Source organism: Cibotium barometz, chromosome 25 (assembly GCF_041138505.1).
Source record: "Cibotium barometz isolate CiBa-2024 chromosome 25, ASM4113850v1, whole genome shotgun sequence".
Lineage (NCBI taxonomy): Eukaryota > Viridiplantae > Streptophyta > Polypodiopsida > Cyatheales > Cibotiaceae > Cibotium > Cibotium barometz.
Window position 1 is genome coordinate 26,529,061 of NC_141070.1, and position 72,089 is coordinate 26,601,149.

General features: G+C 43.5%; 1 protein-coding gene across 2 annotated transcripts; it reads left to right on the forward strand.

The window, feature by feature from the left end:
* The first annotated feature begins 15,241 nt into the window (after nucleotides 1-15,241).
* On the forward strand, nucleotides 15,242-56,145 carry LOC147624417 (ribosomal RNA-processing protein). Of its 2 annotated transcripts, none has more exons than XM_086819409.1 (4): nucleotides 15,242-15,538; nucleotides 23,768-23,859; nucleotides 55,340-55,457; nucleotides 55,667-56,145. In XM_086819409.1, exons 1-4 carry the CDS (start codon nucleotides 15,415-15,417, stop codon nucleotides 55,870-55,872), a joined length of 540 nt encoding a protein of 179 aa, XP_086675535.1. In that variant the 5' UTR covers nucleotides 15,242-15,414; the 3' UTR covers nucleotides 55,873-56,145. The 2 variants fall into 2 exon arrangements, with proteins under 2 accessions (XP_086675535.1, XP_086675534.1); XM_086819408.1 differs by having other exon boundaries at nucleotides 15,289-15,538; nucleotides 23,754-23,859.
* The last annotated feature ends 15,944 nt before the right edge of the window (nucleotides 56,146-72,089 follow it).

Consider the following 72,089-nt stretch of genomic DNA (forward strand, 5'->3'; position numbering starts at 1 on the left):
CAGATTCAAATTCTCCATCTGCTAAGTCAGATGATTGATACCTTGCATGAGCTGTGATCAATAACCATTGGAACCACTAAAGCAATCCTCCTTTCTTTTGCTCTTCTCTCCCTAATCATAATTCGTCTACCTTCAGTTAGAACCTCCCTTTGCTTCTAAGCCATCCTCTGTAGCTTCCACTCTTTCTCCCTAGCAATTCTTGAGGTTTTTACAAAAGTTCCTAGCACCTTTAGCTCCACTTTCTCCCTCATATCTACATGAAGGGACTGGATAAACATGTCCTTCTTCGAGAAGAACATGTGGGTGCTATGTCCCCAAGGAAGTGTTCCATCTTTCCCACAAATCCTCAAAGTGGTCTACAAATTTGTTAAAAACATCAGATAGATTATGCTTTAGATTTTGAATCTTCTGCCATAAGGCATCCGGGGATTTATTCTGCTTATAGTGCTGCACCAGAGCCACTTTAATGTCCTCATATGTCTGGCCCTAGTTTGGTTGGGCTCTCCATGTTTACAACCACTTTTAGCATCTCCTTTCAATAACATAGTCAGCAAAGTTAACTTATCCTCATCTATCTCCTTACAAAAGGTAAAGGTTGTCAATTCCATCCCTGCTAAGAACTCCTCCTAGATCTTCATCAGCATGACAATAAAAAACATGATAAGTCATCATGGCAGCCATCTCTATTGAAAACTTTTCGGAACTGTAAACAGATTAAGGGTTGCTTTCAAAGCCCTCCTCAGTGGGGGCACCAAAACAATGATGTGTTGGGGGAGTCTTTTCTCTATAGCTTGTCCGAACACACCACCATTGTGAGGGCTCTATAAACTCGCACCCCAACACTAGCACAACACAAATCTAGAGCACCAATGAACTCAGTTGTTTTGCTATCCTCTGACCTTTAGCTGACATAAGAAAGCTCTTAAAACTCTTCAAATTAATTCAGTTGTCCTCCCATGCCAGTCTTGACCTCCCACATCTCTGATCTTCACTCCTAACCTTTCACCTGACATTAGCTGACACTTAGTTAACCTACTTTTGATTGTAAATTGAATCGAAATATTGGTGTTGATCCCAGTCCGAAATATACCTGCCAAGATCCAAAAAAGTCCTCCAATCTTAGCTATCTTCAAATTCTTGCCTTAGAACTTCATTGATCCTATCAGCTTCCCCCTATTGATTGAACTATGACTTAGCTATCTCAGCTGACTTAGCCCTCAGTCAGATCTCACCACCCCAGTGCCCGCCTCGCTGACACCTCCAATCCCTTCAAAACCTCAAATCCCACCAAGAGTCAACTCCACAAACTTAAGACTTAGCAACTAACTATCTATTGACTCTGGAACACTTTCCCCTTCAATTTTGTAACTTTGACATTTATGTTGACTGACTGAAAATCCTACAGTCAAACAAAAACGCTATATCACTTCCTTCAATCCACAAACATCATATCTACCCTTGTTTACCCTCAACTGACTCCTATTGATACTCATATGACCCTAGTTGACACCTTGCTAACCTGAATCAGCCTTTAGTTGACCTAGACTATCATCCAACCCAACTTATTCGTTTGACAACCGACTATTCTCTGATTGTTAGTCCAAACTTCACAGGCTTTAAACCAGACAAAATCTACTCTTTCACAACATCAGCTGACTACCCCAAACACACAGCTAACTCCAGCTGCCTTCAACCAGATACTCATGACTCACAAAATCTACTCTTTCATAACATCGGCTAACTATCCCAAACACATAGCTGACTGACTCAGCCAGATACTGTTGATTCACAATTAGAGCTTTCTAACTCAGATCTGATTCAGCAAACTTTAGACCCTCACTCACACATGAATTTTCTCAACAATCTCAAACCAAACAATATATACCAGAGTATAAACAACTCATCAATCAAAACCATAAAACCCTTCTATATATAGATGATAAAAGAGCTTGTCTCAATAACCCTAAGACATGGGGTTTAAACAGAAAGAGAGAACACCAAGAAACAATGGGATCCTCAACAAGATTATCCCATCAAAGCTCTTCAAGTCTTTTCTTCAATTTCATAAGAACGAGTCTCAATAAACATTGTAACCACACTTTGCAAGTCCTCACCTTGAAACATAGCCAAGAATGACTAAGCAAAACTTTGTATCTATCCAAGTTCTAATAGAGCTACAACACTCGGAGGTCCTAGGGCACCACAACTTCCTATAAGACTCTCTATCTCCTGCACCCTCTGCTCTGGATAAATCGAAGCATCATCAATCAATTCTCGCGTTGTCTTCTTCCCAAACAAAACAATCACAAGAAAACTCTCTCTCAACCAATATGCCCTCTTTCTTTGTTCTCTCTGGCTCCAATACGCCTCTTCTCTCCTATGCACTTCCTTGTCAACTACCCTTCATATACAAAAGTTAATTGGACTGACAACACTAGTTATTTTTAGAAGGTGGGCATGTAAAGACCTCTATTTTCCTAAGGTTCTAATTATATTATATGGGCTTATTCTTATTCCTGGGGTTTAGGTGAGCACATCTATCGGGCACAATGTTCTTGACACAAAAAACCCTACCAACGTCTCCAAGGTTCTTTTCATTTAACAGGGCAACCTACACCTTGAAGATGGCATGCATTGAGGATGGGTTCTCGGTGACTTTGGACATGCTCAAAAACCATGACACACGAGGTGTCCCATGCGATTCTCAAGGAAAAATTCTTGGGCCGTAGATTTCACATTCAAGACAAATGTGTTTGGGATGCCATTATATGCAGTAGTTCTACTAAATCAACATGGGATTAGCATGTATATATGGTTCATGCTTTGCACGCATAATGCGGGTACAAGCCAAGAGAGTATTGCCTTATAGACCACCAATGAGGGTCAAGTTTGAAAGAATGAATGAAGCTCGCCCTGCAACGTTGATGTCACACACAGGGTTACTAGCATGCAAGTTGTTGAGAACGACCCTCATTTGTTAGGCCGTTGATGGGGACAGAGTTTGTTCTCACATTGCATGCAAGTTGATTGTTTGCTAGTTTCACATTAAAAAGGCATGGGTAGAGCATTTGCTTCCAGATGTACATTTCAGCTTGGGTTTACATAGTAGTCTAGGTTTACATTGGAGCTTGGGTTTACATTGCAGACTAAGAAAGCATTAATTTCAGCAAACTAACTGGGCACAACATAAGGTGATTATATTATGAGTGAATGAGAATGAGATATGCGATGAATGAACCACCAAGTATAATACTCTTTTATAGGCATTAAACCCTATCTTTTGACCCTAGCTAAGAGGTTGTTCACACCAAGTTGGCTATAAACCTAGTGATCGGAAGCCCGTATCCCCAATGTCACATGGTATTTTGGTGTATTTCTAATAGTGTATATGTAAATTTATATTTATAAATACATATACATATGTGTGTGTGTGTGTGTAAATTAATAAAACATATACATATATGTGTGTGTGTGTGTGTGTGTGTAAATTAATAAAACATAATATTATACATAATATATATTTGTGTGTGTGTGTGTGTGTGTGTGTGTGTGAGAGAGAGAGAGACAGAGAGAGAGAGAGAGAGAGAGAGAGAGAGAGAGAGAGAATTTTATATGTGAGAGAGTGTATGTGGGGGGAGAGAGTAGTGTACGTTTTCATTAGTGCATGTGTGAGTGTTTACATGTGTGTGTGTGTGTGTGTGTTTACATGTGTGTGTGTGTGTGTGAGAGAGAGAGAGAGAGAGAGAGAGAGAGAGAGATCTTAAATGTAAGATGCATTTGTTTGAGAGCGAGCACACCTCACCACACATCCCCACATCCATTAAAATTTAATCTAAATTTTGCATACTTTTATACTTAGCAATATGTATATAGTACATTCGGGTAATCATAGCTTTCTGGTTATTATTATTCTATTAGATCTTAGAACCAACATTTTACTCCAAGTGTAAATATATATTTTCCTCTTATAGGGTGCACTTGGGTATCCCTCAAGATTGTATCAATTATTATCATGCTACCATTTGCTGGGGATACAATAAAAAATACAGGTGCAGTCATGTTTGTGGACAACGATAAGCTTGTGAGTCTAAATATAATGCGGATCTTTGCCATTTGTTTACCTTGACACCATTACCAATGGCATTTTTTGTTAGATATTTGGTAGTACTTCACCATAAGGTCATGCATTCATGCCATGGGCACTTTTATCCCCTTAGGTTTTTCCCATGGCCATCAAGGTGTGAATGGGCACCTTAGGGTTAGCTAGTATATGAGTAACCTCATTTATAATTTAGCAATGCTTTCTCATTTGTACTTGTAGAGAGCTTTCATCACTCTCCTTTGAGCTTGCCATTCTCTCTCACACTCTATAGCCTTGTGTTCTTGTCATTGGGCATTGTTAGCATGAGTCTAGCCCTCCATTTTGCGAGATCCAATAGTGGCATCAGAGTAAAGGCTTTACGTAGCTTTGTTTTCTAATTTTCCCCATAGTGAATACAAGCTTCCATAGCTCGTGTTTAAGCTTTAAATAACTTGTTTGATGCTTTTATTAAAGCAAAATACACAACTTTACAAGCTTTCCATAGTTTGTTGCTCTCTTATAGATTTTAGTTCTCTATAGTGTGGAGTTCAATCGGTTACTATACTATAGTTGTACCTACAGTACAATGCGCTCTATAGTTCACTACTACAGTCTAATTGTGCTGTAGGTGGTGAAGCTCAAATAGGATCTCAAATAGATGGCAACATTAGGTGGCATAATTTTTTTAGTTTCTGTTATACTGGTGACTCGCAAAGCCGTCTGTCTATCGATTGCGATCTGTCAAAATAGCTCTGGCAATTACTACCACTTCACCACAATGCGACACGTGGAAAAAATTTACAATCATTCGTGATTTTCCAATTGCTCAATAGTACAATTAATTGACTGAGTAATCGTCAGTCTGAGAAATTGACAATTCAATCGTCTAACTTTTATAGTTCATTGATCTAAATAATCAATGACTTCTTCAATCGTTTGTTCTATAGTCCAATCGTCTGCATATTTTTTCTACTCATCCGATTGTACTAGCTTACTAATTTCCAACTCTTTCAATCTCTTCTTTAATCAGTTAAAATCATTTGATTCTACTTTTCCAATCGTCCGATCGATTGTCTCTAATCGTCCAATTGATCGGCCCAATCGTTCGATTGATCGAGTCCAATTGCTTTGATTCACCAATCTTTACTTCTTTAATCATTCAAAATCGTTCGATTACACTTTTTCAATCATGCTATTGATCATATCCAATTGTCCGATCAATTAAGCCTAATCGTTCGATCAATCAAGCCCAATCGTGCGATCGATCATCTCCAATCATCTGATTGATCAATGATTCTCCAATTGTACGATCGATCGAGCCCAATCGTGCGACCACATTTCTCCAATCGTTAATCTAAGAGTCTAATTGGTGATTCCTCTAGGACTTCTATTGGTGTGTTCAATCAGTGATTCTCCATATCCAATCATCCGATCAAAGACTCTAATCAGTAATTCAACTTAGAGCTTTCTAGTGAGTTCAATAGGAGATTGACTTTACTCTTCAAGCTTTATTTTAACATCTATTCTTCTCAAATTCTCTAGCAATTAGGTACAATCTATAAATGATTTATTTTTTGGTATTCTTCCAAAGAGGATAAATTGGATGGGTTAAATTACTCATATGAAGTTTTATGGTCAAATATGTCATAGTTGCAAAGAGTGTAGGGAGTCATGTTAGCAGTGATGACCCCCCTGCCTTAGTGCACTTGCTTCTACTACTCCTCACAAAGGGATCAGGGCTAACGTAAAAATAAGAATAATATAACAAATACGTCATCAAAAAAAATTGTTGAATATGGGTCGGCACACACCGCCAACAATACATAAAATTAAACTAGCAACATCATGCTTCAAATACCTTCACTAAGGCGTACAATCAGAAAAACAACATCATGCTTCAAAGACCTTCACTAAGGCGTACAATCAGAAAAACAACATCATGCTTCAAAGACCTTCACTAAGGCGTACAATCGGAAAAACAACTAAAAATTGAAAACCCTAAGAAGCAGTGGGCCTCTGTGCTTAGAGGATTCCCTACCCCCCCACCGCTATGGAGCTAGTAGTGGAAGCATTAATATGTCATGTGGAATGGTGATGCATGGCCAAGTGATGCATCTTTATAAATATCATCCTCTACCTCTGCAACCTGGTGGGCTCTCAAAGTAGCCATCTCCTCTGCATGCCATGTAGTGACAACGATTATCTCCTACTCATGCTAGGCTCAAATCTAAGCTAGCTATGCCTCATGCTCTTGTTATATAGTATCAATGTCCTCCTCATGCCCCTCTTCTAGATTAGATACTAGCGTATCATCCTCTCTCTACCTCAAGGATACCCACAGTGGTCTCATCCTCTCTCTACCTCAAGGATACCCACAGTGGTCTCATCCTCTCTTTGCCTCAAGGCTGCCCACAATGGTCTCATTTATAACAAGCGTAGTGGAGAGGTCAAACACCCGCACTTGCAAATGAGAGATCTCCCACACGGCTCTAACAATGATTGAAGCGCACATCTATATGAGCCACCTCAGGTGCCTCTGCTCTAGCAGAAAAAGTGGCATGCTCGGACCGAGTGATAAAAAGTTCACGATGCAAACAAACAGTTGGCCATGGTATACATGGCAACAATCCAATGATGAGATAGTGTGATAGTGCGATACCATGAAGGCACCGTGATGCCTCAAGGAGAGTGTCCCCAATGTAATAATACTTTGGAACTAGGGGAAAAGAAGCAGCCAAAGATGGATCAAGCAAAGGTGTGGGGCGCACTGGTTGACCAAATAACCCTTGTTGGGAGACACTCTAAAAAAATGAGGTGACTACCTAATGAGCAAGCTCCTCTAGCCCTATAATATAAGTGGAATATAATGGAGTGGCGAGGGTGCTAGATGAGGAGATGAGAGGGAGTGGTGTTGGTGTTGAGGAAGGGTATAATGGGGTGGTGAGTGTCTTAAAGAGAGGAGCCAATGGCACGAGAGGCTAGCTCCAAGAAAACTAGCAGCCCCAATGATGAATTACCTGAGAGAGGTGGTGGCAAACGTTGTGATGGTTGATGGCAAAGATACCAATGTTGTGATAATGACGAGGTAAACGATGGATGATGATGGCAGAGTGGGGATGGTGAGAGGTATGGTTGATGGTTTGGAGAGGAAAGCACAATGGTGGTAGATGGAGAGGAAAACCTAACGGTGAGGATGGAATGGGTGGTCGATGGCAAGGAAAGAACCTAGGTAGCCACCAAGGAAGCTATCGATATACAAGTGAAGGGATGAAGGCAAATGTCGATGGGTCAGGGATGATGGACGAGTGTCAATGATGTAAGGTAGGGTGATTGTTGGGGTGAAGTGAGCTGAGGGTTCCCCACTCCCTCAAACACGTGGATAATGGGAAGTGGAATCCCCTAAGCTAAGAAAATATGAGTTTATGAGGATGGATGAGGAGGATAAGGGGCTTTGATGAAGAGGAAAGTGTCGCTCTAGTAAAGAGATTGTGATAAAGACTATGGATGAAGTGACTAATGGGGACATTAATGGTACAGTGGCACGTGAAGAGGAGAAATAAGTGCTAAGATGGGGGGTGAAGTGGTAATAGAGGATGCACACCCAACCAAAGGAGCAACTTGTAACACCTTGTTAAAGCTCTCCACCTGTCCATTTGCTCTTGGTTAGTATACAGATGACTTTCTATCGAAGACTTGGTGTGCCGGGCAAGCAATCCATCACCGCCGCATGGATGACTCATTATCTCCAAGGGGAGCCCAAATCTAGTAAAAATGTTTTGATAGAGGTATTTGGCCACCATTGTGGTTGCTTTGTTGTCCCTCATTTTGTCTTTGACTCTGCCTATATGGTGGGGTGGCCACAACAATGTATGCACAATCGCTTGGGTGAGCCTTCGGAGTGATAGGTCCATGCCCCATATCTCTTAGAGGTCTCCCATGGGGTGGAGACATACAGTAGAGAGAAATTCCTGCTTGCGGGTTTGGGACCCAACCTCTAGCACATAACAGTGGTGCACATGGTTCTTATAATCTATAAAAAGGGACGGCCCACCACAACCCAGACTCCATAATCTTCTTCGTTTGTGATGTGCCCTGGAAGATAGATACCACCGAGACCTTCATGGGCATTCCAATTAAGCTCACCTCATGAGACGGTTGACGCAATGAAACCTCGTCCCTCCCCATCTTGCATAGTTTGGTATGGTTGACTCTTAATGAGAAGTCTGCGCTTCTCTTAGGGCTCATTAATGGAAGCGGGTCATTAATGGAAGTTTGCGCTTCTCTTAGGGCTCATTAATGGTGGAAGCGGGTCATGATATGAGTAGCACCACAATATCCTCATACTACTAAGTGGAAGTGGCATCTACTATAAATAACATGATGTCTGGAAGGTCATCACAAATGCCACAAGCTAGCTCCCCACTCTTGAAGGGATGATTGGCAATCACATGCTCTTTCCATGGCCGCACCATAATCTTGAAGTCAAACTCTTGAAAAAGCAAGAGCCAAGCCTTGTTAAGAAGTTATGTCAAGGCTTGGTGATCGATAATCACCACAAAATAGGTGCCTAATAAATAATGACACAATTTAGGAATGGCATAAACAATAGCCAAGCCTTTCCTCTCAGTGATGGAGTAGTTCAGCTGATGACTAGAATAGTGGATAGGTCGGTCCATCTTGAGGCTGTCGTTTCGCTGAGCAAGCACTACTCCCAACACTACTCCATAGGCTTTTGTGTGAACATGAAAAATGATACACCAATTTGGAATGATGAGCACTGGAGCATGCACCAACATGTGCTTGAGCATGGAGAAATCTTGCTCTTGATCTGGCCCCCAATGAAATGGAATCGCTTGGTGTAGAAGTTGGGTGAGAGAGAAGAAGGCATTGACATACATCCTCAAAAATAAGTGTTAATAGCTAGCATGCCCAAGAAAATCCTACACCCCTTTGGAATAAGTGGTAGGTGGCAGCACAAGGTAACAATGATCTTCTTTGAGATAGCCCCTCCCTACTGAATTCACCAGGCCTAATAAGAGCTCCATGTGTGACCAAGACCAATAAGAGTGCCCCCAAGCACTCATCCACCAACATCTCCTTGGACGTACCCTTGGTACTAGATAAGTCATGCAAGAAAAGTCATTGAGATATTCCTCAAATATCTTTATAGTTGTGAGATGGAAAGATGCTGAAGCATTACACGAAGGGCATCATCACATATGCATATGTGCCCCACTAAGTGACAAGTGCTGTTTTCAATTCGTCTGCCATATCTATGGCTACCAAATTGTACCCACTAAAGCCATCCATGAAAGAGTATAGAACATGGCCTACCACATCTTCCAGGACTCACTCGATGAATGGGAGAAAAAAGCCATCCTTGAAGGTGCTTTAATTGAGTGGTCGAAAGTCCACACATATGCAAATCTTGTTAGTCTTGCTCAATGGGGATAATGATGTTGACCTTCTCCATCTTCTCTAGCTCCTTCTTCACTAATTCTGCGTATTTGGGGCTCAAAAGAGACTCACTACTAATATAAGGAAATACACTAATACAAGGAAAATTTCGATGTCATAATAGAGTAAGGACGTACGATGAGATGAGCTAGCACACCCACATAGGGAAGTTGCAGTTTGTAGCTCTAAGGCAAAACCCAATGACACATGCTTTTGGCAAGGTTAAGGTAAGCAAACATATCCTCAATACATGTCTCTTTGTTGCATATGATGTGGCAAAAGTCTACTACATTTAACAAGATGAGGCCTTACTATAAATATCCATACTGTGATGGGCTACCACCACTCTCGACAATAGACATTAAAGTTTGAATGAAGAACATCATCAGCACAAGTACTACTCCATAGTGGTAGATCTAACCGTCATTGCGTCTTATTGATTATTTCAGAACTAGTACTCACAATTTTTGAGTTCCCTCTTAACCAATGAGATGACTATGGCAATTTAGTATTTGACTCAAACATGAACCCTACTTTCGAACAATAACTTCATTACTACAAGAAAATCTTTCATGGGTACAAGGTTGTCATATTTGAAGACATGCTAGACATAGGATTCTAGAAAGCTTATGCACTGCTTAAGCAGATAGGCCAATGCCTATCCCACAAGTGTCTCTTATGCTTGTGGGATTCTAGAAGGCTTATGCAGCATTGCTTAAGCAAATAAGTCAATGCCTATCATATAGGCATATCTTACGCTCCTACCAACACACTAGAGGAGTCTTTAACACCTACCTATATAAAGGGGGGTATGTTTAATCACCTCGTTTTTAATATTGCTACATAAGACTTTTGTAATAGAGATATTAGGAAGCAACACATACATAGATGCAACAACAAGCAAGGAGAGAGAAATAGAAGCATAACACTCAAAGTAGATTGATGAGAATGAGTGAAGTACAAGTGAAGTGACCTTATCACTCTTAAGAGTATATACATGCGCTTGGGGGGAAAAACCTCTTAGAGAGGGAAAAAGTGCCATGTCCCCCCATTGTAAGTCTACATCCACACATCACTACCATATAAATGGCTACACATCCCCCTTGTTGTGCTGATGTGCACATGCATAGGGATCATGTGGCGGATTAACATCCAAATGATGTGAACATGTATAGGGATCATGTGGCTAATCAATACCCAAATGATAATAAGCCCAAAGCTTTGCAACAAAAAGCTTCAAACTTCGCTCATAAGAGAGCCTCTCCTTGACATAATAATAATGCAAGTCAATGTACTTTGGGGGGATAAGTTGTGTAAGGCTTTGGTGTGGCCGTCGGTGGATACTGCACTTGCACCTCTGCTAGGGAATAAGTCAAAGTTTGCACTTAAGGAGAGGGAGTGGCAACATGGGAGGGTTGAGTCATTGCTTGAGGTACCCCATATTAGGAGGGTATCGATGCTGTTTGAGGTACCCCATATTGGGAGGGTATCGACACGGGTGCATACTGGGCTACTTGTGGAAGAGAATATGAGGCAAGAGGGGCCAATAGTAGTGGGTGTCTAGAAAATCTTCAGCACACACCGGTGCATACTAGACTGCTTGTGGAAGAGAATACGAGGCAAGAGGGGCCAGTAGTTGGGTGGCTAGGAAACTAAATAGAAAGGGAAGGAATGCTTGGTTGTATTGTTGCTGGGCCAACCCAATCCCCTTCAAGTAGTACCATTCTTTATCCTTGTGGCCTCACTTCTCACAAAAGGAACAATATCTCTTGGAAGGGCATTCACTCGGAAGATGCCCTTAGGAGTGACATAGAGAACACCATGCTCTCGATATGGGCTCCTTCAACTTCAAATCGTCAATCTCCTTCTTAATGTTGCCACTGCCACATTCTCTTGTTTTGGGATCTTTTGATGTCTTCGAGCTCCAGCTTAAGCCTTGCTAGCTCATCCAAGGATGAGGAAGCGAATGTTGAGGCCACCACAATAGGTGCAAGAGGCACCAATGATGGCACTGAGGATGGAGTTGGCACTAACACCATAATGGGAGGAGACGCCATTAGGATGAAGTTGACGACAACACTGGGATAGGAGGAGGCCATGATGTGCTCCCCTCCCCCATTACCTGAATCTCTAGGATCTTGGGGAATTAGAGGCATCATAACTATAGCTCGAGTGATGAGCTAAGAAACAGTCTCCCCAACCTACATGTTGCATGGTAAGATAAGATCATGCATTGTTAAATCATAATAATTTCTTACCCTGAAGGTGGCCAAGAGCCGAAGGGTTCCCCACAATCGGGGAAGTGATTTGCTACAAACTGGCTATACCATTAGTGGCGGCGGTCAACTCCTTCTTCAAGAGTTGTTGGAAAGAGAACCAATCGGGCATCATTTGTGTTGAGCCCTCAAGAGCTGCACATTGTGAGAAACTGACTTACATGATCTTCTACGTCCTCGGTGATGATAGCACCTTTGAAGGAGGATGGTAACTTCACTTGCACACTTAGCTTAGAAGTGTTCCAGCCCTTGAGGAGCAGCCATAGTTGGGGAAGTAAGGGAGGTATGGGGAAGAGTAAGGGAATGGAGAAGGTTGAACGAGGTCTACGGCTTCACTTAAGTGGGGTTAGCAAGGGTGAAGAACCACCAAAAGCTCTAGTTTTAGGGGATAAGAAGACAGAATGCCCTTGAGCTCAGTGAGTGTTCCATTGTGATATAATTTTTTTTAGTTAACTATAGATGAACTATTGGGACTACTCACTCTACACCTACAATCACTCCACATAAGAGGGAAAAACAAGAGAATTTAGTGGGTTGTGCTCTAGGAAGTATACCCACCAAGGATGATCTATAGTGCACACAGGTCTTGGATTTGCTAAGTTATAGCCTTAGGAATCTCCTATGCCCCAATTACTTCATACCCCTTATCTTGTCACTTCACTTAACTATGTTAAACACACAAGACACATCATAGAAAAACACATTACCAGAAATTACAATTGCACTACTCAACCACATGACGACTGAAAACCTTACAATTGCACTACTCAACCACATGACGACTGAAAACCTTACAATAGCATAATCTAACATGCTACTCACACACAATCAACTTCTAGCACCTCTTTCTCTTAGGTTGCCTTGAAGTGTACGCACCACTATCATCATTGAGAAGGGGAAGTTTTGTATCTCCATCATCGAGAAGGAGGAAGAGTCAGATCTCTATCATTCAGAAGGGGGAAGAAGATCTAAGAGGATCATCCAATCTAGCTGATATATAGCTCACCTTGGGAAAGACTAAAAAAATGATATTACAATGATATGTGCATAGGTTAAGGTGGTCATGTATAAAGGAGTAGAAGTCAATGGCGAGGTACTCGGTCATGTTGGATCTTGGCAGCGGCAGCGGTGAGACTGACAATGGATGGCGACGACAGTTGATGGAGAAGCTTGGTGAGACAATGATTAATCAACACTTCTTTTGTGCATTATTGTCCTACATAAATTCCACTTTGCACATTTTGTTTGAGTGCTAATTTGTTCAAATCAAGAGGTTAATCAAAACTTTTGAGCGTTATTTCCTAACACAAATTCCACTATTGAATTAAGCTTACTAATTATGTTGAACATGGCTATTCTTTCTAGCTTAACTACGTTGTTCAATCTCTCTCTCTCTCTCTCTCTCTCTCATTCATGGACCTTCGTTGGCTCACTAATTTGCCTCTTATGCTCGTTGATTTATCTCTCACTCATGCTTAATGACCTATATCATAGAAGGCAACACTTATTCCCCTAGCACAAAATCCACTATTGAATTAAGCTACTAATTATGTTGAATATGGCTATTCTAATAGGTTGTTAAGTTGTTAATAAAAGTCTCTATTCCTCTATGTCTCTCTCTCTCTCTCTCTCTTTCTCTCTCTCTCATGGCCCTTGATGGGCTTGTTGATTTGTCTCTCATACATGCTCAACAACCGATATTGTAGAAGGCAAGTCATAGTAGCAGGTTTATAGGGGGGAGGTGAGGGTGTAAGAAGCTAAGGGTTGGAGAAGAAAGAAGGTAGGCATGAGGGATGCATGCTATAAGGAGTAGACTTCAAGTTATGTTTGAGTAAGTGGCCATTTAATTAATAGCCTACCTAGACAATAAGAATGAATACGGGTCCCAAATTTTCTTTTGCATTAATTAGTTTGGCAAGAGGGAGAATAGAAGTATAGGTAGCTTAGTTTTTTTTTTTTGGTTTGGTGTTGACGTGTGGCAGTGGAGGGTCCGAAATATCTGGAAGAGAGCAAGACGTACGAAGAGAGGAAGAGAGTGCCAAGGGCACGACATCTAAGAGAGAGGGAGAGAGCGCAAAGAGAGCCTGTCATGCTCTGCTCCTAGACTCCCCCCCCCTCTCTCTCTCTCTCTCTCTCGTGTGTGTAGAGGTTTCCTTCCTCTCTGTCAGGACACTGCCTAGTCCTACCGGTGTCCTAACACTAAGGTTGGACATAATGCTCAGTATGAGCACAACTGAACACCCCCAGAGTGATGGTTAGATAGAAAGGGTCAACCAAGTACTCGAGGATATGCTAAGAGCATATGTGAGTAAACAGCAAACGAATTGGGAAGATTACTTACCAATTTTAGAATTTGTCTATAATAGTGCAAAGCATGTCGCTACAGGCTTTAGTCCTTTCATGCTTATGTATGGGTTTTAACCCCGATCTCCAGTAGCTGTGGGGTTAGCTACTTAAAGAATTCAAAAGGTTAAAGATTTTCTGCAAAATCATAACGATATGCTGAAAATCACTAAGGAAAATGTTAAACGAGCCTAAGATCGTTACAAGCATTATGCGGATGAAGACTGTAGAGTGGTCACATTTGAAGAAGGTGACCAAGTATTTCTCAAAGTTCCCTTGAGTTGGGAAACTTTGAAGACGGGAAAAGTGCCAAAGTTGTTGCCTAGGTATTGTGGACCTTTCACAATACTTAAGCATGTAGGTGAAGTTGCTTACAAGTTAGCTCTACCAGAAGATTCCAAGGTTCACCTAGTTTTTCATGTTAGTCGTCTATGGAAATGACTAGGTGAAGATGCCAATGTGGTGGATACATGTGTTCTTGTAGATTTAATTGAGCCTCCAGTATTACCACACGAGCCAGAGTGGATCTTGGATTTTCAAGAGAAGCGAACTCGTCACAGAATTAGACAACAATGTCTAGTTAAGTGGAAGGATAGACCTGGAAGAAGGTTCAACTTGGCGATTTCCTACCTTTGTTTTTGAGGACGAAAACTCTTCCAAAAGGGGGGAGTAGTGTCAGGACACTGGTAGGACTAGGTGGGAGTCGGGCGGTTTAGAGGAGTTCGGACATGTGCGGACATCCAGGGCTATTTTAGCCGGTTAGGGTTCCTATATTCGGTGGTCAGTGTGCGGACATCCAGGGCTATTTTAGCCGGTTAGGGTTCCTATATTCGGTGGAGAGTTGCCCTATTCTCTTCTAGCAGGTTCATAAAGGTCTCATGGAGGCCCCTCACTCTCTCTTCGAGTCACTTGATGATGGACACCGCCTCTCTCTCTCTCTCTCTCTCTCTCTGCTTGCTCTACTTCCTATGTTTGTCAAAGTCCCCTTGCTTCCTTTGTCTGTCGAACTGCGCTAGCTTCCTATGTCTGTCAAACTGCGCTAGCTTCCTCTGTTTGTTGCCCGCGCGAGCTTTAGGGAGTGAGCTTGCCATTTATTATATCAATATACAATATTCTTAGCCATCTCTTTCTGTTATTTGTGAAATTTGAGTTTTAAGGTGGGTTTTAATTAATTTGTGTGCAAAATTACCACACCAAGGTTAGTGACCCCCTTCCCCTTGGTAGTGTACTCGACAGGCACAGTAGTATAAAACATGGATGAAGATCATCAGCAGCACGATGAAGAGGAAGGAGCCCCTCGCGGTGTGTTGGGTCGCCATCTCTCCAAGAGATCTCGAAGGAACAAAGGCCTCGTTGTTGTTTTCGACCCCGACGCTCGCAAGTAAGCAGACAGAAATACTTGAAACAATTTCTTCCCTTGTTTTTTACTCTACTCTTGCGTTTAGCTTCCAACCCTTTCATGTCTTTGAGCTTTTCCTATCGAGTTTTCTATGTAGCTCCTAACCCATCTCACTGATAGAATTATGTGAAAACAAAACTTGCTTTCTTCACATGGTGGAAATTGAAGAAAATTTAAAAAAGAATATATAATTTGCTGCTTAGCAAGAAAAAAGAACAATTTTTTTTTTTGGGAAAGGGACGCAGTGAGAAGGTGGGCGATGGCAAGCAATTTTCCAGGCGTCTTGCAGTTTTGATCAGCAGTAGGACAAAGAAATAGGGGCATACCTTCCGTTCTTGTAGAATTCTGATCGTTTCATGGCATGTATTATTAGGAGCTTCATAGGGCAACAGTGCCTTAAGATCCTCATATGAGGATGAGCTCCTGCGAGGATGATGCAGCATCCTCCTCCCATGAAGGAAACACAAATAAACATGATAGATGTAGAATCTAGGCAACAGGTTTCGCAAAGTCCAAGAGAAGGCAATCAGGCAATATGAGTTGTTCATCTCTGTAATGGGCATGGATAGTTGATGTTTTTAACTCGAAGCTCAAAATCCTGCTATTATTTTTATTGTGCAGTCTGTCAACAATACAAGGAGTTTGTCTTGATGAGCATTCTTCCACTTACTAATGTGGGGACTCTTGGACGGGTGTTAGTCCACGTAATGAAGCGGGTTCAAATACTTTGTCATGTAATTAGGCCATGTACATATTGGCTAAAATAAGAAGGCTAATAGGCCAACAAGGGGGCCATGGGTTGTTAGAAGTCATCTCCTGTCTAGATTTATACACCAGGGCCTTTGTTGTGGGTGTGCCCGCCCTTATGAGGTGTTTTCCCATTTTTCCCCACTCTCCGTATTTTTCCCTATTTTTCCCATTTTTTCTGAGGCTTGGGAGGGCTGCCAGGTGATGCCAGGAGCACCCCAGTGCTGGCCGACTCCATGTTGATCAGTCGTGGGCACTCTTGCTGCTGGCCGACTGGTTTTGATCAGGTTTTGGCACCAGATAGCTGGCCGATTGCATTTATGCAGTCGTGGACTTCTTTTATCAGTCGTGGGCTTCTCTTATGCTGGCCGACTGCCCTCTAGGGGAGTATATATAGGTCCTCAGCCCCCATACCTCATTTGTATCATTTCTTGGGATCTTCTTGTGTATATAGAGCAGAGTTACACGCCTACATCTCTCCCTCTCTTGTGCTGTTTTTCTGCCTGCGTTTTTGCTCTTGTGTTCCCAGATTTGGTCATTATCTCCACTGCATATTCTGACATGGTATCAGAGCCCTAGGCTCTTGATAGTTCTTGGGATTTGTGTGAGCAAGAGGGGGCTGTTTTGTGGCTGATTGGTGGACTGTTTTGGGCTGATCGGGAAGAGGAGAAGCAAGAGGAAGGCGGGCTGATTTGCTCGACAGCCACTTGCAGGTATTAGTTCTTCTTTGTTCCCACCCACCCACCCTTTTCAGAGTACATCCCCGCTATGGCAGATCTGTTTGAGATGGCCGAGAGACATGTGAAGATCCCGACACTCCCCACGTTTCCGGTGGACCGTCAGTTGGACGGGAGCAACTACGGCATATGGAAGGTGATGATGGAATCCGTTCTGGAGTCCTACGATCTCGCCGATTTCGTCGTTGTTGGTATTCCACGGCCGGAAGTAGAGGAAGGGGAGTTACCGTCGACCCGAAAGGACCGGGAGGCCCAGACACAGATGTGGGATCGTGTCAACGCCAGGGTTCGTTCGTTTATTTTCCTCAACTGCACACCACAGGTAATCAATCATGTAAAGCACATGACGCTGGCCAGAGGTATATGGCAGCATTTGGCTTCTCTGTACAACAGGGTATCACCCATGAAGAGGATTTCTTTGGAAGTACAGATGCGGGTTATGAGCCCTGCAAAGTCGTCGACGATGCGGGAGCATATTAACAAGCTGCAGGCTCTTCAGTAGGAAGTTCTTCAGGCTGGGAAGGAGATATCGTCAGAGGACATGGCCATCACGTTGCTGTCACATTTGCCCTCTTCGTACTCAGCATTTTACTCGTCGTTGATTACCAGTGGCAGGCTCAGCACCATCACGTGGGAGGAGCTTGTGCCCATGGTCTTGGACCAGGAGGAACGATTCACGAACCCTCCTCAGGGTGGAGGTTCGGAGGCCTTTACTTGCCAAGGGTCGGAAGGCCGTAACTCGGGCAAAGGGAAGGCTTTCTTCTGAGAAGATGTCCGACGCTGACCGCGAGAAGCTGAAGGCAGAGAGGACCTGTAATGATTGTGGCCACTACTGGAGGCAGTGTCCCAAGCGGAAGACCGAGAAAGGCCACTACTGGAGGCAGTGTCCCAAGCGGAAGACCGAGAAGGGTGAAGACTCCTCAGCAATCACGAAGACTCCGGCTTTTGTGCACCTGGAGGTGATGGACACCGATGTTTCATTTTCTTCAGGCAGGGAGGAGATTGGAGGACTCTCCGCAACGGATACTCGGGAGTGGATTCTCGATAATGGTGCTTCCAGGCACATGACTCCTTCTCGTTCCGGTTTACAGGATCTCTGCAGGCTTTCTGGTCATATTCTTACTGGGGATACATCCACTATCCCAGTTCACAGTGAGGGCAGGATGGAGATAGTTCCCGATGGCAGAGGGAGGAAGCATTCCTCCCAGGTGTTGTATGTTCCGGCACTTGGTTTTCATCTGTTGTCAGTGCATCAGGTTTGCAAGACTGGCGTACGGGTGGAGTTTGATGAGCATTTTGTTGCTCTCCGGGACAAAGCAACAGGCCAAGTGGTTTGGGAAGGTGGAGTGGAGAATGGAGTCTACAGGCTTTCAGCACTCTCTCTCCCAGGTCCTCAAGATTGTGATGAGTGGCAGTGTGGTAATAGCTACTCAGGTGTGGATACGCTGCAGGTGCGGGCTTTCCGAGACCAAGTGGTGGATAGCTTGCCAGTAGATGGCAGCAGTTGGCAGGAACTTTCCAGTACTGAGGTTGGTAGTTCTTGTGTTCGTGAGTCAGAGGAAGCTGAACAGGTCACTTATGCTCTGATGTCTCGTAGTGTTCGGGACATAGAACCTCTAATAGATGAGGATGTTCTTTCCACGGGGACCTTTCGGAAAGCCAGGCAGGTGACAGGTGATTACTTGCAGAAGGAGGTGGTTTCTCCAGGCTTTGTGGTTCCGGATACAGAGGGGGTGGTTGACAGGTTTCAGAAGGCCTTGCATGGTCTTCAGAAGGTTTCTAGGACTTGCTTGTGCACCGTAACAGGTGTTGATCCTTGTGAGCAGTGTGATGTCTCTGTGACTCAGAAGCTGGATGGTTCATTGATCTGGTTGATGGACACCGGATTGGACGGGAGCTTCCTGATGAGGCAGTTGAGCTCTTGGTTGCAGATGTCTCTTTGGGAGGCAGGATTGCGTTTCCTGTGGTTTCTGCGACATGCGAAGGATCATGGACTCTTGTACACAGGAGGGGGATTGTTGGATGGCGTCCAACTCCACGGTTGGAGTGACTCGGTTTGGGGAGGAGATCCGGACACGAGGGGATCTACTTCAGGCCCAGGAGCAGTTTTACGGAGCAGGAGGAGGTTACATTGCAGGTTTGGGCTTCCACTCGAGGAACCCATGGTCACTTTGTTCGTGAACCGATCGTTGCTGATGACATCTTGCTAGAGTTCTGTTCGACGGAGGACAGTACGGTGGACCTCTTCACGAAGTCGCTCTCTCAGGACTTGCTCAAGCGGCACCCCAGCTCCCAGTGGTTGGTTTCACAGCCAGGAGCTGAGAGGGGGTGTTAGAAGTCATCTCCTGTCTAGATTTATACACCAGGGCCTTTGTTGTGGGTGTGCCCGCCCTTATGAGGTGTTTTCCCATTTTTCCCCACTCTCCGTATTTTTCCCCTATTTTTTCCATTTTTTCTGAGGCTTGGGAGGGCTGCCAGGTGATGCCAGGAGCACCCCAGTGCTGGCCGACTCCATGTTGATCAGTCGTGGGCACTCTTGCTGCTGGTCGACTGGTTTTGATCAGGTTTTGGCACCAGATAGCTGGCCGACTGCATTTATGCAGTCGTGGACTTCTTTTATCAGTCGTGGGCTTCTCTTATGCTGGCCGACTGCCCTCTAGGGGAGTATATATAGGTCCTCAGCCCCCATACCTCATTTGTATCATTTCTCGGGATCTTCTTGTGTATATAGAGCAGAGTTACACGCCTACATCTCTCTCTCTCTTGTGCTGTTTTTCTGCCTGCGTTTTTGCTCTTGTGTTCCCAGATTTGGTCATCATCTCCGCTGCATATTCTGACATGGGTATGGTCAAGCGTGGAGGCCAAGGCATAAGTGAGTGTGAACATTGCCGAGAGTATATAAGTCAATTATAGGCTTAATTGTAATCACCCAATTATGACTAAACATTCTCACTAATCAATTATCTTGCTCAAGCAAGCTTCAATGGTGATCTTCACCCATGTCCAACTCTATGTAAACAAGTTAATCACCAATCCCCTTTCTTGTAGTGGTATCAGAGCATGGTTTTTGATCCATGTTTGATCCATTCTACATATAAAACCCTAATTTTTGATTTTTCATATTTTCTTCGATTTTTGATTATTTTCTTGAACCATTTGCTAGCCCTAGATCTCCAGAAGCTTTCCAATACTTAGTAGATATTTCTTGTGAGCATTATTGAGCCTATTTGACCTAGATTGTTAAAAAATAAGCCAAAAAACGATTTTCAGTTTTTTTCCTAAATTGTTGAAATTTTCGTGCATCTTTTTAGGCCTTTTCACAAACCTTAGGCTTCCCACAAGCTTTACCAAGCATGTGTTAGCACATTCATCCCCAGTTTTTGCTCACTTTTGGTGCCCATTTGGTCCCTTTTGTATGGCCCTTGATTGTGGGCTGGCCACCCAGTACCCATTCATTTCTTTCTCCTAGGTGGTTGCAAAAATTAAACTTGGGTCAAAAAACAGTTAGAAGAATAACATACATGATGTCAGGATGCTTTTAAAGCAAAAGTGTGAGATGAAGGATTTGTGTGAGCTTTAGTATTTCTTGGGTATAGAGCAACTCATGGCATTTTGTTGTTACAGAGACAGTATGGCTTGGAGGTCACCTCATGGCATTTTGTTATTACAAAGATAGTATGTTACAGAGATACTATGGCTTGGACATGTTGTCCAAGTATGGTATAATAGGCTGTAAGCCTATTTCAGTGCCATTAGAGCATAACACAAAGGTGAGCTTTTAGAGGACCCCACTATATACAAGCACATAGTAAGTAGCTTTATTTACATGACCATTACTAGGCCAAATTTGAGCTATGCTAGAGTCAATTTATGCAAGCCCTCAGGAAGCCACACTTGGATGTGGCTAGACGGATTCTCCAGGTACATAAAGTCTATATTTAATTACAAACTTTTCTATTAGACTGGCACAGAGATACAACTACATGGGTACACATATGTTGATTAGCATGGTAGTGTTGTAGACATGAGATCTACCAGTAGCTTTATGTTTTCTTTCAGGAGTGCTGCTATGAGTTGGAGCAACAAGAAATAGCCAAAATTTGTCTTGTTGACGAGTACAGAGGTAGAGGAACTTATTACTACTACTAACATTGTTTTTCCATGCTTAAACTTTTCAACAAAAGCTCATTCTAGCCCTTCCACCATTTTCTAAATTTAAAATACAATTAAGAATGATCCCATCCCAAAAATATTAAAATTATAAAATTTAACATTTTAATCTATTTAAGCCTATAATTGACTTATATACTCTTGGCCATATTCACACTCACTTATGCCTTGGTTGACCATGCCCATGGCCCCCTTGTTGGCCTATTAGCCTTCTTATTTTAGCCAATATGCACATGGCCTAATTACATGACTAAGTATTTGAACCTGCGTGATTACAAACCATCCCCGTTCAATTATCTTGGTTTTACCAAGATAATTACCAGTACCAATATCATGAGTGGAGAGGTTCAAATCTATAATTTTGGTTCAAGAGAGCATTCTTGAGCATAAAAGTCTCCAAATCCACATGTAATGTTCTCAAATCGACCTCCAAACCATAGTACATGATAGTACTAAGTTTCCAAGAAGTGCATATACCAATTGCATGTAAAATCGGCTCTCCCAAAGCCTTAGAACAGTGAATATGATGGGGTTCTTTAGGATGGATTTCCATGCCCTTATGAGAGAAAAAAATTGCAGCCTTTTTGCTATCAAAACGTGACGCTCTAATACCATAGCAACCAGAAACATATGAAACATTAGGAACGGAAACTTATGAAACGTGTAAGAAACGTTTCTAAAATTCAGGCCAAAATAAGAAACGCCGTTTTTTAAAAAGGTTTTTAATATTTTCATATAGAATTTTATCTTTAGACCTAAACATTGTAGCAGCACTAAAGTAGTAAGAAGCTAAAACTCATCATTGTCACTTAGCGGATGGAGTTGCTCAAAATTGGGGCAATTTTGAGAAACGGCTAAAAGTTGGGGCTAATTCCATAATTGGGGGAAATTAGGGTTTGCAAATTGGGAGAAATCGGAGATTTCAATTTTCAGCTGAGAATAATATGGGGATGAAGAGGAAGAATAGAAGAGAAGGAGAAGAAGACGATGAAAGAAAGGAGAAGATGAAGAAAGAAAGAAGTATAAGAAGAAGAAGAAGAAGAAGAGGGAAGAAGAAGAAGAAGAAGAAGATGGAAGAAGAGGGAGGGAGGAAGAAGAAGAAGAAGAAGGAAGAAGAGGGAAGGAAGAAGCGCGCGCGCGCGAGAGAGAGAGAGAGAGAGAGAGAGAGAGAGAGAGAAATGAAATGATATATTAACGTCTTCAAAAGGCCAAAATGACGTATGAGACCAAAAAGGTTACAACAATTGGTGGTTCTGATACAATGTCTGTGTAAGAAAAGCTAAAACAACTAAACAACTAACTGAAACTGAAACAACAACTATGAGAAAAAGTAAGGTACTAGGAGCTCCTAATGGATAACATCTCGAAAGGAAAACTCCAGCAATAAAGGTTAGCATCATATACATCACTATCCAAAGATGTCTCTCATTAGTCGATGGCGGATATCCTCAATGTTCTCCATGGTGAGTACTTTGACTGGACGTCTCCCATGCCGTGCTAGTATGGTCCTGATCCTCTGTTGTAGTCTCCGCCGGTGTCGAGATGGGCCTCTCATCTTGGGGCACCTGGACCACCCCAGCTCTATAGCCCGATCAATCAGTGTACCTCTGGTGCGGCTATACTCTAGGGCTAGTTGCAATGCTTGCTGGCTTGACCTGCTGAATCTCTGGTCGAAAGAAGTCAGAGAACGTGGCACAAAGAGAGAGAACGAGGAGGGGATTGAAAGCGTCAAAATGTTAAAACCTTTGCTAATGCTAAAGTTAATTTAAAAAAAAACCCTTACCTCACATTTTTTATGAAAGAAACGTTTCTTATTGTAAGAAATGTCCAGTACGTTTCTTTTCTAAAGAAATGTGTTTCTTTGATGCTATGTCTAATATCAATATAACATGGGTGCTTGCGGAAGCATGTTTATGAAATAATTGATTGCAATTAGCGCCTAATCAGAGACTTAAACCCATGCACAAACTGCGTCTTCTTCGTTCTCAATATACAGAGTAGAGGGAGATGACATAATCTACCATGTATTACTAACATGAAATATATATCATGTTGAATAGAGACACTCGATGGTAGCACTGCTCTTGAGCTCTCAATAACTCAATGATAATTGACTGATTAATGAATGAATATGGCTAACTATTTACAGTGTCTAATGTTGGTGAGTTGGCTACCAACTCTACCAACCCTTCCAACTAAGTGGGTTCACACAATAACCCAATAACTATGTCCACAATGGGTTGCACATTGGGCGCTTGGACAATATTACAATGATCTGGCACAATGGTCCTTACAAACACATGAATCCGGCCACGTATTCATGTGTAACCTCTGAGCTGGCGAAAGGATAGAAGCATGTCCTCGGGAGAGTGTGCACGTGACAGTTGCTTTGGCACAACCAAGAAAACTGCTTTCAAACTTATGATGGTTTGTTGGTTTAAGGGTTTAGTTTTTAATTTGGTTTTTAAAAAAAGATAATGTTGTGTATGTAGTAATGCAGAAACCTTCTTGTTTCAAAAGCTTCAATTGTTTTTTGCCAACAGAGAATTTGTAACAGGGTTTCACAAAAGGAAGAAGAAAAGGCGAAAATTCGCAGAAAAGCAGAAGCAGGTGAAAGAACGGCAAAAGCGTCTCCAGGAGCGTAGGGAGGTATGTTTCTTCATCTTACAGTTTTGGTCATTGTTCATGTAATTCAAGAAAGAAATTAATTTGCCTTTTAGTGTGCTCAGTAAAGATAACTTGCAGGAGATATTGGGCTACACTAAATCAATTTAAACATACTTCTCGTCAACAAAAATGAAGTCACACACATGTCAAAGAAACATTGTGGTTTTGTTTTTATTTTAGGCACAAAGCCTTGTTGCTCAGTTACAACTTTCAATGAGTTCTACTTGACACTAACACACATCATAATTCTAGCACAGCTTTTCTAGTGTAGTTACGGTGATACCAATTTCAACTTGCACCTCTTCTCCATCAAAGGAATGAAGTGTGCACTAACTTGGCTAGCTAGCTTGGTATTAGCATGATCAAACCCTCAATTGTATTGGGTCCTTTCCATTATACAATCAAGGTGCCTTCATGAATCACCCTGAATGAACTCATGGATCCTATGCTGTGGAGAGCCACTTTACAGGATGTTCGGAGTAACAAGTGTGTTCACTTCATTCATATCCACTTGCATGTGAGCGCAAATGAGCGTTTATTGTGCTTGCCAATAGCACCTATGTACCTATGCAACAATCATCTGAGGCTGTTTGAACCCCTTGTACACGACAGGTCCAAAAGCTAGCACAAATTAGAATTTATTGTGCTTGCAATAGCACCTATTTGCCTATGCAGAGATAGCTTCCTTCTGTGCTGGCTTCAATAAGGCAACAAATTGCCCATGATGCTCAACCCTAACTCGCTGATTCATCGCTTGTATGCCATAAGCATAGGACATCTCCGAATTCACCTTTAAGCCCTGCACACAATACCCACAAAACTGCCGAGAAATGGTTGGCTGACCTCAATTTGGATGCGATAGCCAACCCTCCTCCTCATGCATGCACGCAAGCACCCTCCAAAAGGCTTCAGAGTTGGCAGGTGATGTAGGTGGGAACCCTGTAATGATTTAGGTTATGGCCTTTTTTTCTTTCTTTCTTCATAGCACTTGAATTAGGCACACGGTTGTAAGAGACAAAGCTGGCTACTAACAGCAGCTCATCAACCCCCGCAGATGCTGTATTGTTGTCACCCACGTTTACTGTAGAACACAATCTAAAGCTTGAAGAAAAGCACATACACTTGCCACCCCCACCCCCACGGGAATGAACAAAACTAGAGGGCATCTGTTGCATGGTTGCTGTGGGTGGCTGCTACTGAGTTATCATGCGCCTTGGTGATGGGAAGTGATTGGGCTTAGAGCTGACTGTGACACACTTCTGTGGGTCTTCCCTGCACACACTCCAAGTGATCAGCACTTGTACAACAACCAGGAGCATCCAGGTGTCACTTAGAGGCAGTTGGCGGGCAACAGTTCTACCAGGCTCCAGCGCAGGTCCCACATGGCAAAAGGCTTGTAGAAGAGCAAGTGGACCAGCAAATACCAAATTTTAGTTCAGGCTCTTCTGCATGCACATTGGATGAGGGCTTCTGGGAGCAGGAGAGGAGTCTGAGGAGTCTAGCCTCTTTACCGCGGCTTCAGGAGAGGTCCCTTGTAGCCAGTGGATTGAGAGTCAGTTTGCTGCTGCTCACACGGAGATTAGATCCATCAAGAAGAGGAGGGTGGAGTATAGGTATCATGCCAGGGCCTCTTTTTGGACTCAGGCTAGTGACAGAGTCACAGGGGATTTCTTTGAGATAGTCGGCCCCCACAGGAGGAGAGACAACATTCGTAGATTGCGTGGCCAGGATGGAGCTATTGTTTCAGACCCCCCCCATGTGAGAGCCATCGCCATGGACTTTTTTCAATCTCTTCTCACAGGTGCCCCACTATCTCCACAGGTGGTGGACGCGCGCGAGAGGGTCTGGTGGCACACAAGAGGTGGTTCCCCCTTCTCTTTGGTCATCCTTATTGACACCATTCATTGATGAGGAGTTGGCGGAGGCATTGATGGCACATCCTGATGGCACATCCTTGGGGCAAATGCCCGGGGGCCGACACGCTTCTAGTCTCTCTCTTTCTTCGTCATTGGGACCTCATGGAAGGCGGTCTTTGAGCTGCCTTCAATGAGATGATGATCATAGGGGCCATGGCAGAGAGGCTCTCAGAGGGCTTGATTCACTTGATTCCCAAGGAGGGTGGTGATAGATTGGAGATCCAGCACTGGAGACCCATCATTCTTCTAGGGACAGCCTATAAGATCTTGGCCAAGGCCATCAGCATGCGACTTCAACGTTTTCTCCTAGGCTTGATCCACGACACTCAGACTGGCCTTGTTCAAGATCTGAGCATTCTGGACAACATCTTTACCTTTTGGGAGGCGACGGTCTTGGCCAGGATGCGGCAGCAGGATGCTACTCCTAGACTTTGAGAAAGTTTATGATAGGGTGGATTGGAGCTTTCTGGAGGGCACAATGAGCAGGATGGGATTCCCCATGGAGTGGATTTGTGGAGTCTCAGGACTTTACTCAACCTCACACAGCTAGATTCTTATTTAGGGAGCCCGTGGTGGCGACAGATTTCCCCTTTCCCACTCGGTTAGACAGGGTTGTCCTCTGGCACCGTACCTCTTCCTAGTCGTCCAGGCCATGAGTAGTTTTCTCTTCGCCCAAGAGACCGGGCTTCAGGGATTGAGTCTTCCCCTCCGCTCGTCGTCATAGGAGGAGCTAATGGACTCAGAGTTTGCAGACGACACAGCAGCTTTCCTTGCTGCAGGAGATGTGGGGAATCTCCAAAGATTCGCGGAGGCGATTGAGATTTTTTGCTGCGCATCAGGAGCGTAGATCAACTGGCACAAGTCGTGTGGTTTTTGGGTAGGCTCAGCACCCGCCCCGACCTAGCGACCAGTTGAGGCTTTCCAGTGGATCCCGAGCTCTAGCTCGTTATCTTGGTTGACAGGTTGGCATTGATATCTCTCCCGAGCTCTAGCTCACCCTGCTTCTTCTGAGTATTCGGAAGAAGCTTCTATATTGGAGCTTGGTGAGGCTCTCCCTAGCAGGCAGAGTGGTGGTGGCGAACTAGGTAGTTCTAGCCACCATGTGGTACATCACTTCGTGCTGGGCCTTTTCTCGGGCATGTATTGGCTAGGTATAGCGATTGATTCGGAACTTATTATGGGCCGGCAGTGATGGGAGGCTAGCCAAGGCCAAGGTGGCATGGAGAGTGATCATTCAGCCACGTCGTAGAGGGGGGCTAGGCCTCATTGAGCCAACTATCGAGAGTCGTGCTCTATTCGGCAAGGTGATTGTTAGAGGACTCCTTCTCGATGGTGATAAAGGTCACCTCCTATTGGTTAGCCATCTGAACATAGAAGTTGGCTGGCCGGGTCACCTTGAGGCCTATTGCATGGAGTGTGAATTCCAGCATGAGGTTCACCCCAGAGCCGCCGTCAATGATTGCCCCAAAAAGTGGGGTACCATGAATCTTCACGGAGAGGCGGGGCTTCGGTATTCTGTAAGGGATGGATTGGTGCGGCTAATACCCATGCAACCGGCAACACTAGAGGGAAGTGGAAACCCGCCAGATTGCCCACCAGTAAAGTTGGTGGTCATAGCATTGAGTTGCTCCAGTAGTGTACTGAGACGTTGTTGGACGTTTGGACTAATCCGAAGCAGATCAAGGAGGTTCACCAACATGGTATTTCCCTTGAGTAGTGTAGGCATATGCTCACTTATGGTAGTGCTATGTGTGAACAGGGCTTAACCAAGGGCATTTTTTCCCATGTGGTTTTTCCCCTTGGATATCAAGTGTGAAAGGACACTCTATCCATATAATATTTTGTACTTCTATATTATATGGATGTGACACACATGCAAGGGTTGACTTGCATTTTGTGGCTACCACACATTTGGCTCTCTCTCTGATGAGGAGTGCAGAGAGACCAGAGCCCGACTGCAGCGGGAGGTTGCTTTGGGAGTCACTACTTACCGACAGTCACGTATTGCCTTCCGACGCCTTGTGCGAAGGAAGAAGCGGGCCTTCCTTGCTCAGCTAGAGCAGGAATTATACCAGCTGTTCTTGAGCCAGGATTCGAGGGAGGCTTGGCGTCTGTTTCATGAGTCCTCCCCTGCTTTGGCCATCACTTCTACAGAGGTCTGGGGTAGTTATGCAGCATCTCTATTTACAGTTCCTGGACAGACACCTTTTCCTGACCCGCCAGCACCATGCCCACAGACATGTACTTTCTTTACCGCAGAGATGGTAAGGAAGGCCATTGATAGGATGAAGACTGGGAGAGCATATGATCACGATGGATTGGTTGCTGAGCACTTTATTCATGCGAGAGACATGCTGGCAGAGCTTCTAGCAGTGATGTTCAATCGTGCTATGTGCGAAGGCTTACCCGAGACTTGGAGTAGGTCCACCATCGTGCCTATCTTCAAGTCAGGGGACCCTATGCAGCCAGGGAATTATCGCACTATTATGATTGGTCACACACTAGCACGATTGTATGCATCCATTCTTGAGCAGCAGTTGAGTAGATGGGCAGAGAGAGTTGGCATTCGAGTAGAGGGACAGGCAGGGTTCAGGAGAGGTTTCTCTACTCTTGACCACATCTTGACTCTCCGGGCCATTATTGAGGAGGGCAGGTCGCATGGGCGACGGATTTATTGTAGCTTTGTGGACTTCCGCAAAGCATTTGATACAGTGCCCAGAGCAAGATTGATGAGGCGATTACAGGAGATGGGGGTACCCACAGAGCTCATATGGGGAATTATGGCTTTATACAGATCAGTTGCAGGACAGGTACGCACCCCAGAGGGGGTTTCTACTTTGGTTCACTCCACTATAGGAGTGAAGCAAGGTTGCCCGTTATCTCCTTCACTGTTTGGTATGTATGTGGATGAGGCTTCTGACTACATTGAGAGATTGGGGGACAGAGGAGCCCAGCTAGCAGGTACATGGATCCCACTATTGTTATATGCTGATGATATTGTGTTGATCTCTGACTCTCCTGAGGGTATGCAGCGTCATCTGGATGCTTTACATGAGTTTGCACATGATAGTGGATTGTCTGTCAACCTTGGCAAAACCAAGGTTATGGTGTTTAACACCACGCCACAGTGGGTTAGGCGATCAGCTTCCACATTTACATATGGGCAGGAGATTGTGGAGTATACAGATGCATATACATATCTTGGGGTAGTATTCAGTGGGCCAGTGTTTTCGATGAGGAGAGCAGCAGAGACTAGATTGACTAGAGCACATGCAGCCCTGGGTGGTTTGGAGAGGATGTGTTCGCAGGTTCAGTTTCAGGAACCTCGAACAAAACTCTGGCTTTTTGACACTCTAGTGACATCAGCTATGCTTTATGGAGTGCAGATATGGGGACCTTCAGTGGGCCATCACAGCGCAGGCGGGTGGAGAGGTATGGAGAGGCCTTTGGTATCTATGATTGCTAGGCTTATTAGAGCCAAGGCTGTGGTACCTCATGAGATTATTCGAGCAGAGCTGGCGGCTGCCCCTCTGGCGATTGAGGCTCTTACGAGATCAGTCTCCTACATACATGGCTTGTGGGATCTCCCCCGAGACAGATATGCACGACTCGCCCTCGAGTCCTCCCGACAGTTAGCTTTACAGGGAGACACGGCTTGTTGGTATGGACAGATGACATCTTGGTTCCAGGCACATGGTTTTAGCATGGACAGATTGCCTCCCTTCCAGTATTCTCTGGAGGCACCCTCTCTCACTCTTACACGGACAGAGATTACCAGACTCATCCGTCAGGATTTAGTTCAGCTGGACATTAGGAGGACATGGATACAGCCGACTGAGGAGCTGGGCACGAAGATGGCTTTCTACAGAGAACATTTTCTTCAGCTCACAGCAGATGGTTTTGTGATCAGACCCAGTTACATGGATGTACACTTGTCTCATGCAGTACGATGTGCTATTGGTCAGATTCGCACATCCTCACACCAGCTTGAGATTGAGATTGGCCGATATAGAGGTATACCAGCTGAGGCCAGGATATGCCGAGTATGCCATGGGGAGCCAGAGACAGAGCTGCATTATATATGCCATTGTACTGCATACTATGAGATACGTGGTCGTTTCCACTGTTTATTCAGAGAGGGTTTTGGACCACTTTCCAGAGTCATGGGGTACCAGGACCAGAGGTGTTTGGGATTGTTCTTGCTTGAGCTGCGGAGACATAGAGATAGCCTGCTTAGGCGCACAGAGAGCCAGACTCAGAGGCACATTACAGACTTCTTTAGTCCGGCCATCACTGCGCCAGATGGACCACAGCAGCAGTAGGACATGGATACCGCCCACACCAGGGGTACACTGATTGATCGTGCGATTGAGCTTGGGTGGTCCAGACGCCCACGACCACGGAGGAGGGCATCCCAGCATAGACGGAGGTTGCAGCGGCAGATTCGGATTATTCTTGCGAGGCATGCGAGACACCCAGTCAGGGTGCTGACCACAGAGGATATTGAGGAGATCCGCCAGTGTCCGATGCGGCACATATTATGAGATGGAGGTACCTCCATAGTGTACCTTCCAGTTCCAGTTTCATTTTCTAGGTGCCAGTAGTATCATCTTTATTTTTCATTTTCTGGGTTTTTTTATCCAGACATTGTATCAGATCCACCATGATGTAACTTTTGGTCTCATAGGTCATTATGGCCTTTTGAAGACGTTAATATAACATTTCATTTCATTTCATTTCTCTCTCTCTCTCTCTCTCTCTCTCTCTCTCTCATTTCTGTGTGAGCTTCTTCTTCTTGCACCTAACCCTAATATGCAGGATTCTGCGCGTGTGTGTGAGTCCAACACCAACAATTGGTATCAGAGCTGGGGCAGCTGCCTATGGAATTTCGTCACTGAAGTCTGTCAACAGCAACCAGTCCGTCGACAGAAGTCCGTCCGTCGCCTCCTGCGTCGCCCAAGTCCGCCTCCCAGTCGGCCCGGTTTCGCCTGCTGTTTTCGATGGTGCTATTGCGCGCAGGGAACCACCACCGCCTCGTGCATCGGCAGCGCCGCCTGTGCCCATGTCCAGCTCCGGCCGACCGCCCTGTCCACGCCGTCTGTGGTCGCACTGAACTCCGCCCTTTGCCGCCGTTAGCTGCGCCGGCTCCAGCGTGCAGCTCCGCCCTTGCGACAGCTCCGTCTCCACGCCCACCTCTCCAGTCTCTAGCATAAAGCTCTGTCTAGGCGTTCAGCTTCGTCAAGGCGTTCCTCTCCCTGCAGCGTACAGCTCAGTCATGAGTTCAGTTCCATACAGCGTGCAGCCTGCGCGCCGTCTGCAGCACCATTTGTACCTGCTCGGCTGACAGCTCCTCGTGCTCGCTCGTACCTACAGTCCCGTACCTTCTGTACCTGCTCGCCCGTACCTACAGTCACGTCCCGCCTATACCTGCTCGATTGGCTATCTGGACTTGGCCATCTCAAGCCTTGCAGGTATTTTAAATTCTGATATTAAAAAATGAAATAAAATTTGCAGACATGACACTGCAAGTTCAGTGAATTTGGGGGATTGGCAAAATTTCCCTTTGCATGGAAAATTGCAGGAGGTAGAATTGCATGGAAATTATTTGTTGCAGAATTGCCCATGCTGTTTTGGTTGGATTTTGGGGGTTTTTCAAATTAAGCTCAAAAACAGCAAATTAAGCCTCCCCTGCTTGCAAAAATTTGGGGCTTTTGTGAAAATTGGGCAATTGACTGCACATTGAAGCAATTGCAGTGCATAAAAATTGGGCTTTTCAGATTGGAGCATGTAATTGGGGATTACAGCTGTGATTTGTCACATATGTATACACATTGTGTGTAATTGGACAATTTGGTGCAGGTTTATACTTGCTTCAGGTTGCAGGCAAAAATTTGCACAGGACATTTGGTTGCCTAGCAGTGCACCTTGGTGCTTGGTTTGCTTGCAGGTGTATTTTGTTGACATGGCTCAAAATGCTACAGATGTATTTGGTGTGCTTACCCAGGAGGACAAGTTGGATGGATCAAACTACTCCCTCTAGAGTTTCATGATACGTAATTTGCCCGTAGCCAAAGGGCATGATATGTCTTGCATTGCATCTGACAGACAGGATGTATCATGGTATTTTGATAGTGGTGCTTCGAGCCACATAACTTCATACTAAGATGTATTTCAGCACTTGGTTTTTGCTTCAAATGGCCACACTGTATCATGTGCAGATCATACCACATATCCAGTAAAAGGAATTGGCAATGTCATACTTGTTGCAGCCAATGGTGCCAATATATGTATGAAAAATGTGTTGTATGTTCCAAGGATAAAGAAAAATCTGCTCTCTGTGTCAGCCATAAACGAAATTTGAAGATGGGAAGTGTTTGGTAAAAGACCCGTCAAAGGGTTATGAAATAGTCACTTCTGGAACATGATACAAAGGCTTGTATAAGCTGGACAGCTATGACAAGCGTACTTATGATGCAAATACAGTGGCTGCCCACACTCCTGCTATGCATGATGCAGAGCTATGGCATGCTCGTTTTGGGCATGTAAGTTTTCGGAGTTTGATGCTTTTGCAAAAGCATCATATGGTTGATAATATGCCGCCTCTTGAGTCTCCAACAAGACATGTTTGTGAGGGGTGTATTTTGGGAAAGATGCATCGAAAACCATTCCCCAAGGATGGAGCTGTTAGAGCTGAAAGTAAATTACAGCTCATACACAGTGATGTATGTGGTCCAATGCGGACACCATCCATAGGGGTGCATCTTTATTTCGTCACATTCATTGATGACTACTCCAGGTTTGCTTGGGTTTACCCCTTGAAAGTGAAAGCAGAGGTGTTTACATGCTTTCGACACTTTGTAGCAATGGCTGAAAATATGTGTGGATGTAAAGTCCAAACACTCCGCTCAGATAGAGGTGGAGAATACATGTCAAATGCATTCAAGGATTATATGCTTCAAAAGGGCATAAAACACCAATGTACTGTGCCTTATACACCGCAGCAGAATGGTGTAGCTGAGAGGAAAAATAGATCTCTCATGGAGATGGCAAGATGCATGGTGAAAGCACAAAAGTTGCCTCACAATTTTTGGATGGGAGCTATAATGTGTGCAACTCACGTGTTGAATAGGTGTCCAACAAAAGCTTTGAAAACCATAATACCATTTGAGCCTTGGTATAGCCGAAAGCCAAAAGTGGATTATATGCGTACATTTGGGTGTTTGGCATATGCACATGTGCCAGAACAACTCCGAACAAGCTAGATGATAAAGCAATGAAATGCATTTTTGTGGGCTACAACAATGAGAGCAAACGATACCGTCTTTATAATCCAACAACACGCATGATTTTTGTCAGTAGAGATGTGGTATTTGCTGAAAATTCAGTACAGTCCATGTACAGCTTGTATAAAAGTAATGATACAGGCATACAGGACATGTTTGATGGACTATTACCCATTGCAATTAGGGGGGATTCAGATCAGCCAGCCCCTACACAAGAAAATCCTCATGTAGAACATGTGGAACAGCCAGCCATTTAGCCCCCTTCTATGGAAGAAGTGGAAGATCTTGTCAGGGAAGAGCAAACAGCCATAGACACAACCAAGTCGGTGCCAAGATGGTTGCTGAAAACTTTGCAAGAAAGCAAACTTGCAGCTCCACTCACAGGTAGAACAAGGGCTAGTTCCAGCCATGCATTGAATATGCATCATGGGGAGTCTGTATTAGCCATGGGTGGTCTCTTTGATTCAGAAGAGCCTTCTTCTTATGAAGAAGCAGCACTGGGTGCAAGCTATGCAAGATCAAATCTCTTCTATCATGAAGAACAATACTTGGGATCTTGTGGACTTGCCGAAAGGCAAGCATGTCATTGGAACAAAGTGGGTGTACAAAGTCAAAAGGAAGTCTGATGGTACTATTGACAGGTACAAAGCAAGACTTGTGGCTAAAGGCTACTCCCAGAAAAAGGGAATAGATTATGAGAAGACTTTTGCTCCTACTTCGAGAATGACTACGATAAGATCAGTGATTGCATTGGCTGCACATAAAGGATGGAAAGTGCATCAATTGGACATCAAAACTGCATTCTTAAATGGGGATTTATAGGAGGAAGTATATGTAAATCAGCCCATTGGTTTTGTAGTTCCTGGTGAGGAACATAAAGTATGCAGGTTACCCAAAGCATTGTATGGGTTAAAGCAAGCTCCAAGAGCTTGGTATGATAAAATACATGCTCATCTAACCAGCCAAGGTTATGTGAATAGTCCAGCTGAAAGCACATTGTATGTGAAGAAAACCGGTGCCGATATTCTCATAGTCCTCTTTTATGTAGATGACATGCTCATTACAGGGACTAGCAAAGCACAAATTTTAGATTTGAAAGCTGAATTTGATATGTCAGATTTGGGGCCTTTACACTACTATCTCGGCATACAGTTTATGCATACAGATGATGGCATTGTTATGGATGAATGTAAGCCCATTTCTACTCCAGTAGAACCAAGTGTACGGCTTACTATGCATGATATTGGAGAGCCTTTTGAGGCCGGCATTTACAGCCAGGCAGTGGGATGCCTCATTTACTTCTGTAACACGAGGCCTGACATATCTTTTGGGGCGTCTGTTGAGCAAATTCATGCACAGCCCTCGGGCACAAAGCATTGGCAAGCAGTCAAATGCATTTTTCGTTATCCTCAGGGTACCCTGGATCTTGGTTTGTTCTATCCAGGGGGGCAGCTAGCAGCTTTATGCATACAGTGATTCAGATTGGACTGGTGATTATGCACGTACCAAGCACATTGAGATTCATTATCACTATGTCAGAGAGAGGTTACATGCAAGGGAGATCAGTTTATCTTACTGCCCTACACAGGATAACGTTGCAGATCTATTCACAAAGGCTTTACCTTGAGAAAAGTTTGAAGCTTTCCGCAAAGCTTTGGGCTTACTCTCATACAGTGAGTGATCTGCTACCTTGTACAGGTTCACACTTTCACTACTGGGGGGATTTGTAGGCATATGCTCACTTATGGTAGTGCTATGTGTGAACAGGGCTTAACCAAGGGCATTTTTTCCCATGTGGTTTTTCCCCTTGGATATCAAGTGTGAAAGGACACTCTATCCATATAATATTTTGTACTTCTATATTATATGGATGTGACACACATTAAGGGTTGACTTGCATTTTGTGGCTACCACACATTTGGCTCTCTCTCTCTCTCTCTCTCTCTCTCATTTCTGTGTGAGCTTCTTCTTCCTGCACCTAACCCTAATATGCAGGATTCTGTGTGTGTGAGTGTGTGAGTCCAACACCAACAAGTAGATCCTCCATAGAGAAATGTGTGAGCTGTGGTTTGAATTGTGAAAGAGAAGAGGTAGGTGGGTTGTTCGACATGGGAGGTTGGTTGTGGAGGTCCTTGAAGGCCTGCAAGAAGGACTGATCTATGATTATGCGGGGGATAGGTTGAGCTTTATCATCTGGCTCATGCCCTTGTTGCTCTTGAGGCATGGCCTTTCTTTGAGATTTGGTGACCATTGTGGTAGATGGTGGATCCTCATGGGTAGGTGTTGGGGTTGTGACGGACACTCCGAGAGTGGGAGAGGAAGGTTGGCAATTGGGCTGAGGATGTCCTATAGACGGAGGATGTCCTACAAAAACTAAGTGGGTGGGTTGGGGTTGGAAATGTGAAGTGGATGCTCTTTGCTTGGGGCAATCCCGGGTATAATGATCCTTGGATTCCGGACAATGCCGGTTGGGGCAGGAGGGTTTGGGATGAGTGGTGGAAGGTAGGTCACTTGGGGAGTGGGTGGGCAAGGAGGAGGTGTAGCAGCATGGAAGGGTTGTGGAACGGCAACGACAGCTGTAGCATAATGGGCAAGGTTGGTGACTGTCGAGGCGGGATGAGGAGGTTGTTGATGGAGTTGACAGAACCCCTTGAGGTAGTAGCACTCTTTATTTTCATGTCCTCGTTTTTCACAAAAGGAGCTGTACTTTCTTTTTGGGCATTCTTGGACAGTGTGTCCAAGTGACTGGCATATAGCACACCACAGCCCCTTCTTGGCTTCATGTTGGGTCTTCAAGTCCACAATCTCCCGTTTGAGCTGGAGCAAGGTACTTTCCTCGCTAAGAGGTTTCTGGCTCACTTTTAGTGCCTCCAGCTCCCGCTTCAGTTGAGCCCCCAGGTCATCCGATTGTGTCACAGTGGGCTGTACAAAGCCGACATCGTGCTCAAACATGAGTCATGCATTTTCAAGTTGGGAGGCTAGCTCCTGGAATTCCAACAATGTTGTTGGTGTGGGTCGACTCTCTTGAATCTTCTGTTGGGTGGATCTGGGCAACGTTTGTGTCACCCACTGACGCACCATGAAGTCGAAGTCGCCAGGGTAAGTCGGCAAGCGGGCCACCAGTACTGTGGTCCAAGTCATGAGTTCCGACACCCCCTCCCCTGGTAGCAGTTGGAACTTTCCAAGCTCTTGGAGGATGTGGTCCACATAGTTACCAAGACAGAAGGTCCAGAGGAAGGTGTCCTTCAGAGTGCTCCTGTCTGTAAAGTGGTTGATTGGAAACTGATTGAACCACTTGTTTGCAGAACCTTGGAGAGTGGACGGAAAGAGCACCAAGAAGGCATTCTGCCGCTCAAGCCCTCGGCTCTTACAAATGGAGATGAACCGTCGGATGTGGTCATCCACATCCTCAGTGGATGATCCTTTGAAGGTGGGAAGCTTGACGTGGACTCGGCCCAGCACCGTGGAAAGGGGTTCTATGCCAAGAGGATTGGCCGGACTAGGAGCGTTGGATTGGCCTCCTGCATTGGGGTTGCCAAGGTTGGCCGCCATAGTACATAGTTGAACCTCTTCCGTCCATGGCCACGTATTGAGAGAGGACTCTTAGATGGGCTGACTGGACTACAACGGGAGCGTGTATTGGGCATGCAGAGAATGCAACACAAAAAGAGGACACAATGCAGAGGAAAGGGTGAGCTATCAGGACTCCCAGTTTCAAGAGTCCCACCAGGCGTGCCAAATTTTAGTGTACTTGTAGCAAGGCTGGTTTCCTGGCACGCTACGTGGTGGCTCTTCTCTGGACAGTATGTCCCAAGTCCTGGATGCTCACTACGCAGGAGAGAGGACACTATGGAGCAGAATACAGCACAAGAAGAGGAAGGAACGAGAACACTTGCACTACTCAAAGAACACTAATACATGTCCTTCAATGTACCGTGCACACTTAGCAGAGGTCATAGTGAAGAGGACATCCTTCCTTCATACCACTTTGTATCCCCTTTTGTTCTATCATTAGCTTGAGCTGATGATAGGACATCCTTCCTTCATACCACTTTGTATCCCGTTTTGTTCTCTGGACAGTATGTCCCGAGTCCTCGATGCTCACTGCGCAATAGAGAAGACACTATGGAGCAGAATACGGCACAAGAAGAGGAAGGAACGAGAACACTTGCACTACTCAAAGAACACTGATACATGTCCTTCAATGTACCGTGCAGACTTAGTAGAGGTCATAGTGAAGAGGACGACACGGCTCAAGTTGATGATAGAACAAAAGGGGATACAAAGTGGTATGAAGGAAGGATGTCCTCCAAGTGAGATAAGGCTACAGGATGAGGATGTCCTTCAAGACGGATGAAGAAGATGTTCTCCTGGGATAAGGATCAAAAGGATGTCCTCCAAGAAGATGAGTGAGAGATGAAGAATGAAGGATGTCGGATCTCCTTCAGGATGAGTTGAGGGACCATATATGGTTGAGGTCCAGTTGGTGGCATCTCCTATCTTTGGTGGATGCCATGAGGTGGTAGCGTAGCCTTTGGTGGAATCTCCTATCTCGAGAGATGTCGTTGGAGTGTCAGTCGTCGGTGCCGTTGGAGCCTTCAATGCTGCGGATGCTGTTGACTCATTGTGGCGGTGGACAGTCCGTGTTGGTGTGACTATTGCGGTGGACAGTCCGTGTGGGCTGGCTACAATATCTCCCCAGAGCAGTAGCTAGCCTCTCTTCTTATGAGCATTTGGAAGAAGCTTTTGTACTAGAGTTTTGCGAGGCTCTCCTTAGCCGACCGAGTGGTGGTGGTGAACTAGGTCCTTCTTGCCACCATGTGGTATATTACTTCTTGCTAGGCCTTCTCTCGAGCTTGCATTGGCCAGGTACAACGATTAATCTGCAAACTTTTGTGGGCTCGCAGTGATGGGAGGCTTGCCTGGGCCAAGGTGGCCTAGAGAGTGATCATTGAGCCGCGACACATAGGGGGCCTAGACATCATTGACCTCGCCATTCAGAGCCGTGCTCTAATGGGCAAGTTGATTGCTAGAGGACTTCTCCCAAGTGGTGAGCCTTGAAAGGACTTCCTCTTGGCCATGATGTCATACATTGTCGATTACAAAAGGGCTGAAAGTTATTTATTAAAGTATAATCCTTCGTTGTAAGCTTTTGCATTTTTGTTCAACAGTTGTTGGCTTGCTCATGACTGGGAAAAATAGGCATTAAATGCCATTGCTTTCACATGTGTGCTTTTGGGCAGCCATTGCTGCTCGCCGACAGCTCTCTTGCTGGCCGGCTGGGCTCCATAGGGCTGGCCTATGGCCAGTGTTGTCAGCGTTTCTGAAACGGTAGGTATGAAACGGTTTCATACGTTTTGAAACATTTCATAAAAGGTAAGAAACGGGTCCAAAAAGGTTTCATACAAAATAGAAAAAACATGTATATTTTTTACTTGAAATATACAAAAAAAATATGTCCCTATGACATAACTTATAAGAGACCACATTGAATTCATTTCAATAAAAACAAAATACATGTAAGATATGATGATATCACAAATCATGATTGATCATTGCCAATTGCGCCACTGCCCACTACCAAGAAAAAGCTTCATACTTCATTAATAGTGATCACTAAACAGAAATCAAAAGGCTCACCACGTGGGTGATGAGTCATGACTCAAAATCCAAGATCAAAATAAATTACATGTCCAAACTAAATAACATTTCCAAATAAAATGATGCTGATAATAACATTTCCAAATAAAATGATGCTGGCAACTGCTAGCTGCTATCTGCATGCTCATCCTCATATGCAACCTCATGTTCATCCTCATCTGCATCCTTCGCCTCTGTAGCCTCACTCTCAGGGTCATTGCCAGTAGCTGAGTCCTCAAATGCCTCATCCTCTAGAGGTGCGGGTGCACCACTAGTACTAGCCTCTCGACAAGATCGTGTACTGCGAGTTGGAGCCATGATCTCCTCATAGAGCATGGAATAGATGTCTCTCTCCTCCTGAGGAATGTCAAGAATCTGCTTGCACTTTATGATAACCTAATTTTTTAAAACCATGTGTGAACACTTTAAGTGGGCACCTCTTTTATCTCCCAAAAAGAGAGGTTTGTGGTATTTTTGGAGGGTCTGCCACTTTTTACGTTGGAAAAGCAAAGATAGGCTGGAAATAGAGGAGGGGGTTGACTTTATAAAAGGGGAGTGATGCGCAGATAAACAGGAGGCGGCGGGCAGCAGTTGAGAAGTGTTCTCTCTCCCTCTCCTTCTCCTTCTCTCCTGAGCGCTGTCCGTACAGTGGGCAGCAGTCCCTTCTCTTCTAGGCGAGAGCAGACGGGCAGGCTTTTTCTGTCTTTGTGGCCATACAGGACCTTCAGCATCAGATGCGCGGGCCATACAGGTCCTGTTTGCTCCCTCTTCACCCAGTCTTCAGGAGGTGGCAGCTTTTCCTCTCTTTTTCTCGTCAGTTTGCTGGCCGTACAGGGGGGCAGCAGGTAGACTATCTCTCTTTCCCTTGGGGTGGCCGTACGGTGGGCAGCAGGCAGATCCTCTCTTCTCCCTCTACATTGGTCGTACAGAAATTCAGCCGCCGACAGGGCCTGTCTGTACAGTCGTACAGGGACAGTACAGGTCACACGTGTGGAGCTTAACCGGCCAGCCTTGAGGGCAGATTTGGATCAGATTTTGAGGACAGTTTTGAGGGCTGTTTTTGAACTATCTTTGCACAGATTTTGGGAGATCTTTGTGGATCGTGGACCTGTCGAAGTATTGTGGCAGGCCGTACAGTGGTACAGTGGCCAGACACCAGGACTTCTCTCCCTTTTTGCTCAGGTTGTACAGTGGTACAGCAGCTGGGCCAAATTAGGGACTGTTTTTGGAGAGACAAGGTACCTGTTTGAGAGTCTCTTTAGGGCTGTTTTGGCAGCGTTGGGTTTGACACCAATCCGGGCTGTTGATTTATATTGGTTCTTGGAGTGGTTTGTGCTTTGATTCCTGTGCAAGTGTTTGCTGAGGAAGATTGTGGAAAGATCTGGTGTTGTTCACACCCGCACCTTGGTTTTTTTTTTAAAGCTTCTCAATCAATAAAGAAGTTCCTACGGGGGGCTGGCCGTTCCGGCTCAGTGCGGTGTTATTGTATTATTTAAGGTTCTTCTGCTGTGTTGTGATGCTCTGTCTTTCGTATTTGAAGTGTTGGTCTATTCAATTGTTCCGGGTCCCCTATCGGTTTCATTGGTATCAGAGCTTAGGCTTTCTCGGAAGCAGAGGCTTCCTTCCAACAATGAGAAAGAGAAAAGATCAGAAGTGGGAACTACAGTAATCATCAGTTTGTCTATTGGGCTTATGGAAGCAGTCATATGTCTAGAGCATGAGCAGTAGACAGCTTGGCATAAGGATTTATGGATTCATAGAATTTATCCTCGAAGTATGGAGTTGGTTTTATGTGCCCATGTTCAGCACTCGTTCCATATGGACTATTCTGGATTTTAAATCAAATTTTGTTCAAGCGAATTATATGGAGCTATATCTCAAGGTATCTTATGTATATGCCGAGAAGATATGTATTTTGGCTTCACGACGAATCTTGGCAGAGAAAAGCTAAGTATACTTTGATTTTTACCAAGTTGATGCTTTTTTCCAATATTTGGAATTTTACACATGTTAAACTCCCTTGCTGACGCAAGTGGAGAGTGTTTCTCATGTCTATCTTGAGATGTGTTTTAGAAAAATTTCTTTTTTGGAAAGGTGTTTTCGTTGGAAAACATAGATTCTGGAAAAGGTTTCTCTATGGTTTTGATAAATAGTTTATGGTTTTGGTCTTGTGTATTGGAGGCTCCTAGCAGTATGGGATGCTAGAACTATCACCTACACAAGGATCTCATATGGGGGGTATTTTAGTGGTATGGGACGCTAGAATATGTTGCATATGCGGTTACAAGATTATGAATTATTTATTAGTATCATGGATTGGTTGATTCTAGTATATGAGTTGTTTTGAAACCAACATAGCAAGTATTCTATGCTCGTATGGTTGGTCGAATATAAGCAGGGCTGTCCTAGACCACAGTGTGCCAGTTGAGCTTCCCTGGCTTGTGTGAACATGTGCTTATTGTGGTGACTTTGCAGAGAAGGATTTCTCACATCAATCATACCATGGCACATTCCTTTTGCATGTATGGGATGGATCCCCAGGAAGGACTCTAGTGTGAGTCCACTGACATGGCAAGAGAGCATGTATGGCTTGTGAGGCCTGACATAACAGGACATGTGTGGCTTCTGAGGCTTTACGTGGTAACATGTATGGCTTGTGAGGCTTGACATAACAAGACATGTGGGGCTTCTAAGGCTTGACATGGTAACATGTATGGCTTGTGAGGCTTGACATGACAGAACATGTGTGGCTTCTGAGGCTTGACGTGGTAACATGTATGGCTTCTGAGGCTTGATATGGTAACATGTATGGCTTGTGAGGCTTGACATAACAGGACATGTGTGGCTTGTGAGGCTTGACATGGTAACATGTGGCTTCTGAGGCTTGACATGGTAACATGTGTGGCTTGTGAGGCTTGACATGGCAGAACATGTGTGGCTTGTGAGGTTTGACATGACAAGACATGTGTGACTTCTGAGGCTTAACATGACAGGGCATGTGTGGCTTATGAGGCTTGGCATGGTAACATGTGTGGCTTGTGAAGCTTGACATGGGAGAACATGTGTGGCTTCTGAGGCTTGACATAGTAACATGTGTGGCTTGTGAGGTTTGATATGGCAGAACATGTGTGGCTTTGAGGCTTGACATGGTAACATGTGTGGCTTCTGAGGCTTGACATGGCAGAACATATGTGGCTTTTGAGGCTTGACACGATAACATGTGTGGCTTGCGAAGTTTGACATGGCAGAACATGTGTGGCTTGTGAAGTTTGACATGACAAGACGTGTGTGACTTCTGAGGCTTGACATAACAGAAACATGTATGGCTTATGGAGCCTGACATGACAGCACACGACTAGCAACCTTGGTGCTCATTTCATACTTATGTTTTGGAAAGGATTCAACATCCGTGAACATTCAAAAAAGTGGCTTATGGATTTATGGATATTTGGGACACAGTTGGCTCTTGTGCCTGTGTCTGGTTATTATTAGAGTTATCGACTCAGGAGGGATAAGGATACAGTTTCTTGATACGGTTGGCTCTTGTGCCCATATCTGACTTCGGATCGTGGATCTAGAATTATAGCTTTAATGCTGGATGTGATATGCAGCGGAAGTCTTTGTATTGGAAGATCCTGTCGCAGAAATGCTCACACCGTCTTCTGTATCCCGAGTTTCGTGAGTTTAGCAATCCACTTTAATACTTCAAACTTTAAAGAGATATGAGAGAGAGATATGAGAACTGTACACCAGATTGGGTCCCGAATTACCCACTGAAGGCCCCCTATCCCGATAACGAGATAGTATTTGCTTTATTTCTTTAGAGAGAATGACTGTGGACTGTAGATAAGCCAAACGCAAGATCTCGGAGGATCGGAGATTGGCTGAACTGTACACGGCTGTAGAAACATCGAGTACACGGCTGTAGAAACACCTCGATGAACTGATCTCGAGCCTGTGCACTCTTCCCAAGGGCATGAGGAAGGGCTGCACACCTGAGGCTGAGAAAAGAAGATGGTGGACTGTTCTACGCTATGTTAGAATGCTGTAAATGCTTATGAATGCTGTGTTACCTTCACCAGATGACTGCTGCATGTATGGATGATGCACAGAAGCTTGGATACTGATGTAAACTGATGATTCAGGGCTGAGAACTGCTGTGGACTGAAACGCAGACCTGTAGGGATGCTGCTGGACTGAAACGCAAGGTAGAACTGCTGTAGACTGTCAACGCATGGCTGGGCTGATGCTGGACAGAAAAACGCAGGCTGTCTTGCTGTTTTGGGGAGTGTGGTGGACTGAATCTGCAGGCGGCTAGGTACTATGCAGGAAACGCAGGACTGCTTGCTGAATTGGGCTGAATAGATGCTGAATACAGGCGCCTAGTGTTGTAGGGACTGCTGAACTGCAGGTGTTGGAGAAATAGGGCTGGCTGAAGCAACCTCAAACACTCCAAGGGCTAGATGAGACTAGTCTAGTGCTGGAGGCAAGGGAACTCCTAGGGCTGAGGAGGAAAGCTCTTGGCACGGTGAAGACTGAATGAAAAACTAAGCTCTATGCAAGCCTATTTATACTAACTGGAGGTTGGTCAAGTTGGCTGGTCATTTAATAAAGTTTATATTTATAAATGACAAATAATGCAAATAATGCTAAATAAATACTATAAAATATGGGAAAAATACCAGATAAATCCTAGTAAATTCCCGAAGACTTCTGGGATGTTCTAAATGATGCACAGGCATATGAATGCATATTATGCAGGATGCAGAGTGCTTTCTGATGCAAACCCTAAGGCCTCTACTGACTCTACATGCATGAATGATTCTCTCCAAGTGGGTTAAGGGACTTGACTGACTGACTGACCCGCTAAGGCCGAGGAATGACCTACGTAGCTCGTGCCTGACTTATCCTGGACTGAGGATGTACAATGGGGTCACGGCGTATGACAAATATCATCCTACTGGGTTCTAATACTGTACATCAGTTGCACTTCTGATGATGAGCCATCTTGTCACCATGCACTGAGTGCAGAGTGCATGTGACACTGAACTTATGTAATACTACTGATGGGTAGTGGATCTGCTATTTCTGGAAGGATATCTTAGTTGGTATTAGGTTTATACAGTTGCAGACAACTGCTTTATAAGACGGAGGGGATGTCACCATTTGGTCCCTCACCCGTCTCGATCAGTGTTTTATACACTAGGTAGAACCAAGGTGTGAACGGGGATTTTTCCACAAAAGCAGCTAAGTCACAGGATGGAAGACGTCGGTGTAAAGCTAAGTTTTGTCACAGAACATGTGTGAAGGCTCATCTGGCATATTTCTATTTGAAGGCGGTTTACAGGACATGAGTTTATAGGATTTTACTCACTTTTATGGTTTATGAGGATACATGTTCACACTTATAAGTGGGTGGACATGTGGGGTTTTGGTCAAGATATATATATATATATATATATATATATATATATGAGGTGGACCTAATTTTTTAAAACCATGTGTGAACACTTTAAGTGGGCACCTCTTTTATCTCCCAAAAAGAGAGGTTTGTGGTATTTTTGGAGGGTCTGCCACTTTTGACGTTGGAAAAGCAAAGACAGGCTGGAAATAGAAGAGGGGGTCGACTTTATAAAAGGGGAGTGATGCACAGATAATTAGGAGGCGGCGGCAGCTTTTCCTCTCTTTTTCTCCTCAGTTTGCTGGCCGTACTGAAGGGGGCGGCTGATCTGTTTGTTGGCCGTACAGGGGGGGCAGCAGGCAGACTCTCTCTCTTTCCCTTGGGGTGGCGGCTGGCCGTACGGTGGGCAGCGGGCAAATCCTCTCTTCTCCCTCTACACTGGTCGTACATAAATTCAGCCGCCGACAAGGCCTATCCGAACAATCGTACAGGGACAGTACAGGTCACACGTGTGGAGCTTAACCAGCCAGCCTTGAGGGCAGATTTGGACCAGATTTTGAGGACAATTTTGAGGGCTGTTTTTGAACTATCTTTGCACAGATTTTGGGAGATCTTTGTGGATTGTGGACTTGTCAAAGTATTGTGGCACGCCGTATAGTGGTACAGTGGCGAGGGAGGACTTCTCTCCCTTTTTGCTCAGGTTGTGCAGTGGTACAGCAACTGGGCCAAATCAGGGACTGTTTTTGGAGAGACAAGGTACCTGTTTGAGAGTCTCTTTAGGGCTGTTTTGGCAGCGTTGGGTTTGACACCAATCCGGGCTGTTGATTTATATTGGTTCTTGGAGCGGTTTGTGCTTTGATTCCTGTGCAAGTGTTTGTTGAGGAAGATTGTGGAAAGATCTGGTGTTGTTCACACCCGCACCTTGGTATTTTGCAAAGCTTCTCAATCAATAAAGAAGTTCCTACAGGGGGGCCGGCTGTTCCGGCTCAGTGCGGTGTTATTGTATTATTTAAGGTTCTTCTGCTGTGTTGTGATGCTCTGTCTTTCGTATTTGAAGTGTTGGTCTATTCAATTGTTCTGGGTCCCCTATCAGTTTCACTATCTGATCCAGCAAGCAGTCTAGTTCAATGAGGATCAATTCACTGACGAGTCTTGCATGGGTGCCTAGAGGTTCCCAAGACATGGCCCAATGGTTGGGACACAAGTTGGGCACAATATGGACATGTTCTATTGGAAATGTGTTTAATGATGTTTTTGTCAGAATGCGCAGCGGAAGACTAACGCACGTAGGAGACGCATCACCATCGAGCTCCACAAACACCCCCAACGGGCACTGCAGCATCCCTCCACCGGAGGAGATGATTATGACAAGGTGCCACTCTAGCCTATATATGGCTCTTCAACTTCCCATGCTTCCACTTATGGGATAATCCAAGGCACCTTCTAGCCATAGATCATACGCTCGAAATCGCCAACATTCCAACACCCTCCCTCAATTCGAGCTCCGCAAGCCACCGAGGCGCGAGGGGGTCACCCTGGACCACACACGCTTGAGCCACCCAAGACCACACACGCTCGGGCTCTGATACCATGTCAGAATGCGCAGCGGAAGACTAACGCACGTAGGAGACGCATCACCATCGAGCTCCACAAACACCCCCAACGGCACTACAACATCCCTCCACCGGGCTCCCATCTCCCGGTGAGCTGCCTCCCAAAACACCGGCCGGAGGAGATGATTATGACAAGGTGCCACTCTAGCCTATATATGGCTCTTCAACTTCCCATGCTTCCACTTATGGGATAATCCAAGGCACCTTCTAGCCATAGATCATACGCTCGAAATCGCCAACATTCCAATACCCTCCCTCGATTCGAGCTCCGCAAGCCACCGAGGCGCGAGGGGGTCACCTTGGGCCACACACGCCTGAGCCGCCCAAGACCACACGCCCGGGCTCTGATACCATGTCAGGATGCGCAGTGGAAGACTAACGCACGTAGCTCCACAAACACCCCCAACGGCACTACAACATCCCTCCACCGGGCTCCCATCTCCCGGTGAGCTGCCTCCCAAAACACCGGCCGGAGGAGATGATTATGACAAGGTGCCACTCTAGCCTATATATGGCTCTTCAACTTCCCATGCTTCCACTTATGGGATAATCCAAGGCACCTTCTAGCCATCAAAATCGGCAACCTTCCAACAGTTTTGTGACTGAAAAATGGATGGCCGACCTGAAAACGACTTGCCATCATATCCCTAGGAGGTCAAAGGTCATAGTAGAGCATTCATTCAGGCATTTGGCATTGATTCAAAGACACTGTTTGATGCACATCCTCCACGGAGTACCCAACATCTGGATTAGAGAAGATAACAATTCTATGTGCATTTTCACATGGAGAGCAGTCGGTAATAACCTTTGCATATGCATCAATAGTCATTCATGATTACACGAGAAGGTTTTACTTGAGATCTGTGAACATCATTGTAAATATTCATTGCAATAGTGAGTAGTTTCAGTTGATGGTCGTCTCTACTATGTGTTTGCCATCATGATTACTGTAAGTCCGTGTTTTTGCTTAGCGTTAATCATTGTTTTAAGTCTTCTGTTGTTAGTACGCATTTTACATTGGTATCAGAGTTTCTAGGGTCAATCCTAGATAGGGTTTGTGCATGTTGGGTCACATCCATCCCATCTCTAGGCCCATGATTGGGTACTTGCAGCGTTACCCTCAGATTTTGCACTCCACTTCATAGATGTGAGATTACTTGGGAGAGGTTTCTTTCAAGTGAACTTTGAAGCTGAGGAAGTAACCTCAGAGGTGCTGAAGGGCAACCCATTTCCATTGGGACCTTGGAGGATGTTCTTTCTACCATACACTAGCTATTTCGACCCTGTTGAAGAAATTGCTTTCCTCTTACACTCAGATTCCCAGGTCTTCCACATGCGTATTGTCCGATGCTAGAGGCCATTGGGCTAGGTGAACCATTAATTTTACAGAAGATGAGCTTGCGTGATTCTCTTCACGCCGAAATTGAAAAAGACATCAAGACAACCCTCATTGCCAAAATCTTCAGGTCACATCCAGCCCGTCTCTAGGCCCATGATTGGGTACTTGCGGCATTACCCTCGGACTTCGCACTCCACTTCACAGGTGTGAGGTTACTTGGGAGAGGTTTCTTCCAAGTGGACTTCAATGCATCTCATTATATGCAGTGGTCAAGATGGGAGAGATGTGCATACACAGTTCTTGCTTGGAAGACCTTTAAGAGTCTTCCGGAGGATCGGATAGCTGCATCCATTCAACATCTTAGGGGCTCTCGCATTCGTATTGATCAGATTGATGCAACTATTCCGCATGAGTGGCTTTCTGGGACCTTTCACAGAGACTATCATCTGAGTTGGCTAGGAGTTTTTTTGAGGATAGGCATACCTCTGCAGGTCATTGCTCTCCCGGCCCAAGAGGCTACAGATTGCATCATTTACTCTATCATGCCGGGAGGGAGATTGAGAAGATGTAGTATGGAGGAGATCATCCAGATACTAGGCTTAGTCCAGTGAGGATTGTTGGTCGTTCGGTGAAGCATTGGTTCATTGACCCTTCTCCTTAGATAGTGACTCATGGCTCTTAGTGTTTGTGGTTATATGGTGGCAGTCCTATCAGATATCTTCAGTGGGATCCAAGATAGTGGGAGTGGATTGATGCCTTCGATCCTATAAAAAGCCTTCCTTTTTTTAGTTTCATTGTCCAGAATGCCAGGCTTCTCCTCACTCGACAGATGTATAGGATCCCTACTCTCAGGCCTCATTGGGAGAGCTATGATATTTGAAACTCGCGGCGGGTGCCCAGGGGACTAGGGCCTTTGACACACTTGTTGATACCATCAATGCATATTAAAACACTTAAACATGGCCACAGCCTTAACACATATCCATCATCACTTTGCATAAAACATAAAAGCTGGACAAAACATCCACAAATGCTGAAAATGGAGCTTGCACGTGTGACACCGCATAGAGGCCGGAATGGGCCGACCCTCCCCTTGGAGTATTTTATTACCCAAGGAGAATAATATCATGTACAAGCTTTGAGGGCCTTACTCTCCTCACGGGAGATGCCGGATTATCCCTATACAAATGCCATAACACAGCCCAACACAAGGCTACCAAGCCGGAACATAGGCTGTAGAAATGCCGAGCCAACAATATAATCCATATACCTCCATGTGGGTACTGATTCTTCCCCAAAAACCACGGGTCTTCATGCAATAGAAAGGGTACAGCAAGTACAACTCTCCATTCAGCTGGTACAGTAGGTACAATGGTTGGTACAATAGGTACAGCAAGTACAGAAGTTGATACAGCTGGTACAATGGGTGGTACAACAAGTAGAGAAGCTGGTACAGCCAGTACAAGGGCTGGTACAGTAGGTACAGTGGTTGGTACAACCGGTACGGTGGTTGGTACAGTAGGTACAGCAAGTACAGAAGTTGGTGCAGCCGGTACAAGGGTTGGTACAGCAAGTACAAAAGCTGGTACAGTCAGTACAAGGGTTGGTACAGCAAGTACAAATGCTGGTACAACAAGTACAATGGCTAGAAATCATAATAAATGATTAAATACCTTTGCCTTCAGTATTTCTTCGCGATGGAAGCCTCCAAAACAGTCCCCAACAGCCGGTATTCTTCATGGGCAGCCTTCAAGAGAGAGAGAAAGAGAGTAGCCATCATTAGGGCAGCCTTCAACGGTGGTAGAGGCTAGTGTGCAGCAAGAGAGCCTCTATTAATGAAGAGAGAGGGCTCCAATTTATAGATTTGGGCCTCCCATGAGCTAAAATGGCAAGAGAAGGCTACAATGACAAGTGGAGAGCCACACAATAGCTGAAGTGACAAATGTGAGCCACTTGTCTCACTTTGATCCATTTTCTAACAAGTGTCAGGCCACTTGTCTCACTTTGGTTCACTTTCTTGCCACATGTCCCAATCTAAAAGATGGGTCCTTCCATAATCTTTACCTCTAAAAATATCCCAACTAGTAGACATTCTGTCATAGGCACTTTGCCAACTCTTGGTATCTGCTCAATTCCAAATGTAATGACGCGAACAGAATTTTCATCGGAATCGGGCCAAAAATAGCAACTCTCCTAAATTTTAGGAGTGTGGTCCTTTGTATTCTAGGATAATCCCCCATTCCCAAAGCTTGTACTTTCCAAATATTTAAACATCCTGGAGTCCACCAGACCCCTTTCACACTGGGAAATGTCCAGGCTGGTGACATCCTCCCCAGCTTCTTAAAAGTTGTCTGCAACTTTAAGCTTCAAGCCATATATGCAAGATATAATCATGTCCCATCGATTGGGCGAGACGAGACAGTCTCAAAAATCCAATATAACTGAAGAATCCATGTCCCAAAGAAATGGGCGAGACTAAATAAGTCTCCATAATACCAATATCAGAATTATGTCCCAAGATAAATGGGCGAGACAAAAACAGTCCCATAAGTCCAGATATCATAATCATGTCCCAAGTAAATGGGCGAGACAAAATAAGTCTCCTGCCAACAAGACATCGGTCCACATGACCGTTGGCATAGACATAAGTCCCGTCATGTCCACTTTACCACTTGCACTCCGTGTTGGTACTCTGACCACACACCTTGGATGAGAGGTGGGCTCAAGTAACAACATAAAACAATCACTCGGGCATAGATAACCTGGTGCTCCATAAGCATTTCTGCTACACATAGTTTATAGGCATTTCGGCCACCAATAGTTTGTAGGCATTTCGGCCACCAACTCACACTACCCTCTCAAGTGCCCATGTTCCCTTCCATCTGCTCTCTATTGTTCGACCCACACATGGTAGAAACAATCTTCAAGAGAGCACGTAAGACAAGAGAACACTACACACGGTATGTTGTGCTTGTCACTACCCTTTGAAGTGCCCATGTTCCCTTCCATCTGCTCTCTATTGTTCCACCCTCACATGGTAGAAACAATCTTCAAGAGAGCACGTAGGACAAGAGAACACTACACAGGATATGTGAATCATGAGTTTCATAAGTCCAATGCATCCCAAATAAAGGGAGCCAAAAGGAATAATCCATCCCAGTAAAAGGGAGTCATAAACATAATCCATAAACCTGAGGATGGATCCAAATCCCTAGAAAAGAAGTCGAAGAATCCATAGACCTGTATACCATAATCCTTGTATAGCATAACTCTTACCACATACTCTGTGCTAACCACACACCTTGGAGTAGAGGTGGACTTTATCCATAAAAGCATCATATCCATGAGATATCCAAAGATTTCTTCTCTATAAACTCGGACAGATTCGTCCATAGAAATTGCTTGTGAAGCCCAATATCTATATAAATCTCGTCCAAGAAAGAAATCTCCATGGATATAATCCATCCCAATAAAGGGAGCCATGAAAAGAATTCATCCCATTAAAGGGAGCCATAAACAATGTTTCCCTGAAACCATCTCAAGGCAAACAACAACACCTTTCTCCTTGCATAGTTATACAAGGGTTAGTAAACATCAAAAACACTTCATAGTAAATAGCCAAAGCACCAACTTTGCAAACTCAAAGTATACTTAGCTTTTCTTTGCCAGGTTGGTCATGAAGCCAAAAGAAATATCTCGTCACCATATCCTTAAGATATCCTGAGATATATCTCCATATAGCTTGCCTGTAAGCTTGATAATATAATCCACAATATCCATATGGAAAGAGTGCTAAACGTGTGCACATAAAGCCAACTTCACACTTCCACGATAAAATTCTGTGAATTCATAAATCCTTAGATCGACAAGCTGTCTACTGCTCATGCTCTTCCTTCATAAGCTATGAAGCGGCTGGCCATGCTTAACAGCAATGATGGTAAGTGTGGTCCCCACTTGAGATCTTTTCTCTTCCTTATTGATAGAAGGAAGCCTCTGCTTCCAAGAAAGCCTATGCTCTGATACCAATGAAACTCGCGGCGGGTGCCCAGGGAACTAGGGCCTTTGACACACTTGTTGATACCATCAATGCATATTAAAACACTTAAACATGGCCACAGCCTTAACACATATCCATCATCACTTTGCATAAAACATAAAAGCTGGACAAAACATCCACAAATGCTGAAAATGGAGCTTGCACGTGTGACACCGCATAGAGGCCAGAATGGGCCGACCCCCCCCTTGGAGTATTTTATTACCCAAGGAGAATAATATCATGTACAAGCTTTGAGGGCCTTACTCTCCCCACGGGAGATGCCGGATTATTCCTATACAAATGCCATAACACAGCCCAACACAAGGCTACCAAGCCGGAACATAGGCTGTAGAAATGCCGAGCCAACAATATAATCCATATACCTCCGTGTGGGTACTGATTCTTCCCCAAAAACCACGGGTCTTCATGCAATAGAAAGGGTACAGCAAGTACAACTCTCCATTCAGTCGGTACATCAGGTACAATGGTTGGTACAGCCGGTACAGTGGTTGGTACAGCAAGTACAAAAGCTGGTACAGTCGGTACAATGGGTGGTACAACAAGTATAGAAGCTGGTACAGCCAGTACAAGGGCTGGTACAGCAGGTACAGTGGCTTGTACAGCCGGTATGGTGGCTGGTACAACAGGTGCGGTGGCTGGTACAGCAGATATAGCAAGTACAGAAGTTGGTACAACGGTACAATGGGTGGTATAGCAAGTACAAAAGCTGGTACAGCCAGTACAAGGGCTGGTACAACAAGTACAATGGCTAGAAATCATAATAAATGATTAAATACCCTTGCCTTCAGTATTTCTTCGCGATGGAAGCCTCCAAAACAGTCCCCAACAGCCGGTATTCTTCATGGGCAACCTTCAAGAGAGAGAGAAAGAGAGTAGCCATCATTAGGGCAGCCTTCAACGGTGGTAGAGGCTAGTGTGCAGCAAGAGAGCCTCTATTAATGAAGAGAGAGAGCTCCAATTTATAGATTTGGGCCTCCCATGAGCTAAAATGGCAAGAGAAGGCTACAATGACAAGTGGAGAGCCACACAATAGCTGAAGTGACAAATGTGAGCCACTTGTCTCACTTTGATCCATTTTCTAACAAGTGTCAGGCCACTTGTCTCACTTTGGTTCACTTTCTTGCCACATGTCCCAATCTAAAAGATGGGTCCTTCCATAATCTTTACCTCTAAAAATATCCCAACTAGTAGACATTCTGTCATAGGCACTTTGCCAACTCTTGGTATCTGCTCAATTCCAGATGTAATGACGCGAACAGAATTTCCATCGGAGTCAGGCCAAAAATAGCAACTCTCCTAAATTTTAGGAGTGTGGTCCTTTGTATTCTAGGATAATCCCCCATTCCCAAAGCTTGTACTTTCCAAATATTTAAACATCCTGGAGTCCACCAGACCCCTTTCACACTGGGAAATGTCCAGGTTGGTGACAATATTTCTCCAGTGATACAGCGCAAATATTGGCATAGACTTTGGCACTCATACAGAAGGAGCCAGATTTCTCATTTCTTTTGGTTATTCTTACATGGTGGTCGCCCCACCAATCAGTAGAGATCGGTTTTCGGTGTAGCACCTTCATGTCCTAGGTGTGCGGCAGATTCTAAGACTGTATAACATTGTTTATGGGGATGCAGCATTGCACAGCAGATTTGGGGTTTTGTAGCCCAACTTACGGGCAAATTGAGTGGCCGAGCCATGCATGTGACTTGGGGGGCAATTGCTTGGCTCTCCCAGTCCGGTCCGCAGCTTTTTTATGAGGGCAGTGGTACAGTTTCTGCTATTTTCATTCGTAGAGGTATTGCCCAACATGGTTTATTGCAGGATGTTCCTCACTCTCGAGTATACACCCCCCAGACAGAGGATTGACACTAGTTGGGAGATTGTTGCCAGTATTACAGCATGGCAGATCTGGAGAGCTAGATGCACGGAGGCTATTGAGGGTGTCCAGATTTTTGGGTCTCAGTGCATTAGTACTATATGGGATGATATCATCCATACTCTTATGGCTACTTGGGCTCGCATTCAGGGGCCCTCTCGTTCTGCGCAGGCGAAGCGCGTGATATTTATGCGGGAGTGGGACCATGGCATCTTCTTTTCCTCTAGTACCATGGGCTTACATGGCATCATGATGCTCCTCAGTGGTTGAAATCACCTTACATATTGGGGTGATTCTATTCTTTTCCGGCTTATAGCTGTGATTGTTGTATGTTTTTCTCATACTTAATAGAAGTCTCTTTCTGAAAAATGAAAATAAAAAAATGCCGAGGAAGCAGCCTCAAAGGTGCTGAAGGATAACCCATTCCCATTGGGCATGAGGAAGATGTTCTTTCTACCATACACGAGGTATTTCAACCCTGTTGAAGAAGACCGAAACAACTTTCCTCTTACACTAAGATTCATAGGTCCTCCACACGCATATTGGCCAATGCTGGAGGCCATTGGGCCAGCTTTTGGGCTAGTCCTATAGGTGCCCCCTATCCTTGTCTTGTTGACCGCTGCTACCCAGGTGGTCAGTGCCACGGTGGATGCTGTCCCCATGGTTATGGTGCTTGCTCATGACAGTGAGCTTATTGAGGACTCTGTGTTGCTTCCGACACCTAACGGTTTGTTGAAGTAACCTATAGAGATTTCAGTTAGGCTCGACCAGTGTCGGGTTTGTCACCAACATGCTAGCAATTGCCCTAGGGCTAGGGGTCGTAGGAGACAATGCAAACCCCCCTCTCAGGTGACACAACGTAAGGCTCCGTCTCGACCAGCGTTCTATGAAGAGTGGCAAGTCGTCTCTTATGGCCATGCTCCTGGTGAGAATGCTGGGACGACACAGGATCATGCATCACCCACATACAATGTAATGCAGAATGATGATGTATTGGGCCAGAGTGATGAGGTTACCGAGTCATTGTCGTAGAAGGATGATGCATCAGGCGAGAATGACTTTGTTGAGTCCTTCCTGCTTGGGTTGGACAGTATGCACAGTGTACATGGCATGCGGATCATGTGGATGCACAGGAGGAGATGTCATCCTCTCACGAGGCTTTGGCAAATGTATAACATGATGTATCTGTCCACGATGCCTTGCAAGGGTCTCATGTGTTGCACACGTATGTAGAGACTGTGCAGTCCTGGATTTAGGAAAGACAATGGACTTTGTTCCAAGGATTACCCCTTCCTTCAGCATTAAGAGAGGTGGGCACAGACACGGGCTTAGTAAGAAGCACCTCGTGAAGGACCAGCTCCATCTTGGAGTTACAGGTGGAACTATGGATGTGCTCTTGTTGTTGCAGGAGCACCTACTGGATAGGCATCAGTGTGGTAAAAGTGATACGATTCTTTCTGGCTACACTTATTGGTCTTGGGCAGATGGGACCAAAGGTGTTATCCCAGTTAGGAGTCAGGGGGAATGACTAAACAATAATCTCAGCTTCAGTCATAAGCTATTTGAAGGGAATAGCATGGCTAGGTTACCTCTCTGCAGTGATGTGATGGAGTTGGAGGTTGGTTGTTTCTTTTGTGTTCGGGACTCACCACCTTCGCTATGAGGGGGGGTGTTGGAATTATCAGAGTTTAGTGGTGTGAAAGGTGGTTTCTAGTTTATTTCATATGAACACCCTCTTAGGTGTGAATGCCCCTTAGTAAGGTCTAGGTCAAAAGATAAGGCCTTGGTGCCTATAAAAGCATGTATTTGGCTGGATTCATTATTATAGTGAATATCATTTGAGTTGTGCAAACTTGCTCTCTTGGCTATCACATCTCTCTCTCTCTCTCTCAACACCATCCCCGTGCCTTGAACCTCCACCTCTCTCCTTGCAGTTGCTTCTCTCCTGCAGGCAACCTTCAGACCTCCATAGCTAGCATGAGCTTTGATCTTGTGATATCCAATAGATATCTGGGTTCACAAATAGGGCTATTGTGCTATCTTTCTAACCTATTGTGCAATGCAGAAGATGCGGTTAAGCTTTGACAAGAGTGATATGACAAGGCATGTGTGCTGTATAGCATGATCCTTTGTAGTTTATTTCTTAATTCTTTTGCAGATTCAGTTACGATTTTTGGAAGAGGTTAAGTGTGTGTTTAAGTGAGGGATCAAGGGTGGCCTGTATTGAGAGTAGCCCTCCCCCACAGGAGACCATGGTTGATTTTATAACTTCAAGAAGTGTATCTTTGCGCTGACATGTAACAAAATAGATTTGAACTTGGTTGTTTTTTGTGATGCCAGAGGCGGCTTGCATTGAGAGTTGCGGTGGGCCAATCGGAGTCGGATGAAGTGGATGGTGGTGATGACAAGGGCTCTTCTTTAGATCAAAATGAACTGGATCAGGCCCATGTGAAAAACGGTAGCTACAAATTTTACCACCAATTACATTAAGCTTGATGTACCAAGGCTCCTAGCATAGAGACTGTTGGTGTTAATTAGTGTGTTTCAACTGTGTTTTGTGTGAAAGGATGGAAATTTTGAATGCTAATTTTCAGCCAAATGTATCTTTCACATATGATTGCTCCTAGTGGTAGAGCAAATTCTAATGGTTGCCCTGTTTTTTGTAAGGCACTGTGAGGTATGAGGAGGAAGACATGACTACAATCGTACACACGTGTAGCATAGATATGAATGCCGATTTGGAATCTCGTGACACGTACAAAAACCCAGAGACCGGCAAGGTTGATGAGATTTTGCCTGCCAGAAAGTCATCACAAACAAAGCGAAAATCTTCAGCAAATAAATGGAAAGGTGGGTCAAAACGACGGAAATAAGAGCTTTTGTTGTGATGGGCCTAGTGTGAATGAGGCATTTGTGGGCCTTTTTGAACCTGCATGGCAGCTTTGGTCAAGATACCCTGCTTATTCTAGTTTCTTACCTTCCCCTTAGAACGTGTCTGCATTGGTTTAAGCTACTCCTTTTATAATTCATATTGATCAGAGTCTGGCCTCTTTCTGTGCAGTGTGTTTTGAACATGATTGGTACATCTCTCTACAATGGCTTCACTTTCTCTGTGGTTGATCAATTATACCTTGAATGTTTCTTTCTTACTAGTTTTTCAGAACCACCTCTGTAGCAAATGTGACTGAATGGTTTTTTAGCTTTGAGTGTAGATCTTTCACCAAGTACAGGCAAACTAAAGAGTTCTCTCTCCTCAATTCATTGCTCAAGTTGATTCTTTGGCACGCCATTTTGTGTTCGTATTCTTCAACACCACCATGTAGCACGTTCAAGATCACAAGTAGGAGTGATGTAGAATGGCTTGTTGATGATGATACGGTTAAGGATGAAGATAAACATTGATATTCAAACCCATCAAAAAATGAAGTATGACCTATGTTGTTGCCTAGGATTAAATTATGATGTGGTGTTTAGTAAAGTTGAAATACTTAGCGAGAAATATTAGTGTCTTTCTATCACGCTGTTGACTTGTATAACTTAATATGTGAAAAGGCTTGATTTGAAAAACAGACGGAAGGGTTTGAAGCCTCCTGGTGTGACAGCGGGGGCCTTTCAGCTCATATGTGTGCGGACGTTGACATGGTGCTGCCACTTCCAGGTCATGTAGTTGTGAAGACAGGTGATGGTCGAGACATGGCTGAAGGTAATTGTTGGTGGAATCAGGGTATATCCTAGGAGGAGCTATGCAAGATGAAAGATATCCATGATAGGTGTGAAGGAGTAGAGTGCAAGTAGAGAGATGATATGGAAGCTCAAGCCATGACCATGGTGCGCAAAGAAAGAGAGAAAGAAAGAAAGAAAGATACATTAACGTTTGCAAAAGGCCAAAATTGGCCTATGAGACAACCAAGTAGTACAACGATGTTCCTCCGGTCATCAAGAGGAAAATGTGGAGTGAGAATAAAATGTACAAGTATGACAACACGACCATAGGGGACTCAATGGTGGTGTACAAATGAGAGGGAGTGGATGGAGTACTAGGGCTACTAATGCATCTCTATATGTTGAAGGGGTGATACAAGTATGATATGTTATCTACTCCTAACTCCATCCAATCCCATAGTCTGGGAACAATATGTCATACATCCGATCTGAGGATGCCGTAAATGTCTGGAACATGCGACCTGGATCAGAGCGAAAATGTGCCAGCTGCTCCTGGACCTCTTGCTGGTGTCGAGACCGGATGGTCGCGATCTCTCTGTGGTGTAGCCGTGGTGTCAAGTAGCTGTTAGTCTGGGTCGTCGCCTAGCTCGAATCTCCTCCGCTCGCTGAGATGTCACTCCCAATGTGTGTGGCTGGGCTACTGGTGCCGATCTTTGGAAGAAGTCAGTCAATTGGGACTATCTTCCTCCGCTATGATGTGCGGGTGTTTGAAGTAAGATCTCCCTGTGTCTCTGCAGTGCTAGTAGTAGTTTGCCTAGCTGTCTCTGGTCCGATCTCTCCCAAATCTGTCTAAGTGATGTGGTCCCTCTAAAAACCTCAGGATAGCGTGCCCTGATCTCCTGCAAAGCACCACAGTGGCAAACAAAATGCTCCTCTATCTCTACACCCGTCTGGCATAATCTGCAAATGCGCTCTGCTCGAGGGATGCGTGCTGCTCTCCCAGTCTCGATCTCTAGTTGGTGTGATGAGACCCTTAGTCGCCCAATGGCTACTCTGGCTCCATGTGATAAGTGGACCTCCAAGTATCGTGGTCGTTGGATGAAGCCGTCTGTGGAGGTGCTCAAGAAGTGGTCTCTGTAGTAGAGCATCTTCGTCGGGAGTGGCTGACTGGGAGATAGCCAAGTCTCCTATATGTTGCCCTGCCAAATGTCATGTCTCATGACTCTGTTCCTCTCTGACTGAGAGGCATCTGTGTGGTGCAGCTAGGTCATACTGTAAGGGAGTTGCACCACACAAGAATGATTATATTATAATAATATTCCGCCATGTACAATGCTTTTATAGGCACCAAGGCCTTATCTTTTGACCCTAAATAAGAGGGGGTTCACACCACTAAGGACACTTGACCCAACTCCAAACTAACTCCGACATACCCAACAAACCTCCCTTTAGAGTGACGGTGGAGTGGCATGCATAAACTTCATTAGTCCCGTACTCCAACACAAGCAAAGACCAAGCATGGAGCTTAGTGGCTCATGAACATGGGTCAGAGGTTCATAAAGCATGGCTCAGTGCAAAGGACTCCTGTAATTTTTTGAATCTCATTTATGAGTATATGTAAATCATTGCTTCTAAGAGTTGATCAAGAGGCTTTATTATATAGTGGCTTTTGGCATAAATTGAGCAACCAATTAGTACTAGTAAGATATTTAAAGTATAGTTATTAACTCACATGGATAGTCAAAGTAATTTAAGCAAAAATCTACAGTTTGTACTTAATATTCAAACTGTTTCCATATAGGTAAAAGGTCACAATTCATAAATTTATTTGTATCCCCAAAGGTTTAAAGTTGCCTTGTACTCAGCTTCACGACTCAAAGTGGCCATTGTTGGGTGCTTCTTATTGAGCCATGATATACAAGAACCACCAAGGTGAAAGCAAAAGCTACTCGTGTGTCATAATATCTAGTCCAATCGGAATCATTGAAAGCATGTAGTTGAACATCACCTCCCTTAGCATAGAATAAGCTAAGGGATTGAGTGTCTTATAGGTATCTTAATACTCACTTAGCAACTTGTGAATGCTTAACTTTCAGGAGTGTATAAACCTACTTAACTTGGAGACCCTAAAGTGAATGTTTGGTCTTGTATTACATAGATGAGGCACCTAACAGCTTGTTGATAAAGTGATGCATCAAATGGTGCATTTACATTCTGGAGACTAAGCTAAGCACCTGTCTCTATTGGTGAAACAACAGCCTTACAAACTTTAAGGCCAAATCGTGTACGTAACCTCTATATGTACTTTGATTAGAACATCACAATGCCATCATCATGTTGCATAACGTATATTCCCAAATAATAATACAAGGAGTCCAAACTTGTCATCTTAAATAACACATGTAATTGAGTCTTGAAGGTTGAAATCTTCTCCTCATTAGGGCCTCTAAGCAGCATGTCATCAACTATAAAACAATGACCAAAGAACAATCTTTACTCCTCTTTGCATAGAGAGCACTTTTAGTTGAATTGTTATAAAAACCATTTGCAACGAAGTATGCGTTTATCTTCTCATACCATGCTTTGGGAGTGTGCTTTAAAGCCAACTTTTCTTAACATGCATACTTTAGATTCTTGTCTCTTCTCGACAAAACTATGAGGTTGAGATACATAAGGCAGTCTTGATATCCAACTAATGTACATTTCAACCATGATGCACTACCACCAATGTAATAATACACCTATGTAATAATACACCTAATCATAGTCATACGAGACATGGGTGCAAAGATCTCATCATAATCTATGCACTTCTCTTAAGCATAACCCTTTGCAACAAACCTTGTCTTGTAGTGATCATCAGCTTTACGCTGTAGCTTGTAAATCCACTTTGTACCAATGGTCTTTTTACCATAAGGCAAATTTGCTAAATACCAAGTGTCATTTTTTAGAATTGAGCCATACTTACTTACATGGCCTACAAACAATGATCGTTTTCATGTGCTTTCTTAAAGGAAATAGGTTTCTCTTCATTGCATATACTGGCAATGAGAGCATGATCCACAAAAGAATAAGATGCATGATGAGAACTTGTACGTGTCTTGTTAGGTAAAGGAGTATCTGATTTGTTGTCTCACAATGTCTGCACCATCCATTTTGGCATACCCTTGGATGCTTGTATAGCTGTCCTTTTCTCATCCAATGCATCATCCATAAGTGTCTCATCAATAGACTAATCTATGGACTAAAATTCGAGTTGATTTTCAACAGTATGAACTGATTTGCAGGACCTTTTTGAGCATTCATTTGTTCCAAATTTGGCTGCTCGGCATTGTACAAAGACATGAGTGTATTAAAGATGTCTTATCAGAATACATTTTGTTGTTTTTTACATAAAAGCATGAGCTAAACAGAGTTCTCAACAAAAAAGACATCTCTACTCACCAAAATTCGCTTTATCGGATGGTAGAGTTTATATCCTTTGCTTTTTGAGTTGTATCCCACCAAAATATATTTTACCGCCTTATCATCCAGCTTATTGTCAAGCATAAACCAAAAAACCAAAAATACACAAATGAGCCACATAGGGCTTCTTACTATTCCAAGCTTCATAAGGAGTATTTGTCTGTAAGACCTTGGTGGGGTATTTGTTTAGCACATTAGTAGTACACATAACTGCTTTCAACCAAAAAACATGAGGCGAATCTTGGCCTTTAACCATGCAACGTGCCATCTCCATGAGAGATATGTTCTTCCTCTCAGCCACACCATTCACCATTTTGCAGAGATGTATAAGGCACTATGCATTGATGTGTTATGCTTCTTTTAGTCATATATATATATATATATGAAACCCCTCAATTTATATGAAGGGTGTCAACTTTACATGTAGACACATTTTCAATCATAGAAACAAAGTGTCTAAAGCATGTAAAAACCTCTAACTCTACCTTCAACACATACACCCAAGTGTACCTGGAGTAGTCATATAAAAGTCACAAAGTCGAGATATCCGCCAACCGACCAAAGTGGGCATGCCATAGCTCTGTATATCAATCATAACATGTGTGGTAGTAACTAAACAAGTATTATGTGCCAATCTCTCATACCTATCCAACGTGTAAAGTCCATAGCTTAGAGTATTAAATATCATAGTGATGTCTCCATCACTTCGATCATGAACTATACACTTGTCATCAACAAATCTGACCCACTAGGCTTGCCCTAACAATGGCAAAGATTGACAATGAGTTCTTTTTTATGCCTAGCACAAATGAGACTTTTTGAGAGAGTGATTATCCCACCATTTGCAACATTTATAGAGCAGTGAGAACAACCTTACCAACAACTTTTACTCAATGCAAGGCGTTGTTTACACATATGATTGTTCCTCCTCGTGAGGAGCAAACTCAAGTGAGAAAAATAAATCACACTGAGAAGTAATATGCTTGCTAATATCACACTGAGAAGTAATGTGCTTGCTAGCAACACTATCAAAGTACCGAACATGCTGATCTATCTCACAGATATACATACATCATGGATAGAAGGATGGACAAAAGGATCATAACTACAGTGCACAATGAATACCCAATCATCTTATGCATAGTTCAATCCTTCTTTTCAACACTTGTGTTGATGCATCAGCCAATCACAACCATGCCTAACTCTTTCTTCTTCTCCTTCTCCAACCTTTATTTGGATTCATTGATGTAATGGCCTGGCAGCAGTTGCATTTGTATTTCTTCTTAGGCTTATCACTCCCCTTCTCGAGATCCTTTCGAGAATACTGGGGTGATTCTTCCTTTAGCTTATATCCACCCTCAGAAGAGGCTTCCTTTATCTTTTTAACTCATAGCAAATGCCTAATCTCCCACATGTATACTAGTTCGGTTTTATTGAAGATTTGCAACCAACTCATCAAAAGTAAGGGCGTTGGGGTTACCCTTCATCATCATGAACTGAAGGGCATTGGGGTTACCCTTCATCATCATGAGCTAAAGTGTAGATGCAAAATCTTGGTATGAATCTCGTAGAGATATGAGAACAATATAGATACCAAAGAACTTGTCCAGTTAGGCCTCATCAATACATGCCAGCTACTCCCTGAGATCTTAATCCTTGTAAGCAACTCATCCATTAAATCTCCCTCATTTATATGCTCAAACTCTAATTGCTTGTGTAAGTAAACCACTCATGCCTCATTACGCACCTGGTAAAGCACAACAAGTGCATCCTAAGCATGTTTTATAGTTTTACATGAGTGAATATGAGGAATAATGCTCTTTTTCATTGAAAGTACCACTGATGCATATGTTTGTGTATCCATGCCATCCCACCTAGCTGGGAGGTGCAAAGGTGGATGCCATAGTTACATCAGAACTTATATCACCATCCAAAGTACATGTACTATGCTATTGTGCTGGCGAGACAACGCATGCCTCAATGCCTATAACAACATTCCAAATCCCTTTTGTGACTGCACCGAACTACAATGGGTTGGTTGGTCTCGTCAAGCTTATCCTCAAGCATCCTAAATACATCACTGCCTCTACCTGTAAATAATATAAATATCACAACTACCTACAGTTACCGTCAATGCCCCACTGAATAGAACCAAAATGGCTCTAATAATAGCTCGATGGAACCTATAACATGTATGAAAAATTGGAGAGTGTGTAGTGTGGAAATGATACTTCGCAACAAGAATGCAAAAATCGATGCTAATGTTAGATAATACTTTTGAAACTACTGAAGATAAACTTGAAGATGCGATGTTAAAGATGACAACCCAGCACTCTTTGCACACCAAATGTTGTGCTATTGTACAAAAAAACCCAAAATCGAACAAAAAGAGTTGGAATTGACACCCTCCTCAGATGCTTGTGGAAACCTTACAGCATGTGAATGAGCCCCAATATGCACCTGAAACACTTAAAAAATACTGGTAATGTAGTTAACAACACACTATATGGTATACTTCTCCACCTAAGAGGATAGCTCAATTTGAGACAATTGAAAGAGAAACTCAAGGAGAAGATGACAAGGTGATGGGAGCTAAGAGAACCTACTCTGATACCAATTGTTAGAGTGGAGATCAATGTAACAACACACACATAGATGCAGCAAGCAAGGAGAGATAGATGGAAGCACAACACCCAAAGTAGATTGATGAGAATGAGTGAAGTACAAGTGAAGTGACATGATAAGGTCACTTACATTCTCATAAAAGTGCGTACATATGCCGGGGGGAAAAACCTCATAAAGAGGAAAAACGTGCCTCTGCCTATTATTAGCCTACATCCATGCATCACTACCATAGAAATGCTACATGATTTCTCCAAGTAAAAATTTCCTCTTCATAATTCTCATAAATAAGAGGCATCAATGGCTCCCCTAAACTCAACATGACGTCTTATTCCTTGATTATAAAGGGAACGGTTGTACCTTAATTCCTCTGAAGATTCTATAAAATCTAAAACTGATTTCTAGATTTTTTCCATTTTCTTGCTTTAAAATCACTTTTGGTCTCGATGTTTGGAAAGACTCCATATTTTCATGTTCACCCTGCTACCCACTTTCTAGTATTTAATCCATTCAACTCCCACCAAATTCATTGGCTATCCACATCTGAGCCCATGGTTTAGCCTCCACCCAACCACCACTTAGTCTCTATTCGATTATTGATCCATACACTCATAATTTAATTTACCATTTAGCTCACACTTACACACACTTTGTATAATTCAAATTTTACACTTGAAAAATCATAATCAGTTGTAAAAATAGGCTTTTACAAAAAAGATATAGTCATCGTCCCCACTAAGTACTCATAGGTTCTTGTCTCCATGACATACGAGCGGATGAGCCCTAAGATTGGACCAAAAACAATGACACTTGAGAGATCTACTCGATACCATTGTGGAGGATCTATTCATCTATACAATACTAAACAAGAGATTTACAAAATCCCGCTACTACCAAAAATATTGAGGGATCTATTCACGCCACCAATGTATAAACCAGAGCTACATGCCTCATTGGTTTCTACACTAGAATGATCCTCATTCAATCCAAGAGGGATCAGGATTTTAGAGGAACACCTTTGTGTGAAGTTCCCAACAGGCGACACGGCATTAAACTGCCATGTGAGATACCTTCACAAGCACCATTGTAACAAAAAGAAAAGTACTTTATAGTTATACATATGAGGGAAGCATGTAACAAGCATCAAAACAAACAATTCAACTCAACACGTAAACCATTACAAAGAGGAGATCCTTTCCTCATCCCGAGAATTCATATCATACAAGATATTTAATTCACACCACAATCTTAAGGTAGTCTACATAACAATGCTCCGGAATCTAAATTCTCATGGTTGGGCCAAGGACAACTTATTATAACCATAAGAGTTATATTTTAGCCTATTTGCGCATGAACACTCCCTAAAAACCTTAAACTAAGTTATATTAATTCCAATTTTATCATGTGTCAAAAAAGGAAAGTCACTACTTTTATAAGAGCACTAGTTATAAAATTTTGAATAAAAAGGAGGCCAAGGTTTGGAGCCATACTAGGTGTGAATGGTAATCTACAAAATAGTAATATCATATTTACAAGTGAATGGGTTATCAAAAATCTAATAATCCCAATTAAATCTTACATAGGCTAAAAATATAAATTAAATTTTTTAAAATACAATTGTTATCATGGCATAAATTAAGAATTCCTATTTGCCTAGGGTTTAACCAAGTACTTTGGGCTTGGGCTAAAAATAGTAACACCTAGAATAGCAAATGAGTCCTTGAAGGGGAAAGGACATGCACAAAGCCCAAAAACTATAGTACTTGGCAAAAACGACCACTCCACTTGTCTGATAGGTACTTTCGATAATTGATATGTGACAAGAGGGACTTGTGTTGATTGAAAAATCACTCTCCTAGGTCCCAAGAAGTAGACATGGAGAAAAGAAGGGGGGAGGTCATATTTATAAGCCCAAGGTCCCCCCCATGCTTTTGCCAAAAGCATGGGTATGTATATATTTAGTGTGCTTTATTTTTGGCAATTTTAGCTCTTTCTTATCTAATACTTGGAGTGCCTAGTATCTTTTTCTCAATTTGACCCTTGCTTTCCTCGTTATTTATCCTTATCCTACTAGTTTTAGCCTTGGTCCCTTTATTTTTTGTAAAATAGGGCCAAATATGTGTGCACGGATCCTTATGCTTCAATTTTAGATTCCGTTTAATAATAGAACCTTATCTCCTTTGCCTTACCTTTACCCTTTGGTCTATACTCTTTTTATTTGATGCACCTTAGCCCTTACCCATTCATATTAATTTAATTTGTAAACCATGTATACATCCCCAAGGGTCTAGCTTAATTATTTTATAAACCATTTATTCCTAATTTAACTCTCGATCTTATAGACGGCTTGGGACCTTAAATTTATGTTTCTCATGATTAAATATTTTTATTTCCTTATGCACCTTAAGCCTTAATCTAAAATAACTTAATATGCAAATGTGCACCAAATGTGCACATGTGCAGGGCCTATTTGACTAAAAAAATTTACCAAGGGTTTTTACACATGGCTAGGTCTTCAAATTATTGATTCACGTATAAAATATGTTTCCTCGACTTTAGGATATTTTCTATGTCTACAAGTTTATGTTGTAAATTTATGTTACCCCTGTTGAGATGTCAAGCTCAACATGAGCTAACAGTCACGAGGCGCCTGCATAACCGTTTGACACTTACATCACTGGTGGGTTTGGTCGCTGCTACTATCGACATATCTTCGCCAGAGATTCTACAGCTGAACTATATTGACTAGTCCACATCTACCCACTCCTCTTAGCGTGTTCACATTATGGACCGCTTGTATATACTCTATTACGTGTGTTAGTCACTTTATCTTCTTTGTAGACCTCTTTTGTTGTGTGAAGGAGAAGAAAAATTTTCAACCTCTGACCTTGTGTGTTCTCTTCTAGGGTTTGTGTGAGTGTGTGTGTGTGCTTGCAAGAGCTCAAGCTCTCTTCTCCCTTGCATCTTTTCATGGTTTCAAATCCTGGTTCATGCTAAGGGCTAAGCAACAAGAAAGAGAAGCACAAGAAGCGTACGAGGGTAAGAGCTTCATCTACTCTTCCCCCTTTGTGTTAGCTACTACACCCTTGTCGAAAGCTCTTCAGGAGAGGCACCGGAAAATGAACTTTGATTGAGGAGCTTTCTTTGCGGGAGCAAAACCACAAGACAACTATCATGTCTATTGGACGATATTTTGTGGGCCGAAAACGCATTTTGGGCACATCTGGACCTCCGTTTTTTAGTTTGCAAGTGTTCATTAACACGGGCAATGCGGGTGAGTTTTGATTCTCTGCAGAACTCTGTTTTTGGAACTGCATGAAGCGCGATTGGTTGTGCAAACACTATGTGTACTGCAAAGAGGTCTCAAAGTTGCCATTGGGTGTACGTATGCAAATTGAGGTCACTGGTTGTGACAGTTTGGGTGCAGTTTAGTACCACTGCAAAGAATACAATAGTTTGTGCAGGTCAAACAAGAGTGCTATTTTTTTGTCAATTTGTGTTACAGAAAAGATGTCGAATGATGGAGTAAACCAAATTGTTGCAGAGAACAACTTCCATGAGGTTTAGATTGACAAATTTCTTGATGGAAAAAAGTTACTGGCCTACATTGAAGGTGAACATGAGCAGGCATCGGAGATACACCGGAGATTAATCCAACTACTATAGATGTAAAAGAGTTCAAGGATTGGAATCAAGGAGCAAGGAAAATCATGTATTGGCTTTCTATTAGTATACAGGAAACCATGATTAGGCATATACAAGATGCTACGTCACCTAAGGAGGCATGGGACATCTTGGTGAAGCTGTATGAAACTAACATCAAGGCACGAAAGATTTAGTTGAAGAAAGAGCTTCATACTATGGAGAAGAAGAATATGTATGTGAATGATTATGCCTTGAAGATCAAAGGAATTGTGGAATCCCTTGCATCAATTGGTGTTTTTGTTGTTGATGATGATAAGGTGGAAGTGTGTCTACGTGGTCTCGGGCCACAATACAAGGCATTCAAGACGTCTATTCAGACTTGGGAGAACATTTCTAACTTCACAGATTTGGTGTTAATGCTGATCATTGAAGAGAAGAATTTGGGTGAAGACCAACAGTCTTCACAAAATAAAAACAGTTCAGAGCAGCAGGCCTTCTACACAAGTCCAAGTAGAGGATGAGGTAGAGGTTGTGGACGTGGGCAAGGTGGTGGCTGAACATGTAATCAAAATTATGGTCAGTAGCAACAAAAATCTCAAGATTCGCAAAACAACACACTAGTGGAAGAGGCTAGTTTAGAGGTAGGGAGAGCCAACGAGGTCGTTGTAATTGGCAAAGGTAGCATAATGATACACAAGGCTGTTTTTATTGTGGTAAGCTTGGGCATGCGTAGGCAGATTGCTATAAGAAGAAGAGTGACATGCGAAATAGAAAAGTGCAGCAAAACAACTATGCATCCTCTAGCAGAAATGATGAGGATAATGAGAGGTTGTTTATTATGCAACATGTGGTTAATGCTGTGTCTGGAAATGATGTAGCAGTATGTAAGGATGACATATGGTATGTTGATTCAGGTGCTTCAAACCACATGACTTGAGTATGTAAGGATGACGTATGGTATGTTGATTCAGGTGCTTCAAACCACATGACAAGTCATGGTGAGTGGTTCAAGGAAATGCAAAGTCTTGAAAGACCAGGTTTTGTTGAAACAGGGGATGACATTACTCATCCGATTGCCCATGTTAGAGATGTGCCATTGTCTATGCAAGACGGTAAAGTGAAGTACCTTACAGATGTACTTCATGTTCTGAACATTACAAAGACTCTGGTTTCTGTTGGCCAAATAATTGAGCAGGGTTTGTAGGTCCGGTTTAACCCTGATGGCTATTATATAGAAAACTTTAAAGATAAGTGCAAGTTGGTTGCAAAAGGTAATAGAGTGGGCAAAATGTTTACATTAAATGTAAATATGCATGAAGTGAGTGCTGCAATGTTTACAAATGGTTCAAGAGTTGTTGCTGCAGATACATATATTTGGAATAAGAGAATTGGGCATGTAAATGTGCAAAGAATGAAGTCTATACAGACTAAGAAATTGTGACAGGGCTGCCTAAGTTTAAAGTTGAAGGTATGCATAAATTTTGTGAAGCATGTCAATTTGGAAAGCAAACAAAACATGTATTTCCACATGACAGAAATGTGAGCAGGAATGTACCAGCTATTGTGCATTCAGATGTATGGGGTGTTGCGAAAACTGTCTATGGGTGGCTGCATGTACTACGTAACATTCATTGATGACCACACGAGGAAAGTGTGGGTGTATTTCATGAAGGAGAAGAGTGAAGTGTTCACTCGTTTTAAGAATTTTAGAGTTATGGTGGCTGAAAAACAAACAGGAAAGCATGTGAAGTGCCTAAGGTCACATGGAGGGGGAGAATACTTCTCCATTGAGTTCTCTGAATTCTTGTGAAAGAATGGCATTCAGAGACAATTTACATGTAGATACACTCCACAGAAAAATGGAGTTGCTAAGCAGAAAAACAAGCACATTGCAGAGATAGCACAAGCATTGATGGCAAAGAAGAATATACCACATAGCTATTGGGTTGATGCTGTGTCTACAGCAGTTTATATCATGAACAGGACTCCTACCCGCAGCCATACATGATGTAACGCCAGAGGAGAAGTTTACTGGCAAGAAACCTGATTTGTCTCACTTGAAAGTTTTTGGATGTATTGCATATGTGCATGTGCCAAATAAGTTGCGTATAAAGCTGGATCCAAAAGCAGAAAAATGTGTGTTTATTGGGTATTCCCTCGAGCAAAAGGGATATAGATGTTATAATCCTGCTACACGTGAATTGAGGGTAAGTAGGGATATTGTATTTGATGAGATAAGTAGTTGGTATGCTACTAAAAAAGATGTTGTTGGGGCTGATGTAAGTGAAAATGTGGTTGCACAAAATGCAAGTCAGCAATCACAGTCATTGAGTGAACCAGGCGAGTCCTCATCTAGCGATTCTGTTTGATAGACCATGGAGTCGCAGGTTGCGTCATAATACCAGTCCTGAAAATGTAGTTGGTACATCACATAAAGGCAAAGAGAAAGTGGTTAAGCCCCTTGGTATGCCTTATATTTCTGCAGGGCATTCTCTTGTTGATGGAGATTCTAGTGGCTCGGAGATGAGCCTTGATGTGAGGAGCTTGGGATTCCAGCAATGACGACACCTGGTGTGAAGAAGACTATGGAATCCATGAATGCAAAGTTACGAAGATCTGGAAGAGTCAAAAACCCTGTGCAGAGGTTGACTTATGATGGTTATGTGGCACATCACTGTGCTTATATGGCAAAAGTTGTGCAGGTTGTGGAACCCACATGTTTTGATGAGGCTATTGGAAATGTGTGTTGGGAGAAAGCTATGGATGAGGAGATGGATGCATTGTATGGAAATGAGACTTGGAATTTGGTGCCATTGCCTGAAGGAAAGAAAGCTATTGGCTATAAGTGGGTGTATAAGGTGAAATATAATAGTGATGGTAGCATAAGTAGGTACAAGGCTAGATTGGTAGCCAAAGGATATGTGCAGACAGATGGGATTGATTATGAGGAGACATTTTCCCCAGTTGCAAAGATGGCAACTGTGAGAGTTGTGATTGTGGTGGTCGTAGTAAAAAGGTTGGTTTTTACATCAGATGGATGTAAAAAATGTGTTCTTGCATGGTGACTTGCAAGAAGAGATAAGATCTAGGTAGATGGAAGATGACTCGATTAAGATCTTGCTAGGGAGAACTAAAAAGGGTGATCCATGTTGTAGTAAAAAAGGATAGGCAATCTATCGGGACACCATGTGAGGTAAACCATCTACCGGTGCATGGCAAGTGGATTGTTTTAGCCTTTTTGAGTGTGGAGGACCCAAGTTCCAATATTGTGAGGTGTGGTTTATATGTTTAATGTATATAGATGATGCATGTAAAGAAAAGAATAGAAGAGGGCATTCCAAGGGTCCTAGAATCCAAAAATACCAATGTGATCTCTAGTGGCATTGATGAAGTCTTAATCATGTGTGAGAACATCATCACGTGTAACCTCTCAATCCTCCTCTTAAATTTGGACCTAAAAAAGAAGCTACATACATCCTGGTTAGTCTTAACAAGGTGTCAAAGAGCAACATTCTTTAATCCCTTACTCATTGCTTCAGATGATTGAGATTCTTGTTAGGTTCCTTGTTGTAATCCAAATAGTCCCTTAGTATATTCCAAAAGGATTTTGTTTACTATCCTCTCATCCACTTACTCCTAAATTCAGAGACAATCCTTTCATCATGCTCCTGAATTTAGATATAATCCTCTCGTCCACCACTAGCTCCTTAATTCTTGGAGCATTCTCCATGGATTCCTCACTATACTTATTTCAATAGCGTCTAGTCCTCTCCAAGAAAACATAGTCAATTGGGTCCTAGCCGAGTGACTAAATCCAACACTTAATTGACATGAGTATCCTGAGTGGTTAGATGCACTATCTTCTAGAGTGAGATCATCACAAATCACTCTATGAGAATGCATCTAGCAAGATGACACAATTTTGTTCACCACACCTATTTCAATGTATTATTAACTTTCTATAAGTTTTCACGATGTACAAAACTACATGGTTTTTAAATTTTGGAATTTGTTTCTAGTCCACAAGCTTGTTTAGGGGCTAACATAGCCTTTGTGACTTTCACCTTCGACTCTTTATCTACTTGCGTTGAGGTTGAAGCTTGAGCTTTCTGCTAAATTTGTAGCCTTGACCCTTGGCTACTACCCGCATCTTGGCTTGGAGCCTTGTGATGCCTTGTAATGATAAGTCCTCCCAACAATAGGTTAACTCTCTTTAAAGTAAGTCATTCGGTGTTTCCTTGGCTGCTGCCTCATCTTGGCTTGGATCCTTGTTATAAGTAAGTCCTCCCAACAAAGTTAATGCTCGTTAAAGTCACTCGATGTTCCCTTGGCTCACACTGCCTCATCTTGGCTTGGATCCTAATGAAGAAGTACTCCCAACAAGTTAAGGCTTTTCAAAGTCGCTGATGCTTCTATCATTGGGGGGGTGATCGACACTCTCTTGGGGTAATCCTTATTATAAGCATGGCAGGATACACACTTGTAGCATGTGCCATCATAGGCACATGATTTGGAGTGCTTGGAGCACTTAGGGGACTTGGTGCAGGGTCAGGGTGTCCTTGTGAGGACACTCTATAATACGGTGTGGGCCTTTGGATAAGAAGCATCCATATACCATACTTATTAATGCTCCACTAATTAAGGACAAGAATTTTCCTTAAAATGTGATACTTGTATAGATTGTATGATAGAGAATATTTCGAGGACGTGAGAAAGTGTGTTCTTCACAAGTCTTCCATGGCTTATATAAAATTAGGTTCAACTACACTTATGTCACATCTTATGCTTGGCTCACTTCTTAGCTAGGTAGAATCACGTCACTCTCTGTAGGCTCACATCTGACGTCTTGTAGACTAACCTAACGTCACTGGGCTCATGTTTGGTTTTCATGGGACTTGGGCTCATGTCTCTCAACTCGAGAAGTGGTTTGGCTTGGTTTTCAAAAAAAATTATGGTTTGTTAGACTTAATTAGGGATTATTGAGGTCTTTAATCCTAATTTATTATTTTTATACAATTAAGTGTCTTGATTATACTAGTGATGAGTCTCTTTTGATTGATTTTGGTTGATTTTACATGATCTATGCTACCAATTTCAACAACACATGAATAAAAATTATGAAATGCATGAACAAAAATCACTTCCTCACTCTTGCTTATGTTTTTTGAGTGGATTACACTCATAATCATAATTATTTAGCTATTTCTTAGTTTAGTGCAATAAAATAAAAGACTTTTGGGCTTCAAAATCAAGCAAATAGCCAAAGAACTAAGGATTTCCCCCTTTCAAAGTATGCAAATAGAATGACCTAATATAAACAAGAATAAAAAACAAGCTTGAAACAAAAATATAGACATATCCAAGGCTCCAAACTGTATGTTTTTGGGTGTGTGACCACCTACTCAATAGTGAGAAATATTGGGTGATCCAAATAGCTTGGAATGGATCAAAAAATTGCGCTAAGCCCTAGGCTAGTCCTCGTCTCAATAGGTGGTGCCAAATATGTTCAAGGCTATTACTTACCTTAGCCTTTGCCAAAGCAAGCATCATTTGGTCTTACGTTAGAGCCACAAGTACAACTTCTCGATGTGGGTGTGCTAGCCTCCATCCGTCGCATCCTCACTTTGTTGTCACACTAAAATGCTTCCTTGGCCATGCAGAGCTTTCTTTACCTAGATGGAGGCACCGAGGAGAT

What these genes read in the sequence shown, in the direction of transcription:
- LOC147624417 (XM_086819408.1), top strand. Translation starts at nt 15,411, where the DNA reads ATGGATGAAGATCATCAGCAGCACGATGAAGAGGAAGGAGCCCCTCGC. An exon ending in TTCGACCCCGACGCTCGCAA is followed by an intron (nt 15,539 to 23,753) that starts GTAAGCAGACAG and finishes TTTTGCCAACAG; the next exon opens with AGAATTTGTAACAGGGTTTC. An exon ending in GTCTCCAGGAGCGTAGGGAG is followed by an intron (nt 23,860 to 55,339) that starts GTATGTTTCTTC and finishes TTGTGATGCCAG; the next exon opens with AGGCGGCTTGCATTGAGAGT.